The sequence below is a fragment of the Choloepus didactylus genome, chromosome 12, assembly GCF_015220235.1.
Source record: "Choloepus didactylus isolate mChoDid1 chromosome 12, mChoDid1.pri, whole genome shotgun sequence".
Classification (NCBI taxonomy): Eukaryota; Metazoa; Chordata; class Mammalia; order Pilosa; family Megalonychidae; genus Choloepus; species Choloepus didactylus.
This window is the reverse complement of record NC_051318.1, coordinates 91,996,037-92,068,125: the sequence shown is the minus strand read 5'-3', so window position 1 is coordinate 92,068,125 and position 72,089 is coordinate 91,996,037. Positions and strand designations below refer to the sequence as shown.

General features: G+C 39.1%; 2 protein-coding genes and 1 pseudogene across 2 annotated transcripts; 2 read left to right on the top strand and 1 right to left on the bottom strand.

Moving 5' to 3' along the window:
* Positions 1-42,894: 42,894 nt before the first annotated feature.
* LOC119507176 (myosin regulatory light chain 12B-like) lies at positions 42,895-43,532 on the bottom strand. Its single transcript, XM_037800286.1, has one exon. The coding sequence runs from the start codon at positions 43,418-43,420 to the stop codon at positions 42,989-42,991; it is 432 nt and encodes a 143-aa protein (XP_037656214.1). The 5' UTR covers positions 43,421-43,532; the 3' UTR covers positions 42,895-42,988.
* LOC119506908 lies at positions 43,419-47,366 on the top strand (annotated as a pseudogene).
* Positions 47,367-51,330: 3,964 nt separating this feature from the next.
* Positions 51,331-52,716, top strand: LOC119507167 (translocating chain-associated membrane protein 1-like). The gene has a single exon (XM_037800277.1). It carries the CDS (start codon positions 51,331-51,333, stop codon positions 52,453-52,455), a length of 1,125 nt encoding a protein of 374 aa, XP_037656205.1. The 3' UTR covers positions 52,456-52,716.
* Positions 52,717-72,089: the final 19,373 nt, after the last annotated feature.

Sequence of the window (72,089 nt, the reverse complement as noted above, 5' to 3'; positions counted from 1 at the left end):
TGCAGGATCTATATTTTCTAAACAGTATTACTCTACAGTTGGTTTGTTCAAACACCACAATGACATGGAACTTTGAATAGGAAGTGAGATACGGTAGGTTAGTAGAGGTTAGAGTGAAATAGTGACACATCCCAAAGTAATTTGGGCACAGAATAAAAAATATATTTACAGTCCCTCCACCCCCCACCCCGAGGAGCTGGGGGAAGGTGTAGAAGTGTTGGATTTCCTCACCTGGACTGGTGTTGATGTTGGCACAAACACTGGGACTGGAGGTTTCATGTGCCGAGCCCTCTATCATGGGACTTGCCCTTAGGAAGCTTGTTACTGCAAAGGAGAGGCTAAATGTGCATATAATTGTGCCTAAGGGTCACCCCCTGAGTACCTCTTTTTTGCTCAGATGTGGCTCTCTCTCCCTCTCTCTCTGAGCCAGTTCAGCAGGTGAACTCACTGCCCTCCCCCCTATGTGGGACCCAACTCCCAGGGGTGTAAATCTCACTAGCAATGCAGGATATGACTCCCGGGGATGAATCTGGACCTGGCATTGTGGGATTGAGAACATCTTGACCAAAAGGGGAAGTGAAATGAAATGAAATAGTTTCAGTGGCTGAGAGATTTCATATGGAGTCGAGAAGTCACTCTGGTGGACATTCTTTTGCACTATATAGAGAACATCTCTTAGGTTTTAATGTATTGGAATAGCTGGAAGTAAATATCTGAAACTATCAAACTCCAACCCAGCAGTCTGGACTCCTGAAGATGACTGTATAAGAATGCAGATGACAAGGGGTGACAGTGTGATTGTGAAAACCTTCTAGATCACAATCCCTTTATGTAGTGTATGGGTGGAGGAGCAGAAAAATGGGGAGAAAAACTAAATGAAAAATAGGGTGGGACAGGGGGATGGTTTGGGTGTTCTTTTTTATTTTTATTTTTTACTCTTATTCTGATTCTTTCTGATGTAAGGAAAATGTTCACGAATAGATTGTGGTGATGAATGCATAACTATATGATCGTACTGTGAACAGTTGATTGTATACCATGGATGATTGTATGGTATGTGAGTATATTTCAATAAAACTAAATTCAATTAAAATAAATAAATACATAAATAAATACATAAAAAGGGGGGAAAAAGATAACCCACCCCATCCTAAAAAAAAAGATTTCTTTCCTGAATGTATATATTTTTAAAGAATTAAACAACATTAACAGTCTAAGGCAAGCACTCTCAGTGGGGTAATAGTACCCCGAAGGAGGCAAAAATTGGTTCTTGGGGTGAAAAAAGGCCTTAAATGGTTAGTGGCCCTTTCAGAGGGACACAATATAGTACGTATATATCTGTGGTATTAAATTTTCATGGAAATAGGGGGTAATTAGGAAAATTGAAATGCAGACAAGATAGCTTATATTACTGGCAACAATGAATTTTATATATACATATAAAGGCACTCCTCCCTAATACGTGGGCAAAAGTGTGCACTGCATAGCAGACATATCCACTTGATTCTACCAACAACCTGAGAGAAAGGGTTGTTTTGAAAATGTAAAAGACACTTTTAAGGAACCCTCACAACTGATGGGAGAATTACTCCCATCTTACATGCCGAACATTTGGGTATAGAGCAGGGTTTGACTGGTGTTTAAAAACATGATTCTCCAACCCAGTAGCTACACAGACTTTTCCAGAATTGAATGAGGGACAACACCCTACTTACCCTATTCGCATTCCATTCAAAGAGATCAAACGGGACATACAACATTCTGAAAATAAAAACATATTGCATCTATTTGTAGTTTGGCCAGAAAGGAAAAAAGAAAGAAAGAAGGAAAATCTTCAGTGATTTAAAACCCAGAACAGATGCAAAAAGACTGTATCTTACATGATTTTTCAGATCTCTCAAAATTAGTCAACGTGTACTGAGAAGGAGGGCCCAGGCATCACGTTTTATCTAGAAAGATAAGGTCACCACAAAATATTAATAACATGTTACTGAATGCTGCCCAGATTTTCTTTCTCATGAACTACACAACACTGTTAATCATAAGAATGAATATGATTAACTTTATTCCAAATTAAAGAGAAGCAAATCACAATGTAAAGAGAAGCAATGCTACACACTTCATAAATGTAAGCTACCCCAACTTGACAGGATGAGGAAAAGCCTGGAAACAACCTAGACGTCCACTAACCGAGGAGTGGTTAGAGAAAGTATACCTCCATACCACGAAATCCATGCAGAGGGGAAAAAGAATTACGAGGTAGAGGTGGATGGACTATCTTAGAACTCCAAGACAATTCTGGGAAAAAAGTAATTTGCATATAATGTGATGGTATAATATACATGCATACATGTATACATATTTATATATATCCCCCTAAACTACATGAGTGATGTTATATATATGCATCCATACAGAACTAATAGAAAAAAGATGTAAAAGGAACACACAGTGATTTGTTAAAATGACAGGAAGGAAAGCAAAGGGAGCAAAGGGCCCTTTTTTTATTCTGTACACTTCAGTATTGACTGAAGTTTTTTACTATGTGGTTGGATTCATGTGTAACACCTGTATAATTTTTTTAAATAATTTTTTAAATAATAGGAAAACCAAGAAATAGTTACAAATATGTGCAAGAATAATTCTGCATGGAGAGTCAATATATGGCACTGGAACGACTGGGTTGCCAGGTAGGAAAAAGGTTGGATTTATACCTAACTCGTTGATCCAAAATTAATTCTAGATGGATTTAATATTTAATTTCAGAGTTGGTATAAGGTGAGGGAAAAAAAATGTGCACTTAAAATCAATGGAATACAGTATATACTCCTGATCAGATTAAGTGAAAAAAGCAATGTTTTGAACAGCATGCACTGTATGTTACAAATGTGTATTCTAAAAAGGAAAAGACAATGTATTTCACGCAAGTGCCTACTGCATACATACGCACAGCTCTCTACAATGATACACTAAAGGGAACTGGGTGACTAGGACACAAGGGTAGGAGGAAACTTTTCATTTTATATTCTTTGGGGTCATTTGAATTTTCTATCAGAGGACTGCTTCACCTACTCAATATATAAACTTACAAATGTTTTTTAAAGCTGTAGTACCATCACAAAACATGCCAGCTAGGTCTTTAGGGCCAAACTTTTAATCCTTCCTATTTGTTATTATGCAGGAGAAATTATATAAATAAGCAAATTTTAGAGTTGGAACCCAAGAGATTAAGAAGTCAAACCCCTACATTCTGTTAAAAGCAAGAAATATAGTGAAAGCTTCTCTTAACTCTAATTACTAGAAAGTGGAATTTAATATAAGGCAGGACTTGCTTGTATTCTTTCCAGGAGTATTCAGTTATTTCAAAAGATACAAGGCTGGTCCCATTTGTAAGGCTGTCTCACAGCAAACTCTAACTAATAACAGAATCATTTTGAGTTTAAAGTAATCTGTTTTAAAATATTTCTTAAAGTAAATAACCAATTTAAGCATTACATACATCAGTAAAAGTAATAATAAATTTAATTATGCATACAGCTGATACAACATATTACAAGATACGACACCACAGAAAAAAGTAGGTTTCAAAAAGTACATATACAGAGGACTGTAGGAAGATGGCAGAGTAGGAGCTTCAGGAATCAGTCCGGCTACTGAAACAACTACTGAAGTGGCAGGAACTGTCTGACCAACCACCTTGAAACTCCGGGGTCTAGTGGAACACTGTGCAGCCTCCGAGGAGGAGCAGGACAAAGAGGCTGGTAAATTGTGAGAAATAGTGGTGAGTTCCACCCTGTGTGCAACAGCTACACTCCCCTTCCCCAGCCTCATCCCAGCAGCAGTGGGGACTGGAGCTCCTGCTCCTGACTCGGCTTACTGGTGCCAAGGTGGGACATAAAGGGCTAGTCCTCCAAACTCCAGGGATGTGTATCTGATCCCAGGTCTCTACCTTTGATCAGCTATTTCAGATTCCTGACGGCCAGCTCTGAGGCACCCATTGTTCAAAGCCCCTGGGGAAAGGCAGCAGAGGAATCTAAAAGACAGTAACCTTCCGCAAAACTACAGAAAACAGTAAAAGAGCTGCATTCGCTGGGTGAGTGCTGAAGTGAGAAAACACAGCTTCAAAAGCCATAGATCTCGGTTCCCTTGCTGAGCCCCACCCCCTCCACAACACACAGTGGAATCACCTTGTGCTCCCATTGTGGTCACTGGCCCTGTTCCTGAGGGAGCAGAGGGGCCCGTGTGCATCCTGGGGTGCACGTCTGTCAGTGCCAGTCTATCAGGTGGAAGTCTGAGAGACTCAGCCAGGGAAAAAGTCTTGGGCTGGCCCTCCCAGAGTTCGCCTATAGAGCAGGAATGCCCCTTGCAGACAGCTGGGACAGGGTGAGAACCAATTAAGTTGCAATGACTTAGGGCAAAGGCCGACCTGTATTAGAAACCCAGGTGGGCGAGGAGGTCTACTCCAAAAGTTCCCTTAAATTCCTGTGCACTGTAAGGGGTAATACCCGGCCCGCAGTGAGCACAGGCCCAGAAAGCTCCATGCAGGCTCAAATAAGGCACTTCCCATTTGCCTCACGCTGATATGCTTGATAGGAGGGCTAAGTTCTGAAGGAGACAACCAGACAAAGCAGAGCCAGTTTTGAAAGAGAGTTAAAGGTGATTTTTGCCTTGGTTTGTCTGATCTGACCGGTACCTGGCATGCAAGAAAATATCTGTCAAATCACTAGCTGGATACAAAGTTAAGGGACAGTCCAGGGAATAAATCTGACAGTTAACACTTTAAAATATTAAAAGGTACAGTGTGCAACAAAAGATTACAAGGCAAACAAAGAAACAGGAAATCATGGCCCATCCCACAAGATGAAAATCCAGAAACCATCAATGAAGAGGATCAGACTTTGGACTTACTTGACACAGACTTCAATTCAAAGTAATGATCCTCAATGTGGTCAAGGAGATAAAGGAAAACATGGAGAAAGAACTGAAGGCTATGAGGAAAATAAGGAATGAAGAATATGGGAGTCTCTCCAAAGAAATAATGAAATTGAAGAACACAATAAGTGAAATGAAAAATTCCCTAGATGCACAGCTTCAACAGCTGATTGGAATTAGTAGAGAAAAGAATCAGTGAACTCAAAGACAAGACAACTGAAATGATTCAGGCTGAGGAGCAGAAACATGAAAGAATAAACAAGAGTGAACAGAGCCCAAGAGACCGGAGGCACACCACCAAACATACCATTATGGGAGTCCCAGAAGAGAAACAGAGAGAAAGGGGCAGAAGGAATAGTCAAAGAAATAATGGCAAGGGTGGGTTTAAAAGAGGCAGAGAGACAAAAGAAGAAGTCAAGTGAAGGAGATGATTCCCGAAAGGGCTTATCCTTCCTCGGGAATGAGGAGGAGGCAGGGCCCAGCTTTAGTGACTGCTCTCCTTCAGAGAATTCAGACCCAAGGGACTGGGGCAATAAACATAAACAGCTTAAGCTTGGCTTCTGACTCATCCTTGTTCCATGGCAGGAACTGTGTCTGCTGAGAATTAAAGGATAGGCACATCTTTATGACAGTGTGGAGCTGCAGGCTGACAAGCAAAACATACCGGGCAGGATAGGAAAAGCACAGAGTCTACAGGCCTCACTCGAAAGCCCGACAATCTGTTGGGTTTCATCCCCAGGGATACATGATACAAATTACACCCTCCTTCTAAGACCTGGGACCATCTAGTCTGGGAAATTCTGATTTCGGATAATCAAGGAAATCTGATGCCTCGACAACAAAAATTATGACTCACATAGGAAAAACAAAGATATGGCACAGTCAAAGGAATAAACTCACACTTCAAATGAGAAACAGGAGTTGAAACAACTAATTAAAGATGCTCAAACAAATATGGTAAATCAACTCAACAACCAAATCAAAAAACTGAGGTAAGATATGGCAAAAGAAATGAAGGATTCAAAGAAGATATTGGGCAAACGTAAGGAAGAACCTGAAAGTCTGAAAAAACAATTGGCAGAACTCATGGGAATGAAAGGCACAACGGAAGAAGAAAAACACAACGGAGACATACACAAGCAGATTTGAACAGGCAGAAGAAAGGATTCATGAGCTAGAAGACAGAACATCTGAAATCCTACACACAAAGAACAAATAGGGAAAAGAATGGAAACAAATGAGCACCATCTCAGGGAACTGAATAACAACATGAAGCACATGAGTATATGTGTCATGGGTTTCCCAGAAGGGGAAGAGAAGGGGAAAAGGGCAGAAACAACAATAGAGGAAATAATCACTGAAAATTTCCCATCTCTTACGAGAGACATAAAATTGCAGGTGCGAGTAGTACAGCCTACCTCAAATAGAATGCATCCCAACAAACATGGTCCAAGATGCTTACTGATCATGTTGTCCAATGTCAAAGACAAAGAGACAATTCTGAAAGCAGCAAAAGTGATTCATGACATATAAGGGAAGCTTGATAAGTCTCTGTACAGATGTCTCTGCAGAAACCATGGAGGCAAGAAGGCAGTGGTATGATATACTTAAGACACTTAAGGAGAAAAACTGCCAACCAATCATTCTGTATCTGGCAAAGCCATCCTTCAAAAATGATGGAGAAAAAACATGGGGCAAATGTCAGCCTAGTGAGCTGTGGAATCCAGTTACTCCTCTAGGCCAGCCGGTAAATATCCTGGAACTGTATGGAACAGCCACTACAGGGACTTCAGTGACAGGTCACGCATTATACAACAATGTGGAATGGGCGGAATGGCTGAGATTGCAGCAAAAACTGTTAAGTTTCACTGGCCATGGCGCTGGCTCTCCCCACCCCCAATATGGCAAACTGTCATGGAGCCGGTTCCCTGAGGGGAAAAAGAAATTTGTGCTGGGAAAAAGGAGGAGGGCTCAACCCAGCCCCAGCTGCAGAATAAACAAATCCAGATGGCTGAATAAAAGCTCCAAGCACAGATAAAACAGGAGTGGGCATCAACGGAGCCAGGAGGAATCTGTCTGCCACCGAGGAGGTGGGGCGGACACCACCACCACCACCACCACCACCAGAGACTTCTGGAGTCAGAGGTGTTCAGAATACCAGAAAAGGGCTGGGCTCCAAGAAAAGGCAGAACATAGACATGGTTAGCAAATCGGGCTCTGGCTTCCAAACCTGGGGAGCTAGGGTCTGGCCATGAAAAGGATTTTTTATGCTTTTTTGCTCCTCTTCAGCACTGCCCTGAGCAAGGGAAGAATTAAGAATTAAAGTTTCTCCTGGTGTCTGAAGTGAATTTCTTGTAGACTTAATAAGTGGGTCTTGTTTTTTAATCCATTCTGCCAGTATATGTCTTTTTATTGAGAAGCTTAATCCATTAACATTTAGTATTATTACTGTAAGGGCAGTACTTTCTTATTTTATTTTCTTGATTAGTTTATTCTGGAGTTTGTTTTCCCTCTTTCACCCATGGTTTTCTTGTTCATTGGTTTTGTTCTCTATCTGTTCTTTGGTGTGCAGCTCAACTTATTCTAGACCTCTGAACTAGCTTCTGTATAGTTGATCAGAATTTTCACCTCTGTGTGGTAATTGCCCTGCCTCTTTGTAAATGTTTTTTGAGAAGACCACCCCAGGTATGATTGGCCCCAATCAGAGTTTCCCCGTCCAGAGGCACCCAGGTCTCAGAAATAGGTATGAAGTTTCCCTGAGAAAGATGTGCCTCAGATTGTGAGACCCTCCTCTGAATCCTCTACACTCTGGGCCTTTCCTATCCTGTGCAGCAGGTAATGCTTGTCAGCCTGCAGCAACTCACCAGTGTAAAGAGTTGCCACAGGGGCCTTTAATCCTCCTCAGACCCTGTTCCTGCAGGGGCATGGCTGACCCAAGCTGCTTTCTCTTTTCCAGCCCCTAGTTTCTGAGTTCCCTGTGGAATGGCCATCACTTGAGCTGGGCCCTGACCCCTGGTCTTGAGGAGGAAGTTATGCCTTTAGGGAATTGTCTCCCCCACTAGACTCATTGCTTTGTCTCTCAGACCTATCAAAGCTCTGCCCTTGCCTGGATCCAGGGGCCAACTGCAAATAATCTGAGCCTTTCTGTAATGAGCCACTTAGTATAGTAATTTTCAAAAAAATGTATACATAAATAAACAACATTAAAGAAAAAAAAAAAAAACTTTTCGAGATCTGTCCCCAGCCCCCAAATTTTCTCAGTCCTGCTATGGGCTATTTCAAAATAAGCCCTTTAGGCTCTTATCTCCTTCACCTGATATATAAAAACCAAAAGACAGAATGGTAGAAGAAAGTACTGCCATTACAGTAATAACACTAAATGATAACGGATTAAACTTCTCAATAAAAAGACACAGGCAGAATGGATTAAAAAAGACGATCCATTTATTAAGTCTACAAGAAACTCACTTTAGACACCACAACAAAAATAGGCTGAAGTGAAAGTTTGGAAAAAGATATTTCATGCAAACCACCACCAGAATAAAGTGGGAGGAGCTATATGAGCATCAGACAAATTAGATTTCAAATGCAAAACAATTAGCAGAGACAAAGAACAAAACTATATAGTAATAAAAGAGACAACTCACCAAGAACGCATAACAATCACAAATATTTATGTACCAAGCCAGAGTGCCCCAAAATACAACACTCACAACACTGAAGGGAGAAGTAGATGACAATAATAAACAGAACGGTGCACTGCGGTGTAGACATACGATTGAATACTAAGTGGCAGCAAGAAGGAACAAAGTTGTGAGGTGTGGATCTAGGTAAATGGAACTTGAGGACAGTATGTTGAATGAAATAAGCCAGAATCAAAAAGAAAAATACAATGCCTCACTAATATGGACTAACTATATTGTGCAAACTCTGAGAATTTATTCTGAGAGCACAGGATATCAGGGGAAGTCTTATGGTAAAAGTTCCTAGATTGTAAACTCTTACAACAGTACATGTGTTCATGAGTTGTAACAGTAACAGTTATTTCTAACTCCTGAGAAGCTGAGCTGTTTGTGTATAAGACTGGCTGGTCCCTAGAACTTTGGATAATTCTTTGGCACCTGAGAATCAGAACCAGAGATGGTAGCTATGAATGTCAGCATTAACCCATAAAGCAACTGTTAAACAAGCTGACAAAGGGATCAGAATTCCATTAGAGATATGAACAAAATGGATTTGGTTAAGACAAAGGACAATCAGCCTAAAGGGTAAAGGATGATGTTGAGTGTTTTAAAATTTCTATTCTGAGTTAAAAAAAATTCTATTTACAATAGCAACCAAAAGATTCAAGTATTTAGGAATAAACTCAACCAAGGCCACAAAAGACCTACACAGACAAATCTACAAGAAACCGCTGAAACAAATCAAACAAGACCTTAAAAAATAGAAGAAAATAGTGTGTTCATGCATTGGAAGACTAAATGTAGTTAAGATGTCAATTCTACCAAAACTGATTTATAGATTCAGTGTAATACAAATTAAAATCCCAACAGCTTACTATGTCCTGCAACCCCACTACTGTGTACATACTTGGAAAAACTGAGAGCAGGGACATGACTGGACATTGCACCCTGCTGTTTCTACGTGAGACCAACTTCTATGTGAGACCAAAGGAAAAAATGTTCATTCGGTGCAAAATCTACATTTTCTGTAGCACACTATCTAATTTAACCTGTATGGTCAGTTTATGCAAGCACCATAATTACACAGAACCTTGAATAGGTCTTGATATCTGGTTGAATTTAAAGGTTTAGCATGAAGGCCCAATACATCCCATAGTCATGTGGGCAGAGAATAAAAATGTATTTGCAAAGCCCCCTTGATGGAGTGGGGAAAATATGGAAATATTAAACCTCCACACCAGGGGTGTTCCTGATATTCTTTCAAGCACTGGTGACTACAGTTTAGTAGGCTGAGCCCTTGACCTTGGGACTTCCCCTGTGAAGCTTGTTACTACAAAGGAGAGGATGAGATACCTATACTTGTGCCTAAGGGTCACCCCCAGAGAACCTCTTCTGTTGATGTGGCTTCTCTCTCTGAGACAACTCCGCAGGTGAACTCACTGCCCTCCTCACTACATGGGACATGACTCCCAGGGGTATAACTTTCCCTGACAAGAAGGGATATAACTCCCAGGGATGAGCCTGGACCGGTCATCACAGGACTGAGGAAGCCTTCTTGACCAAAAGGGGGAAGAGGCACGAAACAAAGTAAAGTTTCAGTGGCTGAGAGATTTCAAATGAAGTCAAGAAGTCATTCTGGAGATTATTCTTACACATTATACAGATATCCCTTTTTAGTTTTTAGTGTATTGGAGCAGCTAGAAGGATATACCTGAAACTGTTGAACTGCAACCCAGTAACCTTGATTCTTGAAGATGATCATACAACTATATAGCTTATATGGTGTGACTAAGTGATCACGAAAACCCTGTGGCTCACAATCCCTTTATGCAGTGTATGCACAGGTGAGCAGAAAAAAAGGGGGACACAAAGTAGATGAATAATAGGGGAAGGAGGAGTATGAGGTGTTTTGGGTGTTCTTTTTACCTTTTCTCTTTTTCTTTTTTGCAGTATTGAAAATGTTCAAAAATGATGATGAATGCACAACTATGCGATGATACTGTGAACACATAATTTTAAACTTCAGATGATTCTATGGCATGTAATATATCAAAAAAATTGCATTAAACCTTTCCTACAGACTACTCTGTAGGAATCGACAAGTTAAATATCACTTTTGTTTCAAAGGGCAAGCATCCTTGAATAGGGAAAAGTATCTTCAGAAAGCAAAATGAAGTGGGAGGACTCACACTTCCAGACTTTAAAGCATATGACAAAACTACAGCGGTCAAAGCAGCATGATGCTGGCATAAAGACAGATACACTGACCAATGGAATATAACTGAAAGTTCAAAAATATACCCGCTCATCTAAAGACAACTGATTTTTCATAAAGTGGCTAACTACATTTAGCCAGGACAGAACAGTCTCTTCAAAAAGTGGTGCTTGAGAGCTGGAATCCATACCCAAAACGATAGAGGACCCCTGTCTCACACCATATGCAACAAATTAACTCAAAAAGGATCAAAGACCTGAACATTAGAGCTAAGACCATAAGACTTTTAGAAGAAAATGTAGGGAAATATCTTAAAGATATTTAAGGGTGTGGTTTCCTAGACTGCACAACCAAAGAGAGAGCAAGGAAATAGGTAAATGGGATCTCCTCAATACTGAATACTTTTGTATATCAAAGGACTTTGTCAGGAAAGTAAAATGGCAGCCTACTCAATGGGAGACAATATTTGGAAACCTCATATTGGATAGGGCATTAATATCCAGAATATATAGAGAGATCTTAAACTCAATAACAAAAGACAACAAACCAATTTTTTTGGCAAAAGTAATGGACAGACACTTTCCAACGTGCAAAAAACTAAGCAGCTAAAGCCCCTTTCCTGGATGAAATCTGCAATGAGGAGAGACTGCTGCAAGGAGAAGATAAATGGATCAAGATATGGACAACAGGGGAAAGGAAAGAGAAGGTCCAGATAAATTTGGTGGAAGGGAACAGAGCCAGGAGATCACAGAAATTATGAAGCTGTTCTTTTCAGCAGAAGAGAACATGCTGAGATCATGAAGCTAGAAAAGCTATCCTGAGCCACCCTTCCTTGGTAAAAATTCAAAAAAGGCAATTTCATGAAAAATGAGCAAAATTAAAGGATTGCAGTTTTATTCCAAGCACATCTATTACAATAACAAAAAGAATGAGTAGCAGAATAATGTCTTTACAGACAATGAAGGCATGCCAAAAAGACATCCCTAAAAAAATGGGACAGCTACAACCTAATATTTCAAAATATGCTTGAAGAAATAAGAAAATTATGGATGATATGAAGGAACAACAGAAATCAGAATTAGTAAATCTCAGAAATAAGGTGACAGGACTCAAAAATGATCAGGAAAAAATTTCACTAATGCTGACTAAAGTGGAAGTAATAAAAGGGGGAATAAATTCAAAGAAAATGCATAAAATCAATATAGGTTGAAAAAAGAGGAAAATCTTAAAATTCAAAAGAGAAATGAAGGGAGAATAAAAAGGGCATAAATAAAGTTTGCAACTATTCATTGAAATAGCAAAGAAAATCCAACAAATATACAATAGGAGACCCTGAGGAAGAAAAACAAAGAAAATAAATACAAAAATATTTTTAATGGTAAATAGGTGCAGAAAGCTGAAATTCAAGAAAAATTTCCTGAACTGAAAAGTTTAAAACTACACATTGAAGGACTGCATACCAGGGAAAATCAACATAGAATGAATAATAACAATATATAATTTAGTAAAATTAGTGAAGCTTAGGTGGAAAAAAGAACAAAATATGCTTTCAGCAACTGGGTAAAAAGGCCAAGACTTTGGGGAAGAAAATGAAGTTGTCATCATTCTATTCAAATAATGATTTCTTAAAAAGACAGTTGAATTCATATTTAAGGTACCTGAGGGGAGACACAGTGAGCCAAGTATTTTATATCCAGACACCAGAGTTAAATTATAAAGGCCACAGACAAACTGTTAACCTGCAAGAATTTAGGGAATATTTTCCTTGAGTAAACGAATGGACAGGCATCAGCATAAGGTAAACATGGAACACATATGTTTATTATAGGACTGACACTGAATGATGGTTATGAGGAAGAGAATTTACAATTTCTTTAGAACATTTTCTGTAACAGGAAGGACAGAGATGGAGGAGACAGTGATAGTAGGTAGACATATTTTAATATAACCCATTATTTAATGTGAATTAGGAGCAATATAAATATTTTATATACTCTAAAACAAAAGCAGATTTTATAAGTCTCTGAAAATAAGAGGTAAAATGAAACACCAGATCCTAGATGTCTATCTTGTAAGCCATCCTACCCAATTTTGAGGTTCTCTTTATGTGGGGGACAACTATGGCACCACGACTGCATTAGTCAGGGTCCTAGAAGAACCAGAGGCACACTCAACTTGAGGAGCATGTAATGAAGGGGCTGTGTGCACAGGTGTTGCCAGGGTAACTTAATAAAAACCACGACATTGTAAGCACTATGGACGTAGTAACAGTGGGAGACTTTCCCATCCCTGGGCCTGAGGGGGCAGGGGAGAAAGCAGATGCCAGAACAGCCAAGACAGTCCTGGTGAGTGGGCTGCCTGATCAGACCAGGATCCTTGTGAAATGTCAACCCACAGCTGGCAAAGGGAGCCAGGATCCCAAGCTCCTGCTGGGGTTTCCCACTGGCCAAATTCAACCAGAAGACATGAGACAAGGAGATACTGGCACAGTTTTCAAAGGCCAGTCTTCTGGCATTCAGAAAAAGGGAATGGTTGAAGAGGACTTTAAAGGATCAAGGGAAAAATTCCAGCATTACATGACAAAAAGTTCAAATTTTCAATAATATACAGCAATTTTATACATGTATGGATAAAATAAAATTGTTTCATACTATATGAAGCTAAAAAGTGAGAGAGTAGCAGGGAAAACTAGGTAGGTCTAGTTTTTAAAAAAATTTCCAATAACGGCTAGATCAAGCAGACAAAAATAAGTGTGTATATATATATATATATATATATATATATATATATATATACACACAAAACATTGAAACAAATTGAAAATCTTTTCCTTTGGCAAATAGAATTTGGTGTCCTGTAAGAAAAGATCAGAAATTTTTCTTGAATCTTCATGGAATATGTACAAAACAAACAAAAAAACCCTCATGTACTGGCCCATGAAGACATCCTCAACAAATTTCTAAGAATAGGTATTATGCAGGTCATGTTCTCCAACCCAAACACAGTTAATTGAGAAGTCAACAGCAAAATGATAAGGTAAAAATCTCTGCATATTTTAGAATCAAAAGAATACCCCACTAAATAACTCATTGGTTAAAAATGAAATGATATAGACTTAGAACTGAATGATAACAAATATAATACAGAATAATACCTGTGGGATGCAGGAAAAGTGCTTTGCAATTGGAAATCTATACCGTTAAATAAATTAGGAGAGAAGAAATCATCAAAATTGAAGAACTAATGGTCCATTTTAAGAAACTAGGAAAGGAACTGCAGAACAAAAGCAAGGGCAGCACAAAAATAATATAACTAAGAACAAAAATTAGTTACATAGAAAGATATTAAGACTGGGTTGTTTGGGGTAGCTCTGGGCTGTGGTGCTGGTGCCAGGCAGCAGCACTCCCAGCCCACCGGGAAGATGGCTGGAAGTGGACGCCCCTCTTTTCTTGGGAAGTTGTGGTGTTGAGCAAATCCTCTCAGCCACCAGACCTATTGCCTTGTGTCTCAGAGCTCTCTTAGCTCTGCCCTTGTCTGGGCCAAAACTGCAAGTCTTCCAGGCCCTCTGCAATGGGCTTCCTAGGGCAATTGTTTCAGAAAAAGTTAAAAAAAAAAAAGAAAGAAAAAAGGGCTCTCCTTGCAGATCTAATGGGCTATTGAAATGATAAGAAACAAGGAGATGAGGGCCATTAAGGAACAATCGAGAAAGCAGAGAAAATGGCTCTTCAGACAAGGAAACTCACTTTCTGGATTTGCATATGAGCCTGATTCTGAGCCATGCTGTTCTCCGTTCTGTGTTCACCAGAACTCCAAAATGTCTGTTTTTATTTTGGGCATTCGTGGTATTTCTGCTAGCCCTATCTCCTCTCCGCTGGGCTGACTGTTCCCAGATTCTCTGGTGTCTGGTCTCAGTCTATGTTTGGCGTTTGGATCAGCAGCCTGAGGTTTCAATAAGAGCTGCAACTGCAGTTCTCCGTCCTCCTTCCCAGCACCAACAGCCCCTCCTCCCACGGGACTGAGCCTGGAAGGGAGGGGCATGGGTCCCGTGGCCATGAGAACTTACAGATTTTGCAGATCTCAGCTCTTCCCTGTGTTTGTGAGTGTTGCATGAAGTATGCCCAAAGTCAAATTGCTCTCCTGAGTCTGGTCCACACAGTTCCTGGATTTCTACTTACTGCCCTGGAGGAGTAACTAAAACCTACACCTCACCACTCCACCATCTTGCCCCACCTCCTCTGAATGGCCTTTTAAAGGAACACTTAAAGCATGACAGAAACTCCTTACAACAATGGACTTGATGACTGTACCAGCATTAACTCCAGACCCCAGCAGCAGCTCTCATGCCTGTGGCCTGTGGAAATGGTAACCTGGAGCCACGCAGGCCTTAGGAATTCAAATAACGGGGGCCAGCTACCTTCAAGCTTCAGAGAGGCAGCAATAATAATCTGCTCTTTCCTGTGCCACAAACACTAGAAATTGGGGAAAATAACATCAGGTAGCTCTGGTGCTAGCCCATGTGGCCAAGGTGGTTGAGAATCCTAAGCCCATGGAGTATTTACTGTGCCAAATATTATTTGTATTCACCATCTGGGGACCCCACCCCCCAGGGAACTGTATGCATAATTTTGCAACCCCATACCAACTGTAGATCTGACCCCGAGGGGCTCCCCAAAGGGGAAGAAAATATGCCATTTAAAAACCCTCACCTGGGACTCTTCTATGCACTAATAAAAACTCAGCTTATATATTGTTCCTACATGTGCTATTAATTGTTAAATAACTGTGTATTACTGTTTCAATAATGCATTAACTAAAGTGTTGTATACAGCATTATTCTAACAAGTTTTATTTTTAGTACTAATTTTTGCTGTAGAATGCTTGAAAATGGTTTTCAAAATTATTCTGGGAACTTAAGCATAAGAGATATAAAGAATGTTGTGTTAAAAAAGGATGAGGAAAGTAGTTTTTTTTTTCCTAAATGACTGTCTCAGAATGGAAAAGAGAAAATGCAGGACAAAAACCAGGATGGTTATACAAAGTTGCAGAAAGTTTGTGGAAAGGGAAATTTATTTCCGCAACAAAGTTAGGAAATGGTAAAAAACAAACAAACAAAAAACCTAGATATAGACTAAAACAGACAGCCTGGTAATTTTATCCTTTAGCTATTTTAGCCCCAGGTGTATATGTACCCGACAACTTACAAAATGTAACACAAGCTCTTGATCGCATGGCAGATCATACTGAACATTTATCTGATAATCCTCTGTCCAAATGGTTTAATTCTTTAACTTGGCCATGGTGCCACAGGGATTACTGTCCATATGTACTTGTTTACTTGTACTCTGCTATTCATTGTACTGCTTTTGTAAATTATGCATGCAACCTCTGTCCTATGGCCAATGCAAATCGCTGCGTGGGGATAGAATGTGGGAGCCCCTGGCCCCCGAGTGCCTTGAGAACTGCACACAGCATTTTGCATGACCTAAGAGAGCTGAGGTTTGACCTATTCTCCTCGAAATAGCAGATGGTAACTGTAATGGATACCAAAACTACCTCCTCTCTGAGACTCCCTGAGATACTGTTATCTGTATAATCATCCCCTCCCTGTTGATTACAGTCAACCCCTCACTATGTTGTAGGACCCTGATGCCTGCTTTATGCTCTCACACCCACTGGAATTTCCAGCCCTTATAACCAGCTTATGCAGGCCACCAAAATGCAAACTATTTCCACATTGTGCTCTGTACTGGCCGCAATTCAGAGCAGTTCCTGAATCCATTCAGAGAAGCTCCTGATTTCAGGGCAATGTGGCTCAACTTCCCCACCCTGTAGATAAGCCCTATAATAAAAGATCATGTCTCAGGGAAAAAAAAAGATATTAAAAATATCAAATTTGATGATTTGAATAAAAACTCCCAAGAATTTAGACAAAATTCTCATTACACTGTTTAAGAGTTGAAGACAGAAGGCAAAAATTTTTGAGTTTGGTGCAAAACTAAAAAAATTAGTTCAAATAGATAAGAAAATGCTACCAACAGTAAGATGGCAAAATTTTAAAAAACCTAGACATAATGCCTGAGTCTTAGAAAAACTTAATGTACTAGAAATGGCTCCTATGAGAGAACGAGGTTGAAAATGAAGGAGTAGTAATACTTTTTCCTACAGTGTCTGGCAAATTTTACCAACATTTCAAGAAAAATTTATACAAATGCTTCCAAATTAAATAAAGAATGGGAATAGGTCCAATACTTTCTATGATGTCACCAGAAAAAGCCATGTTGTAAAAGGAAAGTTAGACCCATTTCACTTGGAAATAGAGAAACAAAAATACTTCAAATGACAAAAACTCAAAAACATAACAAAATCTAACACATCTAAAACAAACTTCCAAAAGTGAAGAAATTTTAGAAAATGAATTTTTCAGTGTATAAAAGGTAGAATACTTCTGAATCAATTTTATTTACCACAACTCTGCAAGGATAATCTGATAGTAGAAAATCCATGCATGTCATCATTATTATTAAAAGATTAAAGAAGGAAATACTCATATACTTAATAATAGATTCAAGAAATCATTTTGATAAAATTTATCATCTATTTATGTTTAGAAGAACACCTCTTATAAAATTAGAAACCAAAGATTACTACCTTAATCTAATAAAGAGTATTTTATTTAAAAAGTAGCTATGTAAGGAAAACATCATCCTAGAACATTGGCTATTGTGCTGGTTGGAAACTCTTATGCACCCCAGGAAAGGCCATGTTCTTTTAATCCAGTCTTCTGCCTGTGGGCTTACTGTGGGTGGGACCCTTCACAGGAAGATGTGAACCCTGCCCATTCAGGGTGTGTCTTCATTAGATCACTGGAATCCTTAAGAGAGCTGAGAGCCCGCACAAACCCAGATGCTTGGAGACCCTTGGAGATGCAGACAGGAAGACATTTGTAGATGCTAAGCTAAAAGATGAAGCCCAGAGTTTGCCCTGTAGAAGCTAAGAAAGGACTCCCAGATCCTTAGAAATACCCTGGAAGAACAAGCAAGAATGCACAAGAGCTGAGACAGAGAAGCTAAGAGAGATAGCAGCACAGAGACATTTTGTAGAAAGTCAAATGAAACCAGGACCTGGGAGAAAAGGACCAGCAGACACCAGACATGTGGCTCTGCAGCTAGTAGTGGTGTTCCAGATGCCATCTGCCCTTCCTAAGTGAAGGTGTCTTCTTCTTGATGCCTTAGTTTGGACACTTTATGGCCTTAGAACTGTAAATTTGTAATATAATAGATCCCTTTAGCAAGAATAAGAAGAGGATGTTCACTAGCACTTCTAGTGAACATTATATTACCAGTCCTTAGGTAGATCAAAAAAGATGAGGAAAATAAAATTAAAAGCAAAAGATTTGGGAAGGAAGAAATAAGATTGCTGTGTGTACTGTATGATAATTTACAGAGAAAACACAAATAATCTACAGGAAAAGTATTAGCATACAAGGTAGGTAAATATAAAATATTAAAAATTATGTGTATTTCTGTCTTCTAGTGACAAAAACCAGAAAAACTAAACACCATCAGAATATACCAAATATCTATAGATCGATGTAACAAAAGGCACGCAAGACCTTTAACGAAAAAATTACACAACTTTATTAAGAGGTATTAAAGGGGACTACAATAAATAGATACACAGTTTCATGATTAAGAATAATTAATATCTTTGGCCAAGAAGCAACATCCTGGCCTCAGTGCCTGAGGAGAATGGCTGGTGGAGACACGCAGCGTCACCCTGGCTGCAGAGGCCTCTCCAGATGGGAGCACCTAGGAGACCTGGGGCACCTGTGGTCCCTTCAGGTCTGAGGTAGCTGCATCTGCTCTTCTCTCCCCAAGGTCTCTACTCTCACCTGCTGCTCTGCCTTAGGTGAACCATCACCCAGGCTGGGGTCCCACCCATGCTAACTCTCTTCTGTCCCCTCTGTGGGGGCCATGCATCACACCACATGACTCATCTTTACACCAGCAGCTACACACACACACACACAGACAACATCTTTAATCCCCATCTGTTTTCTACTTGCAGTTATTCCCCCGAAATTTGATTGTGAAAAATTACACAGAAAAGTTGAAAAGATCATACAGAAAATAGCCACAGATCCACCAGCACTACTCTGTAATGGCTGCTGTTTTTGACCTGTGTTCTTACCATGTATCTCTCCATCTGCCGTATGTGCATGCCAAAGCCAGGGCAGAAGTCAGCAAACTGCCCTTCATAACCCACGTCTCTGCCTCGTCTTTCTCTCTAACGCACACATGCTAAAGTGACAAAGTGCCTCTGAGTTTAGTTTTCCTTTCTTCCCTATGAAACATTGTTTTCTTGTTGCATTTGAGCACCATCTTAGGTCCCCTATAAATGTTTAACAACAGTGAGACAACCAGTTCAGAACACTGCTCTCAGCCTGCACTTGGAGAATCATTAGGTCTGCATCTCCCCACCCAACCCTTGGAGATGTTTGGAGACGCCAGCCCAGAGTTTGCTCTGGAGAAACTGAGATGACCCTGAGATGCTTAGATGTACAGGAACAGAAGAATCTAAGAGAGACAAGCCCAGAGACATTCTGGAGAAAGCCTTTTTTAAATCAGAACCCAGGGGCAAAGTATCAGTAGAGGCCAGCCATGTGCCTTCTCAGCTGACAGAGTTATTCCAGACACCACTGGCCTTTCTCCAGTGAAGGCATGTTCTTGTTGATACCTTAATTTGGACATTTTTATGGCCTTAGAACTGTAAATTTGTGACCTAAAAAACACCCTTTGTAAAAGCCAATCCAATATTGGTATTTTGCATAGCAGCAGCATTAGCAAACTGAAACATGTCTCCTTTCCCATTTCTGGTATTATTTATTTGCACCCCCCCCCCCATTAGCATAGCTACGGGTCCATCAATTTTATTGATTTTCTCAAATAATCAACTTTGGGTTTGGTTGATTCTCTCAATTTTTTTCATGTTCTCAATTTTATTTATTTATGTTCTAATCTGTGTTATTTCTTTCCTTCTGTTTGCTTTGGGGTTAGTTTCCAATTCTTTCTCTAGTTGCTACAGGTAAACAGTTAATTTCTCAATTTCTGCTCATTCTTCTCTTTCAATATAGGCATTTATGGCAATAAATTTCCCTCTCAGACCACCTTTGCTACATCCCATATGTTTTGATTTGTTGGGCTTTCATTGTCATTTGCCTGAGATATTTACTAATTTCTCCTATAATTTCTTACTTAACCTCACTGGTTGTTTAAAATTTGTATGGTTCAGCCTCCATATATTAATGACTTTACCAGCCTTCTGCCTGTTACTGATTACCAGCTCCATTCAATTACGTTCTGTGAGATGGTTTCGTACAATATCAATATTTTTGTAATTTATTGAGACTTCCCTTGTTGCCCAAGAGGTGATCTATCCTGAAGAAGGTTCCATATGCATTTGAGAAAAACGTGAGCCCTGCTGTTGTGGAGTGTAGGATTCCATAAATGTCTGTTAACTCAATTTTATTCATCATACTATTCAACACCTCTGTTTCTTTACTGATCCTTTGTCTAGATGGTCTATACATTGATGAGAACGGTGTATTGAAGTCTCCCACTAGTACTGTAGAGATGTCTGCTTCTCAGTTCAGTATGGTCAGTGTGTGTCTCAGGTATTTTGAGGCACTCTCACTTGCTGCGTATTTATAACTGTCATGTCTTTGGGATGAATTGTTCCTTTTATTAAAACATACTGTCCTTTTTTGTCTCTTTTAATTGTTTTACATTTGAAGTCTAATTTGCCTGATATAATTAGTATAGCTGCCCTGCTTTATTCTAGTTGTTGTTTGCATGAAATACTTTTTCCCAACCTCTCACTTTCAACCTATCTTGACCTTGTGTCTAAGGTGAGTTTCTGTAAGGCAGCATATACATGGCTCCTGTTTTTTTTTTAATCCCCTCTGCCAGTATGTGATTTTTTAATGGGGAGTTTAATCTATTAACATTTAATGTTGCTAATGTAAGGATAGTACTTTCTTCTACCATTTCTTCTTTTGGATTTTAGATGTCATATCCTATCTACCCTTTTTTCTTTTACTCTTCTTGATAGTCTTCATTTCTACACTCTTCTCCAAACCTCTCTCGGTCTTTTCCTATCAGCCTCTCTCCTTTAAGCATTTCTTGTAAAGCAGAATTCTTGTTAACAAAGCCTCTCACTGTCTGTCTGTATGAAAATGTTTTAAACTCTCCCTTATTACTGAAGGACATTTTCTCTGGATATAAAATTCTTGGTTGGTCGTTTTTCTCTTTCAGTATCTTAAATATATCACACCACTCCCTTCTTGCCTCCATGGTTTCTACTGAGAAATCCATACGTAGTCTTATCAAGCCTCCTTTGTATGTGATGGATTGCTTTTCTTTTGCTGCTTTCAGGATTATCTATCTTTGACATTTAACAGTCTGCTTAGTAAGTGTCTTGGAGTAGGTCTATTTGGGTCTATTCTGTTTGGGGTAGGCTGTGCCTCCTGGACTTGAAATTTTATGCCTTTCATAAGAGATTGGAAATTTTCTGTGATTATTTTCTCCATTATTTTTTCTGCCCCTTTTCCCTTCTCTTCTCCTTCTGGGATGCCCATTACATATATATTCATGTAGTTCATGTTGTCATTCAATTCCCTGAAAACATGCTCATATGTTTCCATTGTTTTCCATATCTCTTCCTTTGTGTGTAGCATTTCAGATGGTCTATCCTATAGTTCACTAACCTTTGCTTCTTCCTCCTCAAAGCTGGTGTTCTCAGTGTCCATTGTTTTTCATCTCTTCTATTGGGCCTTTCTGCCATTTGTTTTTCAAACTTTCAAGTTCATCCTTATGTTCACCCGATATCATCTTTACATCCTTCATCTCTTTTCCATATCTTCCCTCAACTGGTCAATTTGATTTCTGAATTAATTTAGCATGTTTGTTTTAATTTCTTGAATTAGTTGTTTCAATTCCTGTATCTTGTCTGAAGTGTTAATTTGTTCCTTTGACTGGGCCCTGTCTTTGTTTTTCCTAGTATGATCTGTAATTTTTGTTTGTTTCTAGGCATCTGGTTTCCTTGATTAGTTTATTCTAGAGGTTATTTTCACCCTTACTTTGGTTTTTCTCTTTGGTTTGCTTTGTTCTCTAACTATTCTCTACCTGCATTCCACTCAACATATTGTAGAAATCTAGCATAGCTTCTCTTTAACTGATCAGAAGTTTTCAGTTTGTTATTCTGGTTCTTGCCCTGCCAATATGTCTCTCTCAGTGGCCAGTTGTTAGATTAGCTCTGCCTCCCAGTCTCCCCCCTTAAACAGGGCACACACAGCAGCATGCCTCTCAGGGGGTAGGTACTGGGGACCACAGCAAATTCTGCATGCATTGCCTGAAACCAAATACCTTAAGGAATGTTTAGCAATGAACACCTTGGAGGGTTCCTTATGTAGGAGACTAAAAGTCACATTTGGAGAAGAGTTTAATGTAAAGAGAAGTGCTTATGAAAATAAGCCTCTTCCAGATGGAAGAGGCATACACATAGTGTCCCACCACAGGGGATACATTACTAGGTTTATGTTCAGAGGAGCCAAAGACAGGGACTTGAAAGGGTATTTGCACACCAATGTTTATAGCACCATTATTCACAGGTTCCAAATGATGGAAACAGCCCAAATGTTCAGCAATGGACGAGTGAACAAACAAACTGTGGTATACACATATGATGGAGTATTAGGCAGCTGTAAGGCAGAATAAAGTCATGAAGCATGCAACTTGCATGAATCTTGATGACATTATGTTGAGCAAAATTAGCTAGAAATTAACTACTGTATGGCCACAGTAATACAAACTAATATTAATGAGCAAACTTTGAGAATTATAATTGAGAACAAAGATTTTCAGGAGATATGAAGAGGGTAGATACACATACTTTTCTAGTGCTCACGGAACTTTCTCCAGAATAGATCATATGCTGGGACATAAAACAAGCCTCAATAAATTTAAAAAGATTGAAATTATTCAAAGCACATTCTCTGACCACAATGGAATACAATTAGAAGTCAATAACCATCAGAGACTTAGAAAATTCACATATGCCTGGAGGTTAAACAACACACTCCGAAACAATCAGTGGCTTAAAGAAGAAATAGCAAGAGAAATTGCTAAATATACAGAGACGAATGAAAATGAGAACACAACATACCAAAACCTATGGGATGCAGCAAAAGCAGTGCTAAGGGGGAAATTTATAGCGCTAAACGCATATATTAAAAAGGAAGAAAGAGCCAAAATCAAAGAACTAATGGATCAACTGAAGAAGCTAGAAAATGAACAGCAAACCAATCCTAATCCAAGTACAAGAAAAGAAATAACAAGGATTAAAGCAGAAATAAATGACATAGAGAACAAAAAAACAATAGAGAGGATCAATATCACCAAAAGTTGGTTCTTTGAGAAGATCAACAAGATTGACAAGCCCCTAGCTAGACTGACAAAATCAAAAAGAGAGAAGACCCATATAAACAAAATAATGAATGAAAAAGGTGACATAACTGCAGATCCTGAAGAAATTAAAAAAATTATAAGAGGATATTATGAACAACTGTATGGCAACAAACTGGATAATGTAGAAGAAATGGACAATTTCCTGGAAACATATGAACAACCTAGACTGACCAGAGAAGAAATAGAAGACCTCAACCAACCCATCACAAGCAAAGAGATCCAATCAGTCATCAAAAATCTTCCCACAAATAAATGCCCAGGGCCAGATGGCTTCACAGGGGAATTCTACCAAACTTTCCAGAAAGAACTGACACCAATCTTACTCAAACTCTTTCAAAACATTGAAGAAAATGGAACACTACCTAACTCATTTTATGAAGCTAACATTAATCTAATACCAAAACCAGGCAAAGATACTACAAAAAAGGAAAACTACCGGCCAATCTCCCTAATGAATACAGATGCAAAAATCCTCAACAAAATACTTGCAAATCGAATCCAAAGACACATTAAAAAAATCATACACCATGACCAAGTGGGGTTCATTCCAGGCATGCAAGGATGGTTCAACATAAGAAAAACAGTCAATGTATTACAACACATTAAAAACTCGAAAGGGAAAAATCAATTGATCATCTCAATAGATGCTGAAAAAGCATCCGACAAAATCCAACATCCCTTTTTGATAAAAACACTTCAAAAGGTGGGAATTGAAGGAAACTTCCTCAACATGATAAAGAGCATATATGAAAAACCCACAGCCACCATAGTACTCAATGGTGAGAGACTGAAAGCCTTCCCTCTAAGATCAGGAACAAGACAAGGATGCCCGCTGTCACCACTGTTATTCAACATTGTGCTGGAAGTGCTAGCCAGGGCAATCCGGCAAGACAAAGAAATAAAAGGCATCCAAATTGGAAAAGAAGAAGTAAAACTGTCATTGTTTGCAGATGATATAATCTTATATCTAGAAAACCCTGAGAAATCGACGATACAGCTACTAGAGCTAATAAACAAATTTAGCAAAGTAGCGGGATACAAGATTAATGCACATAAGTCAGTAATGTTTCTATATGCTAGAAATGAACAAACTGAGGAGACACTCAAGAAAAAGATACCATTTTCAATAGCAACTAAAAAAATCAAGTACCTAGGAATAAATTTAACCAAAGATGTAAAACACCTATACAAAGAAAACTACATAACTCTACTAAAAGAAATAGAAGGGGACCTTAAAAGATGGAAAAATATTCCATGTTCATGGATAGGAAGGCTAAATGTCATTAAGATGTCAATTCTACCCAAACTCATCTACAGATTCAATGCAATCCCAATCAAAATTCCAACAACCTACTTTGCAGACTTGGAAAAGCTAGTTATCAAATTTATTTGGAAAGGGAAGATGCCTCGAATTGCTAAAGACACTCTAAAAAAGAAAAACAAAGTGGGAGGACTTACACTCCCTGACTTTGAAGCTTATTATAAAGCCACAGTTGCCAAAACAGCATGGTACTGGCACAAAGATAGACATATAGATCAACGGAATCGAATTGAGAATTCAGAGATAGACCCTCAGATCTATGGCCGACTGATCTTTGATAAGGCCCCCAAAGTCACTGAACTGAGCCATAATGGTCTTTTCAACAAATGGGGCTGGGAGAGTTGGATATCCATATCGAAAAGAATGAAGGAGGACCCCTACCTCACCCCCTACACAAAAATTAACTCAAAATGGACCAAAGATCTCAATATAAAAGAAAGTACCATAAAACTCCTAGAAGATAATGTAGGAAAACATCTTCAAGACCTTGTATTAGGCGGCCACTTCCTAGACTTTACACCCAAAGCACAAGCAACAAAAGAGAAAATAGATACATGGGAACTCCTCAAGCTTAGAAGTTTCTGCACCTCAAAGGAATTTCTCAAAAAGGTAAAGAGGCAGCCAACTCAATGGGAAAAAATTTTTGGAAACCATGTATCTGACAAAAGACTGATATCTTGCATATACAAAGAAATCCTACAACTCAATGACAATAGTACAGACAGCCCAATTATAAAATGGGCAAAAGATATGAAAAGACAGTTCTCTGAAGAGGAAATACAAATGGCCAAGAAACACATGAAAAAATGTTCAGCTTCACTAGCTATTAGAGAGATGCAAATTAAGACCACAATGAGATACCATCTAACACCGGTTAGAATGGCTGCCATTAAACAAACAGGAAACTACAAATGCTGGAGGGGATGTGGAGAAATTGGAACTCTTATTCATTGTTGGTGGGACTGTATAATGGTTCAGCCACTCTGGAAGTCAGTCTGGCAGTTCCTTAGAAAACTAGATATAGAGCTACCATTCGATCCAGCGATTGCACTTCTCGGTATATACCCGGAAGATCGGAAAGCAGTGACACGAACAGATATCTGCATGCCAATGTTCATAGCAGCATTATTCACAATTGCCAAGACATGGAAACAACCCAAATGTCCTTCAACAGATGAGTGGATAAATAAAATGTGGTATATACACACGATGGAATACTATGCGGCAGTAAGAAGGAACGATCTCGTGAAACATATGACAACGTGGATGAACCCTGAAGACATAACGCTGAGCGAAATAAGCCAGGCACAAAAAGAGAAATATTATATGCTACCACTAATGTGAACTTTGAAAAATGTAAAACAAATGGTTTATAATGTAGAATGTAGGGGAACTAGCAATAGAGAGCAATTAAGGAAGGGGGAACAATAATCCAATCAGAACAGATAAGCTATTTAACGTTCTGGGGATGCCCAGGAATGACTATGGTCTGTTAATTTCTGATGGATATAGTAGGAACAAGTTCACAGGAATGTTGCTATATTAGGTAACTTTCTTGGGGTAAAGTAGGAACATGTTGGAAGTAAAGCAGTTATCTTAGGTTAGTTGTCTTTTTCTTACTCTCTTGTTACGGTCTCTCTGAAATGTTCTTTAATTCTATGGTTTTTTTTTTAATTAAAAAAATTGTTTTTTATTTTTCATACAGTTGATTTAAAAAAAAAAAGTTAAAAAAAAAAAAACAAGGAAAAAAATAATGTATAGCCCCCTTGTGGAGCCTGTGGAGAATGCAGGGGTATTGGCCTACCCCACCTCGATGGTTGCTAACATGACCACAGACATAGGGGACTGGTGGTTTGATGGGTTGAGCCCTCTACCATGGGATTTACCCTTGGGAAGACGGTTGCTGCAAAGGAGAGGCTAGGCCTCCCTATAATTATGCTTAAGAGCCTCCTCCCGAATGCCTCTTTGTTGCTCAGATGTGGCCCTCTCTCTCTAGCTAAGCCAACTTGAAAGGTGAAATCACTGCCCTCCCCCCTACATGGGATCGGACACCCAGGGGAGTGAATCTCCCTGGGAACATGGAATATTACTCCCGGGGAGGAATGTAGACCTGGCATTGTGGGACGGAGAACATCTTCTTGACCAAAAGGGGGATGTGAAAGGAAATGAAATAAGCTTCAGTGGCAGAGAGATTCCAAAAGGAGCTGAGAGGTCACTCTGGTGGGGACTCTCACGCACAATTTAGACAACCCTTTTTAGGTTCTAAAGAATTGGGGTACCTGGTGGTGGATACCTGAAAGTATCAAACTACAACCCAGAACCCATGAATCTCGAAGACAATTGTATAAAAATGTAGCTTATGAGGGGTGACAATGGGATTGGGAAAGCCATAAAGACCACACTCCACTTTGTCTAGTGTATGGATGGATGAGTAGAAAAATAGGGGAAGGAAACAAACAAACAAACAGAAAAAGGTACCCAGTGTTCTTTTTTACTTCAATTGCTCTTTTTCACTTTTATTATTATTCTTGTTATTTTTGTGTGTGCGCTAATGAAGGTGTCAGGGATTGATTTAGGTGATGAATGTACAACTAGGTAATGGTACTGTGAACAATCGAATGTATGATTTGTGTTGTATGACTGCGTGGTATGTGAATATATCTCAATAAAATGAAGATTTAAAAAAAAAAGCCAATGGAATCATTTAAAAAAAAAAAAAAAAGAGGGTGGGAGAACTTGATATACAGAGCCAAAAAAATGAAAGAGGACTCCTACTTCACACCCTATACAAAAGTTAACTGAAAGTTGATCAAAGACTTGATCAAGGACTGTACAATAAAACTCCTTCAAGACCTAGTAAGAGGAGGTAGCTTAGATCTTACACCCAAAGCACAAGGAATGAAAGAAAAAACAGAGAATTGAAATAGATAAATGAAAGAAAGAATAGATAAACAGCAACTCCTCAAAATCAAATGATTCTGTGCCTCAAAGGAATTAGTCAAAAAGGTGAAGAGGCAGCCAGCACAATGGGAGACAATATTTGGCAAACCATATATATGATAAGTCTTTGATATCCAGTATATATAAGCAATCCTTCAACTCAACAACAAAAGAACAACCAACCCAATTATAAAATGGACAAAAGATATGGATAGACAGTTTTCCAAAGATGAAATACCAATAGCTAAAATGCACAAGAAAAGATGATCCTCTTCATTAATTTTTAGGGAAAGGTAAATGAAAACCACAATAAGATAAATCACACCCGTAAGAATGGCTGCCACTAAGCAGGAAACTACGAATGTTGAAGAGGATGTGGAGAAATTGGAGCAGTTACTACCTGCTGGTGGGAATGTGCAATGCTAGAGCCACTGTGGATGACCTTTTGGTGATTCCTTGGAAAATTAAATATCAAGTTGCCCTGCAAGCTGATAATTCCACTTAATTGCCCTCCCTGTGACCTGGCAATTAAGTTCTTCTGGGGATTTGTACTCAGCATATCTCCAGAACTTAAAACAGTGACACAAACAGACCTTTGCACACCACTGTTCATTGTGGCATTCTTCACAACTGCCAAAGATGGAAACAATCTAAGTGTCCATCAACAGACGAGTGACTAAACAAAATGTGGTATATACATGCAATGGAATATTACGCAGCAGTAATAAGGAATGAGGTCCTGAAGCATGTGAGAATGTAGACAAAATTTGAGGACATAATGTTGAGGGAAATAAGCCAGACTGAAAAGTAATATGAACCCCCTTAAAATGTAGTTTTCAAGTGTTATTCCCAAATTCTAAAATATGAGTGGTACTATTACTTACACAAAAGTCATATGAAACCACTAAAAAATGTAAACATAGTGTTTAAATGTAGAATAGAGAGGACTCAGAGATACAATCTAGAGACGGGGTGCAGTTACACAGAAGGCACAGAGTTGTTATGAGGTTGAACGCAAGTGTAAGGGAATGGATAGATGTGATGGTACTTCTTTAGTAGGATTATAGGTAATAGTGCCATATTGAAGGTGAGTATTTTGAAAAGCGTTGTTTAAAGTCATATTTATCATTGTAATATTAGCACTACAAATATAAGGAAGTCCTTACATGAATTATTTCAAAGGTATGACACTTGGTATATAGAGTTAATAATAGAGTGGTATATAGGATAAACTACCTACTGCATGTTATGGACTGTATTTAACAAGGAATAGCTCAGTAGTACCACACTAATACTAGGGATAAAGTGGGTTTTCTCTTTGCTACGGGTGTGTCTGTTAGTTCTCTTCAGAACAATGGAAGTTGTCTAAAATTGAGAGCGATGATGGTACAGCTAAATGAGGATAATCTGAGCCATTGTTTTGGATAGAATGCATGCTATGTGAATATATCTAAAAAAAATCTGCAGTCATAAATAACTAAATGAATAAATATAAAAATTCAAGTTCTAGAGGAAAGATGGAGAGAGGTAAACCTATTCAGTGTTGGTAGGGGAGTAGAATGCTGCAGCTCCTCCAGAGGGTAATGTAGCGGATCCACAGGAGTCTAAATATAGGGTTGCCTTACGATTAGGGAATCCTATTACCAGAAATCTATGAGAAAGAACTGAAAGCAGGGACTGAAATAGACATTTGCACCCTGATGGTGAAGGTGACATTATTCATGATACCACAGGATGGAGGTGGCTAATGGGTCCATTGACTGAGGAGTGGAAGTGTGAGCTCTGATGTATGCAGACAATGGAGTATTGTGCAGCTACAGAAAGGCAGGGAGTTGTGTGGCATGCAAAGAGGTCAATGAACCTTGAAGACATTATAGTGAGCAACAAAAGCCAGAAACGGAGAAATACTACATGGTCTCATCTAGAAAATACGTATAAGAAAATTGGAGCCTAGAAGGTAAGCTCTTACAGCAATCCCATTTATTCCTGAGTTTTTAAGTGTTATTTCTAAATTCTAAGATGCTGTGCTTTATGTGAATAACGTGGTATTTCTTTGGAACTTTGGGTATCTGTGTGACACCTAAGATTCAGAGTTAAACTTCTGCAGCTCTGAGAGACAATATTCCATTCAGCAACTGTTAAAGACACCAAAAAAGAAATCAGACTTCCATTAGATATATGAACAAAGCTGATCTGGTTGGGACTTAGGAAATCAGACTATAGGATAAAGGATGACAGTGTCTGTATTTTAAAACCTCACCTTCTCTGTGAGACCAAAGGAATAGATGTTTATTTTGTACAAGATGTAAACAGCCTGTAGCTAACAATCTAAAATAACCTGTCTGGACAATTCATTTAAACAACCAAAACACATGGGGCCTAGAATACAGAATGAGATAGTGGAATTTTGTGTAGATTAATGTAATACCCTGATACAGTTCACAGTATGTTAGGCAGATAATAAAATAGTATTGGCAGTGTCCCTTGAGGGACTGTAGAAAAAAACAGGGAACTATTCAAGTTCCCCACCTAGAAAATTCCACATGCTTTCTCAAGCACTAGTGATTCCCAATTTAAAAAACCAAGCCCTTGATCTTGAGGCTTGCTCTTATGAAACTTATTACTGTAATGGGGAAGCTAAGCCTACCTATAATTTTGCCTAAGAATTACTGCAGAGAATCTCTCTTGTTGCTCAGATGTGGCCTTTCTCTCTAAACAAAACTTTGCAAGTAATCTCAACACCCTTGCCAGGGATGAGCATGGCAACGACATCACATCATTGACAATGCCCTCTTGAGCAAAAGGAGGAAAAGAAATGTAACAAAATAAGGTTTCAGTGGCTAAGAGATTTAAAAGGGTTGAGAGGCCATCCTGGAGGTTACTCTTATGCAAACTGCACCTAGATACTCCAAATGGCTACAGTAAGCCAAGACCTAATCAACAGTAGTCACGAAAATACTAAAGAATACTCAGGTCCCTAGGAGAGACTCTATAAATAAAGTTTTGCTCACTAAGTTTAATTTTCAGAAACTTCAATCCTTCAGAGTGTAACTATACCAGATAAGTCCACAAACCCAGAGGCAATAGCCTCTTCAAGAACATCAACTAGATGCATCCCCCTTCCCCATAATGCTGACACCTGTTTTCTTTTTTTTTTATCTTCATTTTATTGAGATATATTCACATACCATGCAGTCATACAAAACAAATCGTACTTTCGATTGTTTACAGTACCATTACATAGTTGTACATTTATCACCTAAATCAATCCCTGACACCTTCATTAGCACACACACAAAAATAACAAGAATAATAATTAGAGTGAAAAAGAGCAATTGAAGTAAAAAAGAACACTGGGTACCTTTGTCTGTTTGTTTCCTTCCCCTATTTTTCTGCTCATCCATCCATAAACTAGACAAAGTGGACTGTGGTCCTTATGGCTTTCCCAATCACATTGTCACCCCTCATAAGCTACATTTTTATACAACTGTCTTCGAGATTCATGGGTTCTGGGTTGTAGTTTGATAGTTTCAGGTATCCACCACCAGCTACCCCAATTCTTTAGAACCTAAAAAGGGTTGTCTAAAGTGTGCGTAAGAGTGCCCACCAGAGTGACCTCTCGGCTCCTTTTGGAATCTCTCTGCCACTGAAGCTTATTTTATTTCCTTTCACATCCCCCTTTTGGTCAAGAAGATGTTCTCCGTCCCATGATGCCGGGTCTACATTCCTCCCCGGGAGTCATATTCCACGTTGCCAGGGAGATTCACTCCCCTGGGTGTCTGATCCCACGTAGGAGGGAGGGCAGTGATTTCACCTTTCAAGTTGGCTTAGCCAGAGAGAGAGGGCCACATCTGAGCAACAAAGAGGCATTCGGGAGGAGGCTCTTAGGCACAACCATAGGGAGGCCTAGCCTCTCCTTTGCAGCAACCGTCTTCCCAAGGGTAAAACTTATGGTAGAGGGCTCAACCCATCCAACCACCAGTCCCCTATGTCTGTGGTCATGTTAGCAACCATCGAGGTGGGGTAGGCGAATACCCCTGCATTCTCCACAGGCTTCTCAAGGGGGCACTACATCTTTTTTTTCCTTGTTTTCCTTTTTTTTTTTTTTAACTTTCCCTTCTTTTTTAAGTCAACTGTATGAAAAAAAAGTGAAAAAGAAAACAAACATACAATAAAAGAACATTTCAAAGAGACCATAACAAGGGAGTAAGAAAAAGACAACTAACCTAAGATAACTGCTTAACTTCCAACATGTTCCTACTTTACCCCAAGAAAGTTACCTAATATAGCAACATTTCTGTGAACTTGTTCCTACTATATCCATCAGAAATTAACAGACCATAGTCATTCCTGGGCATCCCCAGAACGTTAAATAGCTTATCTGTTCTTCTTGGATTATTGTTCCCCCTTCCTTAATTGCTCTCTACTGCTAGTTCCCCTACATTCTACATTATAAACCATTTGTTTTACATTTTTCAAAGTTCACATTAGTGGTAGCATATAATATTTCTCTTTTTGTGACACCTGTTTTCAATATGAACAAGTTAGGATGGTCACTGAAAAGATATCCGTGAGGACTGAGAAAGTGATCAAATAAGAGGGAGAATAGCAACAGACAAGATAGGATTTAAGAAAAGATTATGAACACAGAATCTTTATATAAATATTGTATTTTAGTTTCTAGGGTATTAGAATATAAAAGGGAATAAATGACATGGTGGAATTGTAACCCCAAATATTATATTCTGATATTATTATATAATCAAACCTTAATCTTATTCTTATTAATGTCCCAGCTTGGACAATAACTATTCTGCTATCTACTTAACACTGATACCTGAAAAAGTCAAAGTTGAGTAATAAACTGAATGAACAATTAGAAACTGGACAAAAGTCAGTCCTTCTTCTCAGATGGGTCATTTCTGATTTTATATACTGAAAAAGTACACAGATATGAAAGAAAATGTCTGTGGAAATATACACAGTGATAGCTAGCCCATATTTAAAATGACTTAAGGATAACTTGCAGCAAACCTTAGTACTTTATTCATTCTTTAAGAATTACTTCACACACCAATAAATGAAAATGTATGGAAAAACCTTCCTAAGGTATTTTCTTTCTGATCAGTGACTGTTAGTTATAAACCCCAAAACAATATTGGATTCATTCCACATATGCAGCCATTGTATAGCAATAAATCAGTTAAGCTTGATTTGTGTAAATATTTTTTTGAGTGTGATAAAGACTGTAATATATAGACCTCACCTTTTACCAATGCCAGCTGTCTGTTCAAGGAACACAATTTTGGATAAATGAATGGCCATGCAGCATTCCTAGGATGAAATCAATATTAAAAATGACTTATGAGACTTGTTAGAAATCCCTGTTTCATCCCACTAACTACGGTATTTTATACCTATAAATGTTTAATCCTGAAACAATAAAAAATGTTATTATTTTCTTCCTTAAAAAACATGAGGAAAAATTAAATAAAACAATACTGTGATGGCATATTGCCATGTGGAAGATCATCAAAAGTTTAAAAACTATAATTATCTTTGTTTTCATACTGGGTGTATTTTACAAAATATATGAAAACTTCTGCATGCAATATTAACTTTATGGAAAACAAAAAGTCCAGATAAATCAGAACAATGTTAAGGAGTATGATACTGGTAATTTTTCTTCATCTTTATAATTGTACTTTACCCATGCATATATACACAACTAAGTTTTAAAACAAAATATCGAGATGTCTTCCCTTTATTAGGAAACCTAATTAAAAAAAATTTTTTTTGAAAAAGAATACTAAAAAGAGAAAAGAAAAAATAAAACCACAACACAGTGCAATACAATATTAAGATTAGACAACAATACCAACACCAAGAATCCCATACCCCTCCCTTATATCCCCCTCTCCTAGACATTTTAGCTTTGGTGTATTGCCTTTGTGACATTTAATGGAAGAAAATCAGACCAAAGGGTAAAGGATGATATTGACTGTGTTATAAATCTTCAACTTCTGTGTAAGGCCAAGGGAAGAGATATTTATTTGGTGCAGGATCTATATTTTCTGTAGCACACTAAATAACTTAACTAGTATGCTCAGTTTATTCAAACACCATATCAGGGAACTTTGAATAGGAAGTGAGATCTGGTAGGTTTGCACAGGTTAGTGTGATATTCTTATATATCCCAAAGTAATTTGGCAGAATAAAAATGTATTTGCAGGGCCCTCCTGAGGAACTGGGGGAAAATGTGGAAATATTGATCTTCCCCACCTGAGGACTACCAATTTCGTAGGCAAGCACTCGATCTTGGGGAATTGCCCTTATGAAGCTTATTACCGCAAAGAACAGGCTAAGCTTACTAATAATTGTGCCTAAGAGTCTCCCCCAGAGATCCTCTTGTGTTGCTCAGATGTGATCTCTCTCTCTAAGCCCACTCAGCAGGTAAACCCACTGCCTTCCCCCTTACATGGGAATCTCCCTGGCAACATGGGACATGACTTCCAGGGATGAGCCTAGACCTGGCATCACGGGATTGAGAAAATCTTCTCAACCAAAAGGGGGATGCAAAATGAAACAAAATAAAGATTCAGTGAATGAGAGACTTCAAATGGAGTTGAGAGATCACCTGGAGGGTATTCTTAATATGCTATATAGATATCCCTTTTTAGTTTTTAGTGTACTGGAATAGCTAGAAGGAAATACCTGAAACTGTCGAAATGCAACCCCCAAACCCTGATACCTGAAAGTGATTATATAATTACATAGCTTACATGGTGTGACTTTTTGTGATTGCAAAAACCTAGTGGCTCACATTTCCTTTATCCAATGTAAGGAGAGATGGATGAGCAGAAAAATGGGGACAAAATTTAAATGAAAAATAGGGTGGGATGAAGGATGGAATCTTTTGAATGTTCTTTTATACTATCATTTTTATCTTCTTTTGGGGGCAATAAAAATTAAGAAATTATGGTGATGAATGCACAACTATAGGATGGTATTGTGAACAACTGTCTGTACACTGTGGATGATTCTATGGTGTTCTGATTTGCTAATGCTGCCATCCTGCAAAACACCCGAAATGGATGGGCTTTTATAAAGGTGGTTTATTTGGTTACAAAGTTACAGTCATAAGGTCTTAAAGTGTCCAACATAAGGCATCAACAATAGGGTACCTTCACTGGAGAAAGGCCATTGGCATCTCAAAAACCTCTGTTAGCCGGGAAGGCACATGGCTGGTGTCCGCTGATCCCGGGTTGTGTTCCAGCTCTTCTCTCAGCTCCTGTGCATTCTTCAGTATGTTGCTTTTAGGATGCTTGTCCTCTCTTAGCTTCTCCAGAGCAAAAGTCTGCTTTCAAAGGCCATCTCCAAAATGTCTATGTAAGCTGCAGCGGCAAGCTCCTTCTGTCTGAGCCCATATGTAGGGCTCTAGTAAACTAATCAAGGCCCATGTTGAATGGGCAGGGCCAAACCTCCAGGGAAATTATCTAATCAGCTATCACCTACAGTTGGGAGGGCCACATCTCCATGGAACCAACCTAATTCAAAGGTTCCAATCTAATTAACATGAATATGACTGGCCCCACAAGATTGCATCAAAGAACATGGTGTTTGAGGGACATAACACATCCAAACTGGCACATATAGTATGTGAATGTATCTCAATAAACCTGATTTTTTTTTAAAAAAATTATTATACATGACTGGTATGCAATGGGCCTACGGATTGGTCCATATCTGCCTCTTTATATGGTAATCAAAGAATTACACTATGATTAATTAATGCATAAACAACTGGCAACCATTTGCTTTACATTTTTCAAAGTTCACATTAGTGGTAGCATATAATATTTCTCTTTTTGTGCCTGGCTTATTTCGCTCAGCATTATGTCTTCAAGGTTCATCCATGTTGTCATATGTTTCACCAGATCTTTCCTTCTTACTACCGCGTAGTATTCCATCGTGTGTATATACCACATTTTATTTATCCACTCATCTGTTGAAGGACATTTGGGTTGTTTCCATCTCTTGGCAATTGTGAATAATGCTGCTATGAACATTGGCGTGCAGATATCTGTTCGTGTTACTGCTTTCCGATCTTCTGGGTATATACCGAGAAGTGCAATCGCTGGATCGAATGGTAGCTCTATATCTAGTTTTCTAAGGAACTGCCAGACTGACTTCCAGAGTGGCTGAACCATTATACAGTCCCACCAACAATGAATAAGAGTTCCAATTTCTCCACATCCCCTCCAGCATTTGTAGTTTCCTGTTTGTTTAATGGCAGCCACTCTAACCGGTGTTAGATGCTATCTCATTGTGGTCTTAATTTGCATCTCTCTAATAGCTAGTGTAGCTGAACATTTTTTCATGTGTTTCTTGGCCATTTGTATTTCCTCTTCAGAGAACTGTCTTTTCATATCTTTTGCCCATTTTATAATTGGGCTGTCTGTACTATTGTCATTGAGTTGTAGGATTTCTTTGTATATGCAAGATATCAGTCTTTTGTCAGATACATGGTTTCCAAAAATTTTTTCCCATTGAATTGGCTGCCTCTTTACCTTTTTGAGAAATTCCTTTGAGGTGCAGAAACTTCTAAGCTTGAGGAGTTCCCATGTATCTATTTTCTCTTTTGTTGCTTGTGCTTTGGGTGTAAAGTCTAGGAAGTGGCCGCCTAATACAAGGTCTTGAAGATGTTTTCCTACATTATCTTCTAGGAGTTTTATGGTACTTTCTTTTATATTGAGATCTTTGGTCCATTTTGAGTTAATTTTTGTGTAGGGGGTGAGGTAGGGGTCCTCTTTCATTCTTTTGGATATGGATATCCAACTCTCCCAGCCCCATTTGTTGAAAAGACCATTATGGCTCAGTTCAGTGACTTTGGGGGCCTTATCAAAGATCAGTCGGCCATAGATCTGAGGGTCTATCTCTGAATTCTCAATTCGATTCCACTGATGTATATGTCTATCTTTGTGCCAGTACCATGCTGTTTTGGCAACTGTGGCTTTATAATAAGCTTCAAAGTCAGGGAGTGTAAGTCCTCCCACTTTGTTTTTCTTTTTTAGAGTGTCTTTAGCAATTCGAGGCATCTTCCCTTTCCAAATAAATTTGATAACTAGCTTTTCCAAGTCTGCAAAGTAGGTTGTTGGAATTTTGATTGGGATTGCATTGAATCTGTAGATGAGTTTGGGTAGAATTCACATCTTAATGACATTTAGCCTTCCTCTCCATGAACATGGAATATTTTTCCATCTTTTAAGGTCCCCTTCTATTTCTTTTAGTAGAGTTATGTAGTTTTCTTTGTATAGGTCTTTTACATCTTTGCTTAACTTTATTCCTAGGTACTTGATTTTTTTAGTTGCTATTGAAAATGGTATCTTTTTCTTGAGTGTCTCTTCAGTTTGTTCATTTCTAGCATATAGAAACATTACTGACTTATGTGCATTAATCTTGTATCCCGCTACTTTGCTAAATTTGTTTATTAGCTCTAGTAGGTGTATCGTTGATTTCTCAGGGTTTTCTAGATATAAGATCATATCATCTGCAAACAATGACAGTTTTACTTCTTCTTTTCCAATTTGGATGCCTTTTATTTCTTTGTCTTGCCGGATTGCCCTGGCTAGCACTTCCAGCACAATGTTGAATAACAGTGGTGACAGCGGGCATCCTTGTCTTGTTCCTGATCTTAGAGGGAAGGCTTTCAGTCTCTCACCATTGAGTACTATGCTGGCTGTGGGTTTTTCATATATGCTCTTTATCATGTTGAGGAAGTTTCCTTCAATTCCTACCTTTTGAAGTGTTTTTAACAAAAAGGGATGTTGGATTTTGTCAAATGCTTTTTCAGCATCTATTGAGATGATCAATTGATTTTTCCCTTTTGACTTGTTAATGTGTTGTAATACATTGATTGTTTTTCTTATGTTGAACCATCCTTGCATGCCTGGAATGAACCCCACTTGGTCATGGTGTATGATTTTTTTAATGTGTCTTTGGATTCGATTTGCAAGTATTTTGTTGAGGATTTTTGCATCTATATTCATTAGGGAGATTGGCCGGTAGTTTTCCTTTTTTGTAGCATCTTTGCCTGGTTTTGGTATTAGATTGATGTTAGCTTCATAAAATGAGTTAGGTAGTGTTCCCTTTTCTTCAATGTTTTGAAAGAGTTTGAGTAAGATTGGTGTCAGTTCTTTCTGGAAAGTTTGGTAGAATTCCCCTGTGAAGCCATCTGGCCCTGGGCATTTATTTGTGGGAAGATTTTTGATGACTGATTGGATCTCTTTGCTTGTGATGGGTTGGTTGAGGTCTTCTATTTCTTCTCTGGTCAGTCTAGGTTGTTCATATGTTTCCAGGAAATTGTCCATTTCTTCTACATTATCCAGTTTGTTGCCATACAGTTGTTCATAATATCCTCTTATAATTTTTTTAATTTCTTCAGGATCTGCAGTTATGTCACCTTTTTCATTCATTATTTTGTTTATATGGGTCTTCTCTCTTTTTGATTTTGTCAGTCTAGCTAGGGGCTTGTCAATCTTGTTGATCTTCTCAAAGAACCAACTTTTGGTGATATTGATCCTCTCTATTGTTTTTTTGTTCTCTATGTCATTTATTTCTGCTTTAATCCTTGTTATTTCTTTTCTTGTACTTGGTTTAGGATTGGTTTGCTGTTCATTTTCTAGCTTCTTCAGTTGATCCATTAGTTGTTTGATTTTGGCTCTTTCTTCCTTTTTAATATATGCATTTAGCGCTATAAATTTCCCTCTTAGCACTGCTTTTGCTGCATCCCATAGGTTTTGGTATGTTGTGTTCTCATTTTCATTCGTCTCTATATATTTAGCAATTTCTCTTGCTATTTCTTCTTTAACCCACTGATTGTTTAGGAGTGTGTTGTTTAACCTCCAGGTATTTGTGAATTTTCTAAGTCTCTGATGGTTATTGACTTCTAATTGTATTCCATTGTGGTCAGAGAATGTGCTTTGAATAATTTCAATCTTTTTAAATTTATTGAGGCTTGTTTTATGTCCCAGCATATGATCTATTCTGGAGAAAGTTCCGTGAGCACTAGAAAAGTATGTGTATCCTGGTGATTTGGGATGTAATGTCCTGTATATGTCTGTTAAATCTATTTCATTTATCAGATTGTTTAGGTTTTCAATTTCCTTATTGGTCTTCTGTCTGGTTGATCTATCTATAGGAGAGAGTGATGTGTTGAAGTCTCCCACAATTATTGTGGAAACATCAATTGCTTCCTTTAGTTTTGCCAGTGTTTCTCTCATGTATTTTGTGGCACCTTGATTGGTTGCATAGACATTTACGATTGTTATTTCTTCTTGCTGAATTGCCCCTTTTATTAGTATGTAGTGGCCTTCTTTGTCTCTCAAAACATCCCTGCATTTGAAGTCTATTTTATCTGAGATTAATATTGCTACACCTGCTTTCTTTTGGCTGTAGCTTGCATGAAATATGTTTTTCCATCCTTTCACTTTCAGTTTCTTTGTGTCCCCGTGTCTAAGATGAGTCTCTTGTATGCAACATATTGATGGTTCATTTTTTTTGATCCATTCTGCAAATCTATATCTTTTAATTGGGGAGTTTAATCCATTTACATTCAACGTTAAAACCGTGAAGGCATTTCTTGAATTGGCCATCTTATCCTTTGGTTTATGTTTGCCATATTTTTCCCTCTCTCTATTAATATCCTTTATTGTACCCATACCGAATCTCTTTAGTACTGAACCTTTCTCCAAGTCTCTCTGTCCTTTCTTTGTTTGTCTGTACGGCTCCCTTTAGTGTCTCCAGTAGGGCAGGTCTCTTGTTAGCAAATTCTCTCAGCATTTGTTTGTCTGTGAAAAATTTAAGCTCTCCCTCAAATTTGAAGGAGAGCTTTGCTGGATAAAGTATTCTTGGCTGGAAATTTTTTCTCACTCAGAATTTTAAATATATCGTGCCACTGCCTTCTCGCCTCCATGGTGGCTGCTGAGTAGTCACTACTTAGTCTTATGCTGTTTCCTTTGTATGTGGTGAATTGCTTTTCTCTTGCTGCTTTCAGAACTTGCTCCTTCTCTTCTGTGTTTGACAGTGTGATCAGTATATGTCTCAGAGTGGGTTTATTTGGATTTATTCTATTTGGAGTTCGCTGAGCATTTATGATTTGTGTATTTATGTTGTTTAGAAGATTTGGGAAGTTTTCCCCAACAATTTCTTTGAATACTCTTCCTAGACCTTTACCCTTTTCTTCCCCTTCTGGGACACCAATGAGTCTTATATTTGGACGTTTCATATTATCTATCCTATCCCTGAGGTCCATTTCGATTTTTTCAATTTTTTTCCCCATTCTTTCTTTTATGCTTTAATTTTCCATTCTGTCATCTTCCAGGTCACTGATTCGTTGTTCAACTTCCTCTAGTCTTGTACTATGAGTGTCCAGAATCTTTTTAATTTGGTCAACAGTTTCTTTAATTTCCATACGATCATCCATTTTTTTATTTAGTCTTGCAATGTCTTCTTTATGCTCTTCTAGACTCTTCTTGATTTCCTTCATATCCCGTACTATGGTCTCATTGTTCATCTTTAGTTCTTTGAGTAGCTGCTCTAGGTGCTGTGTCTCTTCTGGTCTTTTGATTTGGGTGCTTGGGCTTGGGTTATCCATATCGTCTGTTTTTTTCATATGCTTCATAATTTTCTGTTGTTTTTGGCCTCGTGGCATTTGCTGAACTTGATAGGGTTCTTTTAGGGTTTGTAGACCTATTGAAGTCCTTATCTCTAATTTATCAGATCTATAGCTTCGTGGAGTACACTTTCTCTAACTAACCAGCAGGTGGCGTCCACAAGCCACCTGTTCTCCACAAGCCAGTTCTCCCCTGCTTAGCCTTTTTGGTGAGTGGGGGAGTGAGTCTTGTGGGGCCCAATTGGTGTACCAACCTTGCGTGTGTAGTTGGTATTGCCTGCCCTGTATGTGGGGCGTGTTTCTGGGCAGTCGGGGAGAGGGGGTGGCCCTAACAATCAAATCTCCCTGATGATCCTAGAGTTTTAAAGCTGCTGCAATAGTCTAATCCTTCAGTTCAGTCCTGCCACAGTTTGTCTCTGCCACTGACCCACAAGTCTTTGGTATTGGCGTATGGCTCCTGAGACTTGCAAGTGGGCCCCTCTTCCAGGCTGTGCACTCCGGGTCCTCTGTTGAGGGATGACTGTGCTATGTCACAGGTGAGTGCCATCCCCCCAGGGCAGTTCTGGGCTGCTGGGCTGTGTAGGGAGGCTCCTAGTCTGCTGAAATGATGGCTGAATGGGGCTTTGTTAATTCACACTGCTCCACCTTCCCAGCTCTGGGACAATCAGCTGAGGTTGCAGGGAAGGCTAATGTCCACGCCCAGTTTTGTGGTGTGTGCCTGTTATTTGAAGCACTTCCGTCACACTGGGTTGTCTGGGGCAGCTCTGGGCTATGGGGCTGGCGATGGGCAGGAGTGTTTCTTGTCCACCAGGATGGTGGCTGTGAGCGGACACCCCCCTTTTCTTGGGAAGTTGTGGTGTTTAGTGAATTTTCTCAGCCACTGGATTATTGCCTTTTGTCTCAGAGCTCTCTTAGTTCTGCTCTTGACTTGACCTGCGCAAATTGCAATTCTTTGAAGCTTTCTGTATTGGGCTTCTTAGAGTAATTGTTTTAGAAAAGGAATAAAGGATTAAAAAAAAAAAAAAAGGGCCCTCCTCAGAGATCTAATGGGTTATTGAAATGCTAATAGACAAAGCAACCAGGGCCATTAAGGAAAGGTCCACAGGGCAGAGAGATCAGCTTTTCTTCGGGATTTGCATATGCGCCTCAAGGCCTGAGCTCCGCCCTTCCCCTTTCTGTGTTCACCAGAACTCCAAAAATCCTCTGCTTTTATTTTGGAGTTTTTCGTGTTATTTTTTTCTTTTTTCTATGCCTGTCTCCTCTCTGCTGGGCTGGCAGCTCTCAGATTCTCTGGTGTCTGGTCTCAGTCTATCTATGGTTGGAGTCTGGATCAGTAGAATGAGTTTCCGAGAAGGGCTACCACTGCAGTTCTCCCTTCTCCTTCCCGGAGCTGGCAGCCCCTCCTCCCACGGGATTGAGCCTGACAGGGAGGGGCGCGGGTCCCCTGGCCGCAAAAACTTACAGATTTCGCTGATCTCAGCAGTTCCACGTTTTCATGAGTGTTGTATGAAGTATGCCCAAAGACAGATTGCTCTGTGGTGTCCAGTCCACGCAGTTCCTGGCTTTTTACCTACTTTCCTGGAGGAGTAACTAAAACTTACAGCTCACCAGTCTGCCATCTTGCCTGCATTGCATTTAAAGTCTGTTTTATCTGCTAGTATAGATACTCTTTTTTTTTTTTTTTTTTTTTTTTTTTTGGTTATGCTTGCATGGAATATCTTTTTCCTTCCATTCACTTTCAACGTATTTGTATCTTTGGGTCTAAAGTGAGTCTCTTGTATGTAGCATACAGATGGATTGTATTTTTTTGTCCATTCTGCAAATCTATGTCTTTTTATTGGGGAGTTTAATCCATTAACATCCAATGTTATTACTCTAAAAGCTGTCCTTGCTTCATCCTTTTTATCCCTTGGCTTTTATTTGTCAGATCTATTATTTTCCTCTCTTTTCATCCTTTGGTTATCATTACTGGTAATCATCTATTTTCTCTGCCAAGTCTCTCTTTTGTCTTTCATTTTTCAGCCAACACAATTTCCTTTAGCATTTCTTGCAAGGAGGCCTCTTCTTAAATTCTATTAGATTTGTTTATCTGTGAAGATTTTAAATTCACCATCACTTCTAAAGGACAGCTTTGCTGGACAATAATTCCTGGCTGGCAATTTTCCTTCTTGAAAATATTAAGTATATATCATACCACTACCTTCTTGCCTCCATGGTGCCCTACGAGTTGTCTGTGTTTAGTCTTATGTGACTTCCCTTTAAGTTGTGAATCAGTTTTCTCTTTTTAATTTCAAAACAGCATTTTTATTATACAAAAATGTAAAAATCCAGCAAAACCAGAAATATGGATATATTTTTCAGGGCTTTCACATTTGTTGCTTTTTATTTGCAATCTCTTTTTCAACACAACTTACAACCTCATCCTCATTTCCAGTCTGATTATACAAGTGCCAAGTGGCAGAAAGGTCTGGAATAAATACCTCTAAAGAGAGAAAAAAAAGACAAAGCTGTGAAGCTAAATGCATGCAAAAGTTTCTTTGGAGGTGGGGGAAAGTGTCTTAGAAATAAAATAGAGTAAGACAAAGTAACTGTAAGGTGGTAGCTGAAGTTCTTTCAGTCATCCTTGTCCTCTGCTCCATGTTTAAGGATGCATGTGAACTCAATGTAGTTAAAAGTCCCCATTTTGTTGATCAGCACTTCTCAGTACAGCTCATCTACTTCCTCATCTGTAAACCAATCCCCGATGGCTGTCAGCAGCTCTCTCAGGTAATCCTTCTGGGTGGTGCCTGTTGCTTCTTCATCAAAGCACGCAAAAGCATTTTGGATGACATCCTCTGGGTCTGTGCCATTTAACTTCTCACCAAACACAGTGAGGAACATGGTAAAATGTATGGACCCTGGAACCTCATTCATCATAGCCTCAAGGTATGCACCCGCTGGATTCTTTCCCAGAGAAGCAAGCATGTCATGCAAATCTTCCTTGCTGATGAAACCATTTTGGTTCTGACCAATCATGTTGAAGGCCTCTCTGAACTCCTGAATCTGTGACTGGTCAAACATGGGAAACACACTGGATACTGCACTCTGAGGGTGGTTCTTGGTGGTCTTGAGTTTTGCCTTTCTGCTTGACATGGTGGCTGCTTATTTCCATTTCAGAGTCTGGAACCAGGATGCCCTGCATGAGTCCACTGTCGGTGGTGACCAAGGTGGGGGGAGCTCCCAGGACTCTGGTCCCGGGGGCAGGCCGAAAGTCATGGTGGATCCAACTCAGTGCAAGAGGAATGCTGCTAGTTTTCTCACTCAAGACTGAATGATACCGGGTATGCCCACTGAGGAACCGGGCTGCATGGACCGAGTGAACGAAGCATGGGTTTTAGTTTCTATAGTTTTACTTTATTTGATGATTGGCACCCTGTTTCCCCCTACCCCCAGGATTGTCCTGGTGGCGGATATTGCAGCCCTTCCATGAATCACTTTTCTCTTAGTGCTCTCAAGAATCTCTTCAGCATTAGACAGTCTAATTACTAAGTGTATGGAGTGCATTTATTTGGATTTATTTGATTCTATTTGGAGTTCAATGAGAATCTTTGATTTTCATATTTAAGTCTTTTATAAGAGTAGGGAAGTTTTCCCCAATTATCATTGACCTGAAATAATCACCCTAGACCTTTACTCTTCACTTCTTCTGGGACACCAATGATTCTTGTATTTGTGTGCTTTGTGTTGGCCATCATTTCCTGAGATCCAATTCAATTTTTCCCATCTTTTTCATCATTTGTTCTTTTGCTCATTCAAATTCAGGTGCTCTGTTTTCCCATTTGCTGATTCTTTCTTTTGCCTGCTCAAATGCTGTTGTGTGTCTCTAGCACATTTTTAAGTCGATCTACAGTATCTTTCAATTTTTAAGATTTGCTGTGTTTCTATTTATTCTTTCTAATTCTTGTTTATACTCATCTAGCATTTTCCTAACAGACTTTTTCTCTTTAGCCAGCTCATTGAAATTCTTTCAAAGATTTGTTTGAACGTCTTTGATTAGTTGTTCCAAATTCTACCTTATCTGGTTTTTTATTTTGATCATTTGGCTTGGCCATATCTTCTTTCTTCACATGGTGTGTGATTTTGATGTTGGTTTCTTGGTATTTGATTTTCTTGATAAAGTTATTTTGTAAGTTGGTGGAAACACATTAATGTCAGGTTAGGTGTGAGGCAAGGAACAACTCTCTGGCAAGGATTCAGGATCAGCCTTGATCATGAACATGTACCTTTCTCTCTCAGTCTCCTTCTTCCATGGACAAGGCCAAGAATCCCAGAAGTGATTTCTCAGTACAAAGGGGCCAGTTCTGCTATTACCCTGAGAAATGCAGTTTCTGCATGTGGTGGCATCTTCTGGTATCAGAAGATCAAAATCCCAGTGGAGGAAGCTAATTTTATTTGTCCTATAATCCATGTTTCTTTACCATTCTCCATACTGGTGGGAAAAGATTTTGCATTCTTCATCCACAGAAACTGGAAATTCTTCCTTTAGAGTCAGGCTGGGTATTTTTAAAGGAAAGCTGTCCCACAGATGAGATTCAAATTGTTTCTGAGAGTCTCCAAGATGGAGGAAGGATATGACTTCCAGTTGCTGAGAAAGACACAAGGAAACATGGTAGCGTGATGATAATTAAAAAAATGGAAAAGTCACCTCACCCAGTCTTGAGGAAGAAGAGTCTGCAAAAAATATATCAGTAATGAAGTTTTATATACAAAATGAAATGCACGAATTGTGGAAGAAAAAAAGTTGCGTTCCATTAAATAATTTCAAAAAACCCTCTCTTCTTCAAAAGACAGTGTAAAAAAATGATAAGATAACTCACAGACTGGGAGGAAATATATTAAAAACACTTATGTGATAAAGAATTTGTATCCTAAATATCCAAGGAAACTTAAAACTCAACAATAAGGAACAAACAACACAATTAAAAAATCAGTGAAAGGTCTGAACAGACACTTCCCCCAAGATCATATCCATGTGGAAAATAAGTGTATGAAAAAATTCTCATCATGTCATTGGTGAAATGCAAATTTTTAAAAATGAGATACCAGTATACTCCTAATTGAATGGAAATCCCCAAAACTGTCAAATCCAAATGCTGGCAAGGATGTGGAGACCAGGAACTCTCATTCCCTGCTGGTGGGAATGCAAAATAGTAAGCCACTTTGAAAGACTGTCTTGCTAAACATAGGCCAACCACACTACCCAACATGTGTGCTCCTCACTTTTTACCCAAAATGAGTGGAAATCTTATGTCCATATGAAAATCTGCACAAAAAAGTTTGTAAAAGCATATTGATAATTGCCCAAAATGGGAAGTAATGGATATGCCCCTCAACGCATGCATGGATAATCAATCTATGGTACGTCCTTAAAATAGAGCATTAAACAGTGATAAAGGAACAGAAAAAACAGCCCTTCAGTTCCTCTTTAGTTCCTCCTCTTCCTTTCTCAGACAGCCATAGCCATGCCCAGGAAGTAGGTGGCAGCAGCAGCCACGGAGGAGCTGAGATAAGGCAAAGGAATGGCCTGGAGTAGGTCCTAGAAGCATGAGCAGTCCACATGCTGCAGAAACAGGAGTAGAGGTGACAGCCAAGTTGACTGGGCTGGTCAGGGACTCGAGGCCACAGCAGAGAAAAGGTGGGTGGCTTGGCTCTGCTCATCACTGAGCCTGAGCACACCAAGGTGTGCATCACATTGAAGGGTCTAAGTGTCAGGGGCAGCTTTTGATATTTGGGACAACCAACCGGGACTTGACTGGTTGAAAAGTGGTGCCACATAAACAAGCTGCTCACTGCAATCTTGGTCAGAATTTTTGGGGACCCCACAGATATGGGTTACTTGTGGGGATCCAGGTGCACACAGTGCTTTTGGATTTGTTTGCTGCCCAGTCTCCTCATCAGCACACAGGGGAAATTGTTGAACTGGGTTTGAAATGAGAAGGGCCACCTGGATCATGCTGATACCGAGAGATGAAGCCCCCACAAATCCTCCAGAATCTCAGATACAAGGTGTTTCCAGGAAAAGACCCTGACTTTGACAGAAAGGGCTTCAAATTTTCAATTGGAGAGAAAAAGTTGGGGCATCTGGGCCTCAGAAATCAAACAGATGCCAACCTAGACCTGCACAGATAATGTACAGGGGCCGGCCAATTACAAAAACGGCTTCTGGGTCTGAAGTCAGAATGACAGTGGACTGCAAACGAAACCTCTATTTCCTTTGGAGGCCTGAATATGGGACACAAATCTCATAGGAAGTTCATCATGCAGGTGCAGGAAATAGAATAGGATTGCAATGGTTCCCACTGAGTAGCCATCTTCAACCAGGAGACAAAAGATGATCAAATTTTTCCAGTCCCAATTGGAGTGCAGAATGTGGCCACTGGTCCCAATCACACACAAGTGCTTTACCCCAGACATTATGTCTTATCCTGGGTGTTTGGTAACTATGGATGGCTGGGCCACACAGAGGAGAAGGCAGAGATGGACCCAGATCTGGTGAATTTGACTTTGCTGGTCCTGGGGAAGCCCAAGTCTATGCGGGCTACACCTACCACAGGCAGTCAGTGAAGTGGTGTGTGGGAGGGGTCCATTTCCATGGGGAGCCATGAACATCTCTCACGAGTCCACCATGTTCCTAAAAGTAAGGCAGCTCATTTGTGCTGGAAAATTCAACAGCTTGCTGTGGGAAGAGCAGAATTCAGGCTGTGAATGAGGGCACAATCAGCTGGGCCCTCTCCAACATTTGGGGAGCCGGGCTAGAGATCACAACCCCAACTTGGCCATCACAGCCCAAGGGGGGATGACACCCAACAGCATTTTCACAGAGCAGGCTGCCATGGGCTACTCACACTCCTTGGTGACAGCGAGAGATGAAAATGAAACTGAGAAGGAGAACATCAAAAAATGCCAGAGTAGAACCCTCAAATCCTCTGATTCTCCCTCCCAGAGTCTTCCTCTAACCCCACACCTCAGCATTTGTCATGTCCATGTGTATGGTGTGGGAAGTGAGACAAGGAGCTTTAAAAAAGCAAATGTCCACTGAGCATCCATGTTTGTTAAGACTCCCCTAGGTTCCATTATATAAATGGCACAACCTTCACTACCTTTTAAAGAGTCTTTTATAGACAACTAACGTTAGAGAGCCAGAGAACACCTATGCCCAGGGAAAGGGAGCCCCAAAGACCGGGTGCTATCTCTGACTGACAAACGAAACTGGGAGGCTGTGGACTTTCTCAGAAACGGGGCTTTTTTTCCCTTTTTCTCTCTCTAAACCTGAGTAGTTCAGTGGAGAAAGCCTTAGCCATTTTCAGTTTGCAGCTCTGTGATCCAGAAAAGGGTGGATTTAACAAAGTCACAGAGTCAGAGAGACAAAGGGGTAATTCAAATGCAGAAGATAGTCCCTACGAGCTGTATCTTCCTTAAGAGGAAGGAGGTGGGGCCCAACTCAGATCCCAGGGCCTGGAGGAAACAATCAAAACAACCTAAGCAGAGAATTATAGGGGCCACACTTCCTTATACCAGTTGGGAGCAACAGGCTGACAGGCACCACTGATGGGCAGGTTAGGAAAAGAACAGTGGCTGGAGACTTCACAGAGAAGTCTGTCAATCTTCTAAGACATACCTCATGGAAACTAGACACTGAATCTAGCTCCATTTTGAGACATGATCCAGTTCTGGTTTGGGAAAATAGGATTGGGGTAACCAGGGAAACCAGATGCCTAGACAATAGAAAACTACACACTATCCTAAGAAAATTGAAGACATGGCCCAGGCAAAGGAAGAAACTTACACCTCAATTAAGATGCAGTTGAGAATACTTTTCTCTTTAATGAAACAATCAAAGATTTTCAAAGAACTATGCTAAATCAATTCAAAAACCAAGTCAATGAGTTCAGAGAAGATATGGCAAAACAGATGAAGAATATAAAAAGAAACTGGCTGAACTCATCAGGCAGAAATCAAAAGTTTGAAAAAACAACTGGCAGAATCTGTGGAAATGAAAGGCACAACACAAGAGATGAAAGGCACAATGAAACATACAACAGCAGATTTCAACAGGCAGAAGAAAACACTCAGGAACTGGAGAAGAAAATACGTGAAATCCCAGCCACTAAAGAACAGATAGGGAAAAGAATGGAAAAATGAGAGCAACGTCTCAGGGAACTGAAGGACAATATGAAGCACATGAATGTATGTACCATGGGTGTCCCAGAAGGAGAAGAGAAGGGAAAAGTGGGAGAAGCAATAATAAAGGAAACAATCAATGAAACTTTCCCATCTCTTATGAAAGATACAAAATTACAGATCCATGAAGCACAGCATACCCCAAACCAAATAAATCTGAATACACCAACATCAAGACACTCAATAATCAGATTAGCAAACGTAAAAGACAAAGAAAGAATCCTGAAAACAGCAAGAGAAAAGTGATTCATCACATACAAAGGAAACTTGGTAAGACTTTGCGGACTTCTCAGTAGAAACCATGGAGGCAAGAAGGAAGTGGTGTGTTATAGTTAAGATACTGAAAAAGAAAAGCCACCAATCAAGAATCTTATATCCAGGAAAACTGTTTTTCAAATATGAGGGAGAGTTTAAAATACTCTCTAAGAAACAGGCAATGAGAGAGTTTGTGAGCAAGATATCTGCTCTACAGGAAATACTAAAGGGAGCACTACAGATTAATAGGAAAAGACAGGAGTGACAGGTTTGGAACACAATTTTGGGTGATGGTAGCACAACAATGTAAGTACAATGAGCAAAGATGACTGTGAGTATGGTTGAAAATGGAAGGTTAGGAGCATCTCGGACACCAGGAGGAAAGAGGAAGGATAAAGACTGGGATTGTGTAGCCCAGTGAGACCTAGAATTATCAACAATTGTGCTAAAATGTACAAATATGTTTTTACATAAAGGAGAACAAATGAATGTCAACCTTGCAAGGTGTTAAACATGGGGTGGTAATGGGGAAAAAATACAGTCAATGCCAACTGGAGACTACAGTTATAGAAACATTGTAATATGCTTCCTTTAATGTAACAACGACACCATGCCAAAGCCTAATGCCTGTAAGAGTGGGATATAAGGTAGGGATATGGGACTCTTGGCACTGGTGATGTCTGACTCTATTTTTGTACTTCAGTCTTACTCTATCTTTCCTTTTCTTGCTTTTTCGCTGTCATTTTTTTTCTTTCTTTCTCTTTTGTCTCTTTACCTTCCTTGACTCTTCCTCCTTCTTTGTGGAGGAAATGGAGATGTCCTTATATAGATATTGGTGATGGCTGTGAATGCGCACATACGTGATTTTACAGGAAAGCATTGAGTGTTCACTTAGGATGGAATGTATGGTGGGGAAACAAAACCATCTTTAAAAACACAGGTTGATGAAGAAAACTTGAGGGCACTATATTGAGTGAAATGTCAGACACAGGAGGACAAATATTGCATAGTCTCACTGACATGAACTAATTATTACATGTAAACTCAAAGACATGTAATACAAGTTACGAGGACATAGATCAAGGCTAAAAATGGGGAGCAGTTGCTTATTATGAGCAGAATGTTTAACTAAGTTGAACTTAAGTGTTTGGAAATGGACACAGGTGACAGTAGCATATTATTGTGAGAATAACTAACAGTGCTATGTGGTGAGTGAATGTGGTGGAAAGGGGAAGCCTGGAGTCACATATGTCACCAGAAGGAAAGTTGGAGGGTAAAATATGGGAATGTATAAAACAGTGAATCCTGTGGTGGACAATGTCCACGAATAACTGTACAAATGTCAGAAATCTCTTTCATGAACTAGAACAAATATATGACACTGTAAGTAGAAGTTAATAATAGAGGGGTATATAGGGAAAAATACACATATTGCCAACTATGCAGTACAGTTAGTAGTATTTTAACATTCTTTCATCAACAGTAGCATACTATACCAATACTACGAGTCAGTAATGGAGGGGGGATGGTTAGGGGTATGGGAGGATTTGAGCTTTCTTTTTTGTTTCTATTTATTTTCTGGAGTAATGAAAATGTTCTAAAAATTGAAAAAAAAATTAACTTTGGTGATGGATGCACAGCTGCATGATGGTTTTGTAGGCAACTCTGCACACTTTGGATGATTGTATGGTATGTGAACAATCTCAATAAAATTGAGAAAAAAAAAAACTAATGTTCACCAAAGGTGAATTTTTGTTAGACTCCCTGAGGTTCCATATTATAAACAGCACAACCTTCACTACCTTTTCCTGTATGCTTTTCAAAGTGTTTTTTTTTTTCTTAATAGTTATCTAAAATACTTAGTTGTGAAAAAAAAAGTGATCAAAACATATGAGCTATTGAGACATGAAAAAGCATGGAGAATCATTAAATGCATATTACTCATTGAAGGAAGTCAGTCTACAAAAGCCTACATTCTCTCTAATTCCTACTACATGACATTCTGGAAGGGGCAATACTACGGTAACAGGTAAAACTTCAGTGGTTGCCAAGGTTTAAAGGGGAGTGAGGGAACGGTGAACTGGTGAAACACTTGGCATTTTTAGGTGATTGAAACTATTCTGTAAGATACTATAATGGATACATGAACTTAGGGATTTGTCAAAACTCATAGAACTACACAACAGAAAGAGAAACCCTAGTAAAAACTGTGCATTTTGATTGATAAAAATGCATCAATATTGATTCATCAACTGTAAAAAGTGTACCACACTAATGCAAAGCATTAATAAAAAGAGAACCTTGTGAAGAGGCTGTAGAAAAGAATATGAGAACTGTATTTTCTGAATAGTTTCTCCATAAACCTAGGAGGGATTTAAAAAAATAGTGTCGGGGCGGCCCCGGCGGCTGCGTACTGGCTGTGGGATTGTGAGTGGAACCCCAGCGAGCGGCTGCGGCGGGGCTGTGAGCAGCAGCCAGGGGGAGGCGGGGGCGGCGGCTAGTCTGTGAGGAGCTGGGACGAGCTGAGCCGAGGAGGAGCACCTGCGGGCACGGGTGGCAACCCCACCATGGTGATTCGCAAGAAGAGCACCAAGAATCCCCCAGTGCTGAGCCATGAATTCATCCCGCAGAATCACGCAGACATTGTCTCCTATGTGGCGATGGTCTTCTTGCTGGGACTCATGTTCAAGATAGCAGCAAAAGCATGTATCATTTTTGTTACTCTTCAGTACAATGTTATCCTCCCAGCAACAAAAGAACAAGCTACTGAAGCAGCATCCCTTTATTACTATGGTATCAAAGATTTTGCTACAGTTTTCTTCTATATGCTAATGGCAATAATTATTCATGCCATAATTCAAGAGTATGTGTTGGATAAAATTAACCGGCGAATGCACTTCTCCAAAACAAAACACAGCAAGTTTAATGAATCTGGTCAGCTTAGTGCATTCTACCTTTTTTCTTGTATTTGGGGCACATTCATTCCATTCTCTGAAAACTACATTTCAGACCCAACTATCTTGTGGCGGGCCTATCCCCATACCCTGATGACATTTCAAATGAAGTTTTTCTTCATATCACAGTTGGCTTACTGGTTTCATGCTTTTCCAGAACTCTACTTCCAGAAAACCAAAAAAGAAGATATTCCACATCAGCTTGTCTATATTGGTCTTTACCTCTTTCACATTGCTGGAGCTTATCTTTTGAATTTGAATCATCTTGGACTCGTTCTTTTGGTGCTGCATTATTTTGTTGAATTTCTTTTCCACATTTCCCACCTGTTTTATTTTAGTGATGAAAAGTATCAGAAAGGGTTTTCTCTGTGGTCAGTTCTGTTTGTTTTGGGACGACTTCTGACTTTAATTCTTTCGGTACTCACTGTTGGCTTTGGCCTTGCAAGAGCAGAGAATCAGAAGCTGGATTTCAGTACTGGAAACTTCAGTGTGTTGGCTGATAGAATTGCTATTCTGTCATCCATTTGCACTACTCAAGCATTCATGATGTGGAAATTCATTAATTTCCAGCTTCGGAGGTGGAAGGAACATTCTAGTTTTCAGGCACCAACTGTGAAGAAGAAACCAACGGTGACTAAAGGCAGGTCTTCTAGAAAAGGAACAGAAAATGGTGTGAATGGAACAGTAACTTCAAATAGAGCAGACTCTCCCCATAATAAAAAAGAGAAATCTTCATAATGAGTTACAAGTTTATTGATTGATGTCCCCAAAGAAATCTGCTTTTTACTATGATATCTTTAAACACTAGAGATTGTTCTGTTCTTGAAAATACAGTTTGTGCTCTTTGATCCTTGCTATTGTACTGTTTCATGCATTTTTTTAAAGGGCATTTGAGGGGAGAATGATTATTATGAATGAAAAAAATATTTTAGCTTAGACTAAGCTACCTGCCTTCAAAATAGTTTAGGGACCACCACCATATTTTGTTTTGTTTTGTTTTGTTTTTATCTTTGATCATTTTTCTAATGATTTGGAGAGATAACTATTTACAAAAATTCTACGTATCAGTGCTACACTTCCTTGCTCTTACCAATTTTTTATATTAGCAAGGTGGCCTGTTTCAACAGGGTCATATTTTTTAAGTTCTCTTTCAGGGCAAAATTGATGTACTACGAACTTCAAAGTCCGACTTTATGTTTTCAGTGTTCTCTAATTTTTAGGAGTTTTTGTAGCATTTACACCTGGAAACAAGATTTGTAAAATCACCAAAATAATTGTGTGCTTTATTTTATAGGTAGTGGTTGTTAGTGTAACATCCCAGATTAAAAAAAAAAAAAAAAGTACTAATGGTTACAACATGGAGATTTATTACCATATATATTATAAATCAAAATATATTAACATAAAAGTACTTAAGTAAAATCTTCCTTGTGCATTTTAAACACTTGTAAACTGGAAATCAGAAAATTAAATATTTACTATAAAGAGGAAAATCTGACATTTAGCCCTTTTTGATATGTTTATTATATTGATTCTTAATGGGGCTGGTCATAAGTTTGATGTGCACAGCATCTTAGAAAAGTGTTGTTTAACCTGCAAACCCTTTTGACAAATAATGCCTATTTGATTTATATCTATAAAAAGATTGTCAGGTAAATTATACATGGAAAACATTTAATGCACTAATCTTACATTGAAAATTCAGGTGGACAAATAGTCTTTATAAAAGACAGTGCTTTGTGTTAAAACTATAGCTTTGGTCCCATCTTTAATTGAGAAACATTTACCTGTATAAAAACATATTTTTGGATAAATATATATATATATATATTTGTATCTCTACAGAAAGGCTCTAAAAAGCATTTAAGTAAAATATTTGGTTCCCTTTTCTATAATTATCCTTTAAAATCCTCATAGCTATACTTGATTTTTCTTCGTCTTTACAGTACATATATTGCTCCTTTTGGTGTTTACATATTGTTTCCCATTTCTGACTTCTGTAACCAGCTGAAGTTTGTGCCATTTTTAGTGTAAAAGTTGCAGATCTGTTAAGTCTGCTGTTTAAGTTGCCATGGTGCTAGAAAGTTTTGCTTTCTGTTTCCAGCTGTTTACCTACAAGTGGTAGCTCTCTGTTGCATTATGCAGTTTCAGTGGAACCAAATTTTTGCCATTAAAAACTGGTATCACATTGAACTATACATTGAGAAATCAATCAAAATAAAAATTTTTACTTTCAAAAAAAATAGTGTCTATTTTCAGAAACAAGAATATCAGTTATAGTGAGCTGGGGTAGGTGTAGGGAGTGAGAAGTTAGTACATAACTGGTAGAGAGTATCCGTTTGGTGTGAGGAAAAAATCTGGGTATGAATGGCAGTGACAACGGTAGGAATGTAACTGACACCACTGAACTGTATATTTGAAAATGGTCTAAATGGAAAATTTTAGGTTGCATATATGTTACCAGAACAAAAAATTTTAAAAATCATAAAACTCTACAACACAAGCAGTGAATTCCAATGTACTATGTTCTACTGTTAACAGTATGATTATAAGAATACTCTAACAATTGCACTACACTAAACCAAACAGTTAATAATAGGGAAAATGAGTGTGTGGGACGGATATAAGGGAACTCTCCATTTTATGCGTGATTTTTCTGTAAACCCTCAACTTCTCTAATAAATTATTACAGAAGAAGGTAGTCTATTAAGAAAGCAAAGTAACATGCAACCTTAATTCGACAAAGGAAGAAAAAATAAATAACCGTGTTGTAATACTTACGGTTCTTTAGGGAAACAGAACCAACAGGAGATATCCGTAAATAAAAGATTTTATAAAAGTGTCTCACACAACTGTGGGGATGCACAAGGCCAGATTCTGTAGGGCAGGCAGTGAAGTGTCAACTCTGATGAAGGTGTTTGATGAACTCCCCAAGAGACCCTGGCTAGGAGTGAAGGTTCTCTCTCTTCTTCCTCAAAAGTCTTCAACTGACCAGATTAAGTCCAGCTGATTAAATTCTCTCATTGTGGAAGACAAGCCCTCCAGTGACGTAACCAGTCACAGAAGCAGTCAACTGACTGATGATTTAATAAACCAGTTTTCTGGTTTATTAACCAGCCACAAAAGTCCTTGCAGAAATGCTTACACCAGTGTTGTTTGCCTTTTTTGACGAGACACCTGGGCACTATCACCTGACAAATTTAACACATTAACCTAACCATCACACATGTCATTGCCACAGAAAAACTACTTGACAAAAAACAATACCTTTTCATGACTGAAAATCAAAAAGACGAGCCAACAAAACTAGGACACATAGCTAACATCATACTCAAGGATGAAAGACAAACTTTTCTCAACAGGCTGAGGAATAAATCAGAGAAGGCTGCCTTTGTGATTGATATTCACCATTGTCATGGATATCCAAGACAGGACAATGACTCAAGAAGAGGAAAGAAAAGGCATCCAAATTGGAAAGGAAGAAGTAAATCACTATTACAAAATGGCATGATTTATCTATGAAAATTCTCGAAAATTCACAAATACACTGTTAAAGCTAATAAAGGATGTTAACAGAATTACACAAAATTGATTGTATTTCTATACTCTTACAACCCATATTTGAAAAAAGAAAGTGATAAAATAATTTCTTTTACAAACCACAAAAAGGAAGAAAATACTTAGGAAGAAATATTACCAAGGAGGTACAACATTTGTAACTTGAAATCTACTGAACACTGCTGAAACACATTAAAGGAGGGGGGGGCTGATAAGACATTTTGGGAATCTAACATTAATGAAAACTTATTTAAACCCATTTCTGGTTAACGAGAATAAACATTGCAAGCATGCCAATTGAGAAGAACAAAATTGTAAAATTAAATTTTTTGATAAGTTCATTTTCATCAAACTCAAAAGAAAAATTAAAATAAATTTTTTATATATTTCAATTAAAGTTTTAAAATTAAAATGTTTTATTTTAAATTACACATAGATCTCAATTTTCCAATAATTCCAAGTATTTTAGTGTTGCAGGAAAAATTGCCCATTAAAAACTAATAAAAGCATGTAAACAGGGGCACACATTTTCCCTTTCTCCTTGGCTTCATTGTGGGTCAACTTACCCAATTGGATGCTCCCATCATTTTGCACATTTGCAATAGGATTGTATGTATTTTCCCACTCTCTGAATCATTCAGAATTTTTCACCAGATCAATCCTGAATCAGTAAAACATGTTGCAGCATGTCAAAATTTCCAGCCATGAAAGCCCTCAATGAATGACAATTTGCCTGAGTCTTGCTAAATTATTCCATGAGAAACTCAAAAAGAAAGTAAATGGGTCAAGGGGTGAAAATGAAATGTTCTGTGCTACCTGTTTAAGAAAAATCACTTCATTTCAAATTTGGGTACGGCAAATCCCCAGCTCAACATCAGGGATCAGTACGAGTATGCTTACTCACTGTGCCCACTGCCCAAATTCTCCCAGAGCCATGGGCCTCTCCATGTCACTCCCGGGGGAAGAATATCTTGTCTTCAATGTGGACACAGCATTACAGCCCACAGGGCCCAACACGGGGGCCTCTGCAACATAGAGAGTCATTCTGTCAAGAAAAAAAACAAAGGAAATAAAGAAACAGGTCAGTCACCCTCTCCTGACCCAGTGGTGCAGCACAGGAAGCTTGGTGCCGAAGGTTTAGCTGTGGAAATCCAACCGCCTACATGGCCCTCCCTGAATCATTGAAATTACACTTTTATATTAAGTGCCACAAATTTGGAAGTTTGAGAAAAAGGTACTTTCAAGAGCCTTGATAAGAATGCCATGGAGATAGATGCAAAGCGCTAAATCAACATAGAAAAGCCAATTGATTTCCCCTTCCCAGAAATGAAAAATTAAGTAAAAAACAAACAAACAAATGCATTTAGGAGAGCAAACACATGCAGTGAGTTCTACTGGATCTCCAGGTCACCAGTCCTATGGGGCATCTCCACGTCACTCCCAGGGGAGGAATATCGTCTTCAATGTGGACACAGCATCACAGTCCACAGGGGCCGACAAACTAATATGTAAATATCTTAATCTTGTAAACTACAAAAAACTTAAGAGAAACCAAACAAAATGAAAATAAATTGAGCAATATTCCTTTTCCATGGTGGACTGACACCATATTTTTAAGATATCAATTCTTTCTAACTCGATCTCTACACTCAATGCAATCTCAATAAAAATCCCAGTAAGATATTTGGTAGATGCTGACAAACTGCCTTTACTCCTAGATACATGCACAAATTGCTTAAGAACAATGTTAAAGAACTCACATCTCCTGATTCCAATATCTTATGAAATATTATATAATTAAACCTGCATAAATAGAGTATGACCTTGGGGAAGCGGGGCAAGATGGCAGTATAGTTCGGTGTGGGACTTAGTCCACTACAGCAACTAGTAAATAGCCAGGAACAACTAGAAAAGTCTGGAACAAGTGATGGGGGACATCTGTGACTGGACAACATAGTATACGAGTCAAGAATGGGTTGAACGGCTGAGATTGCAGCATAGAACTGTAAGCAAAGGTCCCTAAACTGCAGAGCTTGTGCCTCTCCCCATGGGCATGGCAAGCTGAGTTGCAAAACTTCACTGTGGGAAAAAGAAGCAGTCCCTGCCAGGAGAAAGAGAATGTAGCTCAACCAAGTTCCAATCATGGTTTTAATTAGAAATCTGGACTATTGAATACATGCTATGAGCACAGACAAACCTGGAGCAAGCAGGAAAGGAACCCAGAGATTAATCATGGCAGAGAAAAGGCAAGGCTGATGGAAAAATTAAATAAAAACAGAGGCTTTTGGAGTCTGCTGAGCTCAGAATATTGGAAAAGGGTTGTGTCCCAAGAAAAGGGGCACACAGAAATGGGTATCAACTCTGATCTTCACATGGTGAACTGGAAGGCTGGGGACTGGCTCTGAAAAAGGGACTTCTTGCTTTGCTCTTTCTTATTCTGTCATTCTAAGTGGCTCATTAGACAAAGCCTCAGGCATTTTCAATTGTCATCACTGATGGAGGCAGGGATGTAGTCAAGATGGTCAGTGAGTCAAAAGAAAATCTCAAGTGTAGGAGAAAATTCCCTAAATGGCTTATCTTCTCTAAGGAAAGGTGGGAGGATTCAGAACCCAGGGCCTTGAGGGGAAAAAAAACAGAAACAGCTTAAGCTTGGCTTCTGAAACCCTCAGTCCCTGGATGGAGCAGGGGCCACTGAGAATTAAATACACCACACATCTTTAGGCCTCTGGGGAGCTGTGGAAAAACAAGCACAACCTGTTGGGCAGGAAAGGAAATGCAGTGTCTAGAGGCCTCACAGGAAAGTCTGACAATCTTCTGGGTCTCACACTCAGGAAAACCTTATAATTAAAACATCCTCCTTCTTATAATGGTGCCTAAGAGTCTCCTCCTGAGTGCCTCTTTGTTGCTCAGGTGTGGCCCTCTCTCTCTAGCTGGGCCAACTTGGCAGGTGAAATCACTGCCTTCCCTGCTATGTATGATCTGCCACCCAGGGGAGTGAATCTCCCAGGCAACATGGAATATGACTCCTGGGGAGGAATTTGGACCCTGCATCATGGGATGGAGAACATCTTGACCAAAAGGGGGATGTGAAAGGAAATGAAATAAGCTTCAGTGGCAGAGAGATTCCAAAAGGAGCCGAGAGGTCACCCTGGTGGGCACTCTTATGCACAATTTAGACAACCCTTTTTATGTTCTAATGAATTGGAATAGCTAGCAGTAAATACCTGAAACTATCAAACTACAACCAAGAACCCAGGAATCTTGAAGATGACTGTATAAAAATGTAGCTTATGAGGATTAACAATGTGATTAGGAAAACTATATGGACCACACTCCCCTTTGTCTAGTTTATGGATGGATGAGTAGAAAAATGGGGGAATAAAAAAAAAAGGCACCCAGTTTTCTTTTTTACTTTGTTTGTTTTCACTTTAATTTTTATTATTATTCTTGTGTGTGGTAAAGAAAATGTGAAAAATTAAATTTGGTGATGAATGCACAACTATATAATGGTATTGTAAACAACTGAATGCATGGTTTGTTTTGTATGACTGCATGGTATGTGAACATAGCTCAATGAAGTGAAAAAAAAAACAAAAAAAAAACTAATTGTCTTCCTTGAAGCCCAAGAGTGTGCTACTAGTCAAGAAACATGAAGAATCTTACTGGTCAGAAATGGAAGAGAAACTTTGTGAAGTTTATAGAAACATGAATCTCTCATATCAGCAGCACACCTTCTATGCGAAGATGGCTCAAGAAGTGAACAAAGAATTGGAAAGAACCACCTCCTCCTATTACAACCAAAATAAACACCATGAAAAGAAAGGTCAAGAAAGGTAGCTTGAAACAGTGGGCACTGAGAGAAAGTTCAGCAAACTAAGAAAGGAAAATGATTACAACAGGATCATACTGGCAAAGGTAGAGTTGCAGCTCCGTTAATTCTGTGGTGGCCCTTTTGCCACCTGGGCCAGTCTCCCCTGGTTGCCATCAACCATTTCCCTTTTCCTTAATGCACAGTAAAATTAAGTCCACTTTTTAATTGTACAGTGTGAGGAACAATGCTAGAGAATCCTGTTTAATAGAAACTTGCTGTACTGCTCTTGCCCCTGCCCAATAACAGTGTTTCCTGGTTGCCAGGCACTTGTTTGCATTGGGTATGGCACCCACCACACCTGATATGTAATACTATGGTTGTTCCTATTGTGTATTGTCAATATACTATCAGGAGGCAAAAACAGCAAAAATTTGTTCTGCCCATGTTGAAGAACATCAAAAAGACTGTGAGAAGACATACCTGATGACATCAGCCTACAAAGCCCTTGAGTACTCCATGGTAGAAGCCTATCCTCTGACACTGCAGACTCCATGTATGGCACTGCTCAATACAAATCTGAACCCAAGAAGAAATAGAAGACCTCAACCAACCAATCACAAGCAAAGAGATTCAATCACTCATCAAAAAGATTCTCACAAATAAATGCCCAGGGCCAGACGAGCACACAGGGGAATTCTACCAAACTTTCCGAAAAGAACTGACACCAATCTTAAACTCTTCCAAAACACTGAGGAAAATGGAACACTACCTAATGCATTTTATGAACTAACATCACTCTAATACCAAAACAGGTAAAGATGCTACAAGAAAGGAAAAATCCAAGCCAATGTCCCTAATGAATATAGATGCAAAAACTCTTAACAAAATACTTGCAACTCAAATCCAAACACAATTCAAACAATCATACACCACGATGAGGTGGGTTTCATTCCTGGCATGCAAGGATGTTTCAGCAGAAGAAAATCAATGTATTACAACACATTAACAAATCAAAAGGGGAAAATCAAATGATCATCTCAAGAGATGCTGAAAAAAACAGTGGACAAAATCCAACATCCCTTCTTGATAAAAGTACTTCAAACAATTGTAGGAAATTTCCTCAATATGATAAGAACATATATGTAAAGCCTACAGCCAGCATAGTACTCAATGGCGAGAGACTGAAAGCTCTGGAATCAGACAAGGATACCCACTGTCACCACTTGTCTTAGTTTGCTAATGCTGGAGAATGCAAAACACCAGAGATGGATAGGCTTTATAAAATGGGGGTTTATTTGGCTATACAGTTACAGTCTTAAGGCCATAAAGTGTCCAAGGATAACACATCAGTAATCGGGTTACCTTCACTGGAGGATGGGCAAATAGCGTCCGGAAAACCTCTGTTAGCTGGGAAGGCACATGGCTGGCGTCTGCTCCAAAGTTCTGGTTTCAAAATGGCTTCTCCCAGGACATTCCCTCTCTAGCAAGCTGCTCCTCTTCAAAACAACATCACTCACAGCTGCACTGCGTCCCCTCTCCTTGAGCCCAGCTCATTCATATGGCTCCACTGATCAAAGCCACCCCGAAGGGGTGGGGCCACACCTCCATGGGGAGTATCCCACCAGAGTCACCTCCCACAGCTGGGTGGGGCACTATCTCCATGCAAACAACCTAATCCAAACATTCCAACTTAATCCCCACTATTCTGTCTTGCCCCACAAGATCACAAAGATAATGGCATTTGGGGGACACAATACATTCAAACTGGCACATTCCACCCCCTGGACCCCAAAATGGACATTATCTTTCCAAATACAAAATACATTCATTTCATCACAATATCACAAAACTTAAACCATTTCAGTAACAAAAGTTAAGTACAAAATCCCATCAAAATCAAAATATAGGCATGGTCAGTCCTAAGGCATACTTTTCCTTAGCTTGGATCTGCGGACTTAGAACAAGTTATATGCTTCCAATATACAAAGGAGGGACATTCATAGGATAAACATTTCCATTGCCATAAGGAGAAACAGTAAGGAAAACAGGGTTAACAGGACCAAAACAGTTCTTAAAACCTGCAGGACAAACTCCATTAGATTTCAAGGTCTGAGAGTCATTAACAGAACAACGTTGCATCCTTGGGGCTTGAGAGAGCGGGAGTCTAACCCTTTCTAAGGGCCTTTGTGGCAGCCCTTTCCTCTCCAAACACTTAGGTGAGTGCTCCAACATACCCACACATTGGGGAGACCACCTTCTCGGCCCCACCCTCCTCAAACATCGGGGCAGCTCCCGGATTCCCTTCCATCTCCGGGGCACACGCTCAACCCCTTCAGAACAGTGTGGTGGCAGCCAGGCTCTCCCCAATTCCCTGGGAATGTGCTCCAACCTCTTTGGGACCTGAGGTGGCAAAACACTTCCAGAGCATCGAGGTGGAATGCCCGCCCTCGACCTCCGGGGCAAACTCTCCCTTTCCATGCGTGTGGGCTGCTCCGCTCTCCCAGCCCAAGGCCTCTTGACTCCAGACCTCAACCTCCATGGCTCTGTCTTTGAAGAAATTTTTCCTGCAATTTGTTCCTTGTCTGTCTCCTCCAGTCCAGACTGGCAGCAGCTCTGTCTATAAAGTGCTCGCAAAAATTCTGTTGGCTTTGCATGAAGCACACAGGGGTCAAAGCCATCAGACAACAGGAGTTTCCACAAATCCTTTCTGGATAATTCCATCTCCATTCTTGGCTTGTACTGAAATGGCGGCTGGGTTCCATGTTTGGTTACATCCTCACATTGGGCTGTAGCTTCTGGGATTCTACCCCCTGGAAGCTCATAATTTTCCAAGCCATCAGCTTCTGGTTTCTTTGAACCCAAGAGTTCAGTTCTAAGTTTATCTCTCTCTGCTTGCATTTTACGATAAGCTGCAAGGAGAAGCCAGGATACATCCTCCACATTAGTCTGGAGATCTCCTCAGCTAACTATTCCAGGTTGTTGCTTCCAGATTCTTCCTTCCATCTGACACCAGGACTCAATTTTGCCAAATTCTCTGCCACTTTAAAACAACGTTCGCCTTTCTTCCAGTTTGCAACAACACATTCATCATTTCTGTTCAAGGCCTCATCAGATTCCTCCTTGAATCTTGTGATCTTGTGGGGCAGACAGAATAGTGGGGATTAAGTTGGAATGTTTGGATTAGGTTGTTTGCATGGAGATGTGCCCCACCCAGCTGTGGGAGGTGACTCTGGTGGGATACTCCCATGGAGGTGTGGCCCCACCCCTTCGGGGTGGGCTTTGATCAGTGGAGCCATATGAATGAGCTGGCTCAAGGAGAGGGGACGCAGTGCAGCTGTGAGTGATGTTGTTTTGAAGAGGAGCAAGCTTGCTAGAGAGAAATGTCCTGGGAGAAGCCATTTTGAAACCAGAACTTTGGAGCAGACGCCAGCCATGTGCCTTCCCAGCTAACAGAGGTTTTCCGGACGCTATTTGCCATCCTCCAGTGAAGGTACCCGATTACTGATGTGTTACCTTGGACACTTTATGGCCTTAAGACTGTAACTGTATAGACAAATAAACCCCCTTTTTATAAAAGCCAGTCCATCTCTGGTGTTTTGCATTCCGCAGCATTAGCAAACTAGAACACCACTGTTATCCAACATTGTGCTAGAAGTGCTAGCCAGGGCAATCCACCAAGACAAAGAAATAAAAGGCATCCAAATTGGAAAGGAAGAAGTAAAAACTGTCATTATTTGCAGATAATATGATCTTATATCTGGACAACCCTGAGAAATTGATGACACAGCTACTACAGCTAATAAACAAATTTAGCAAAGTATCAGGATACAAGATTAATGCACATAAGTCACTAATGTTCCTATACACTAGAAATGACTGAACTGAAGAGACACTCAAGAAAAAGATACCATTTTCAATAGCTACTAAAAAAATCAAGTACCTGGGAATAAACTGAACCAAAGATGTAAAAGACCTATGCAATGAAAAATACATAACTCTACTAAAAGAAATAGAAGGGGACCTAAAAAGATGGAAAAATATTCCATGTTCATGGATAGGAAAGCTAAATGTCATTCAGATGTCAATTCTACCCAAACTTGTCTACAGATTCAATGCAATCCCTACCAAAATTCCAACAACCTACTTTTCAGACTTGGAAAAGCTAGTTATCAAATTTATCAGAAGGGGGAAAATGCCTTGAATTACCAAAACATTTTGAAAAAGAAAAAAAAAAAGCAGTAGCACTTACACACCCTGACTTTGAAGATTATAAAGCCACAGTAGTCAAAACAGCATGGTACTGTTACAAAGATAGACGTATTAATCAATGGAATCACACTGAGAATTCAGAGTTAAATCCCCAGATCTACAGCCAACTGATCTTTGATGAGGCCCCCAAAACCAGTGAACTGGGACCTAACAGTCTTTTCAACAAGTGGGGCTGGGAAAGCTGGATAACCATATCCAAAACAATGAAAGAGGACCCCTATTTCACACCCTACACAAACATTAACCCAAAATGGATTAAAGATCTCAAACTAAGAGACAGTACCATAAGACTCCTAGAAAATAATGTAGGGAAACATCTTCAGGGCCACTTCTTAGGAGGTCACTTCCTATATCTTACACCCAAAGCACTAGGAACAAAGGAAAAAAAAGATAAATGGGATCTCCCCAAACTTAAAAGCTTCTGTACCTCAAAGGAATCTGTCAAAAAGGAGAAGAGGCAGCCAACTCAAAGGGAAAAAATATTTGGAAACCAGTTTCTCACAAAAGACTGATATCTTGCATATACAAAGAAATCCTGCAACTCAATGACAATAGTACAGACTAGAGACAGCCCAATTATAAAATGGGCAAAAGACATGAAAGACCGTTCTCTGAAGAGGAAATACAAATGGCTAAAAATACATGAAAAAATATTCAGCTTCACTAGCTATTAGGGAGCTGCAAATTAAGACCACAATGAGATACCATTTCACACCAATTAGAATGGCCTCCATTAAACAAACAGGTAACTACAAATGCTGGAGAGGATGTGGAGAAACTGGAACTCTTATTCATTGTTGGTGGGGCTCTATAATTGTACAGCTACTCTGGAAGACAGTCTGGGGTTTCCTTAGAAAACTAGATAAAGAGTTACCCTTCGATCCAACAATCGCACTTTTTGATATATACCCGGAAGATCTGAAAGCAGTGACATGAACAGGTATCTGCACGCCAATGTTCATAGCAGCATTATTCACAATTGCCAAGAGATGGAAACAACCCAAATATCCTTCAACAGATGAGTGGATAAATAAAATGTGGTATATTCACACAATGGAATAGTATGCGGCAGTAAGAAGGAACAATGCCATGAAACATGACAACGTGGATGAACCCTGAAGACATAATGCTGAGTGAAATAACCCAGGCACAAAAAGAGAAATACTATAGGTTACCACTAACGTGAACACTGAAAAATGTAAAATAAATAGTTTACAATGTATAATGTAGGAGACCTAGTAATAGATAGCAATTAGTGAAGGGGGAATGATTAATAAGAACAGATAAGGTATTGAATGAAAATTTAATGTTCTGGGAATGCTCAGGAATGACCATGGTTTGTTAATTTCTGGTGGTATGGTAGGAACAAGTTCACAGAAATGTACTTATCTTAGGCTATCTGTTTTTCTTATTCCTTTCCTGGGTTACAGCCTGTATATTTTCTTGGCGTAGAATAGGAACATGTTGGAAGTAATGTAGTTTTTCTAGAATATTTGTTTTTTCTTATTCTTTTGTTTCGGTTTTGTTTGAAATGATTTTTTATTGTCTTTTTTTAATTTTTTTGACAAAGTTAAGTTTTAAAAAAAAACAATGAAAAAAATATGCAGAGGCCCCTTGAGAAACTGGGGGAAAATGCAGAGGTTTTGGGCTTCCTAACCTGGATGGTTGCTGATACTCTCATAAACATTGAGGAGTGGGGGTTTGATGTGCCGAACCCTCTATCATGGGACATGTCTTTAAGAAGCTGTTACTGCAAAGGAGAAGCTAGGCCTGCTTATACTTGTGCCTGAGAGCCTCTCCCTGAATCCCTCGTTGGTGCTCAGATGTGGCTCTCTCTCTCTAACTAAGCCACCTCAGAAGGTGATCTCACTGCCCTCCCACCTACATGGGACCTAGCTCCCAGAAGTATAAATCTCCCTGGCAATGCAGTATATCACTCCTGGGGATGCATCTGGACCCGGCATCATGTGACTGGGAACATCTTGACCAAAAGGGGGATGTGAAACAAAAAGAGATAAGGCTTCAGTGGCTGAGAGATTTCAAATGCAGTCAAGAGGTCCCTCTGGTGGACTTTTCTATGCACTATATAGATAACACTTTGTACCTTTTAATGTATTGTAATAGCTAGAAGTAAATACCTGAAACTATGAAACTCCATTCCAGTGGCCTACATTCTTGAAGATGACTGTGTGACAATGTAGCTTACAAAGGGTGACAGCGTGGTTATGAAAACCTTGCGGATTGCACTCCCTTTGTCCACTGTATGGATGGATGGGCAGAAAAATGGGGGCCAAATATCTAAATGAAAAATAGGGTGGGAGGGTGGACTACTTGGGTGTTCTCCTTTCACTGTCTTTTTTTTTTTTTCATCTTATCACTTTTTCTGGTACAAGGAAAATGTTAAAAAAATATATCAGGGTGACAAATGAACAACTATATGATGGTAATGTGATCAGTTGATTGTATATTTTGGATGATTGGTGTGTGAATAAATCTTAATAAATAAAAAAGGAAAGAATTAGGACCAATCTTCCTAAAACTCTGGATAATTGGTGTGTCAATAAATCTTAATAAATAAAAAAGGAAAGAATTAGTACCAATCTTTCTAAAACTCTTCATAAAAATTGAAGAGGAGGGTAAGCTACCCAATTCATTCTCCGAGGCCAACATCACCATAATACCAAAGCCAGACAAAAATACTACAAGAAAAGCAAATTACAGACAAATCATTCTGATGAATATAGATGGAAAATTCCTCAGAAAATTCTTGCAAATTGAACCCAGCAGCAGATCAAAAGAATTAAACACCATGACCAAAGGGGTTTTATTGCAGGTATGAAAGGGTGGTTCAACACAAAAATTCAATTAATAGAATACACAACATCAATAAATCAAAGGGGAAAAGTCACATGATCTCAACTGAAGCAGAAAAGACACGACAAAATTCAGCACTGTTTGTTGATGAAAAAGAGTATATAAACAATGTGGTATACACGTAGGATAGAATATTACACAACTGGAAGAAAGAATAAGCCATGATGCAAGCAACAATGCGGATAAACACTGAGGACATTATGTTGAGCAAAATTATCCAGAAACAAAGGAACAAATATTGTATGGTCTCAATAATATGAACTAAGTATAATGAGCAAAGTCAGACACTTGAAGTTAATAACACATGTTGGGAAAGATGGCAGCATAGAGAGCTGTGGAATTTAGTTAGTACCCTGGAGAAACTGGTAAAAAACCAGGAACGACTACTAAATAATTGGGAACAACTGCTGGGGGACAGTTGTGACTACCCACACATCGTACACCAACCTGGAATGGGTGTAATGGCTGAGATTGCAGCAGAAAAGGTTTAAGTACAAACTGCCAAACTGTGCCAGGATCCCCTTCCCCTCATGGCAGGCTGAGCTGCAAGACCTGACTGTGGGAGAAAGCAGCAGGCCCAGAGCAAGGAAGTATAACTCAACTAATTCCAACTGGGGTTTTAATTGACAAATGTGGACTGCTGAATGCAAGCTACAAACAGAAAAATCCATAAGAAGCAGTGAAGTACTCTGAATTTCTCCCAGTGGAGAGAAGGTGGGCCTAACAGAAAAAAAAAAAAAAAAATACAGAGGCTTTCAGAGACAACTGACCTTAAGAGAATCAGGAAACGCCTGTGTGCCGGGAAGACTGGGTGCTTCCTCTGGCCAATGGGTAAAACTGGGGAGCTGTGGGCTGGCTCTGAAAAGGGGCTTTCTTTCCCTTTTTGTCTCTCTCAAGCTGAGTGGCTCAGTGGAAAAAGCCTCAGCCATTTTCAGTTCACAGAGCTCTGACCCAGATGGGTGGACTTCACAGAGTCAGAAAGACAAAGGAGTAGCTTACCTGCAGAAAGTAACTCCCTAGGGTGGTGTATCTTCACTAAGAGGAAGGAGGTGGGGCTCAGCTCTAATTCTTACCTGCCCTTCAGAACTCAGACCCCAGGGTCTGGGGGGAAAACAGTCAAAACTCAAACAACTTAAAGTGAGAATTAAAGGGACCACACCTCTTTACACCACTGGGGAGCTTGAGGCTGACAGGCACCACCTGGGCAAGTCAGGAAAAGCACAGTGGCTAGCGGCCACACAGGAAAGTTTGTCAATGTTTTAAGATACAGCTTCAGGGAAACCTGACACTGAATACAGTCCCATTGTGAGACCTGAACCCAGCTGGTCTAGAAAATTCTGATTGGGGTAACCAAGGAAACCAGACGCCTATGTAAAAGAAAACTGCAAATCACACTAGGAAAAGAAAGATATGACCCAGTCAAAAGAACAAACCTACACCTCAATTGAGATACAGATGAGATACTGTTTCACTTTAATGAAACAAAGATTTTCAAATAAACATGCTAAATCAATTCAAAGAGCATGTCAACCAGTTTAGGGAAGACATGGCAAAAGAGATGAAGGATATAAAGAAAACACTGGGCAAACATAAGTTAGAAATTGAACGTCTGAAAAAACAACAGGCAGACTCTGTGGAAATGAAACGCACAACATAAGAGATGAAAAACACAATGGAGACATACAACAGAAAATTTCAAGAGGCAGAAGAAAACATTCAGGAACTGCAGAGTAAGACACCTGAAATCCCCCACACAAAAGAACAGATATGGAAAAGAATGGAAAACTATGAGCCACATATCAGGTAACTGAATGACAACATGAAGCACATGAATGTACATGCCATGGGTGTCCCAGAAGGAGAAGAGAAAGAAAAAGAGGCAGAAGCAAAATAGTGGAACTAATTAATGAAAATTTCCCATTTCTTATGAAAGACATAAAATTACAGATCCAAAAAGCATAGCATATCCCAAAGAGAATAGATGTAAATAGACCAATGAGAAGACACTGAATATCAGATCACCAAATGTCAAAGACAGAGAATCCTGATAGCAGCAAGAGAAAAGCAATCCATTACATATAAGGGAAGCTTGATAACTATGTGTGGATTTCTCAGCAGAAACCATGGGTGCAAGAAGGAAGTAGTGTGATATGTTTAAGAATCTGAAAGAGAATAACTACCAACCAAGAATCCTATATCTGTCAAAACTGTCCTTCAAATATGAGAGAAAATTTAAGACATTCTCTGACAGACAATGAGAGACTGTGAACAAATGCCTGCTCTACAGGAAATAATAAAGAGGGCACTACAGACAGACAGGAAGACAGGAGTAAGAGGTTTGGAACACAATTTTGGGTGATGATAGCACAACAATGTAAGCACACTGAACAAAGATGACAGTGAGTATGGTTGAAAGAGAAAAAGTTGGGGGCATGTGGGACACTAGTAGAAATGAGGGAAAATAAAGACTGGGACTATTTAACTTAGTGAAACCCAGAGTGCTGAAAAATTGTGATAAAATGTACAAATATGTTTTTACATTAGTGAGAACAAATGAATGTCAAGCTTGTAAAGAGTTAAAAATAGGGTGGTATCAGGGAAACAATACAATCAATGCAAACTGGAAACTATAGTTAACAGTAACATTGTATTATGCTTCCTTTAATGTAACAAAGGTATCATATCGAAGCTAAATGCCTATAACAGGGGCATATAAGGGAAGGGTTTGGGACTCTTGGCATTGGTGCATCTTTTATTGCACTTAATTTAATTCTATCTTTCCTCTTGTTGCCTGTTAGCTGTTATTTTTTTTTTCTTTCTTCTTCTTTTTCTTTTGTCTCTCTACCTTCTTTGACTCTTCCTCCTTTGTGGAAGAAATGGAGATGTCCTTAGATAGTGGTGATGGTGTTTAATGCATAAATGCTTGATGACACAGGGAACCATCGATTGTTGACTTAGGACAGAATGTATGGTTGGTGAAAAAAACCACCTTATAAAAAACAGGTTGATGAAGAAAACCTGAGGGCACTATACTGAGTGAAATAAGTCAGACAGAAAAGGACAAATACTGAAAGGTCTCACTGACATGAACTGATTATAATACGTAAACTCATAGACATGAAATATAGGTTATCAAGATATAGAAAGGAGGCTAAATAACAGTGAGCAGCTGCTTATTATGAGCAGAATGTTATAACTAGGTTGAATTTAAGTGTTCGGAAATGGACAGAGGCGATGGTAGCACATTATTATGTGAATAACTAACATGCTGAATAGTGTGTGAATGTGGTGGAAAGGGGAAGCTTAGAGTCACATGTGTCACCAGAAGGAAAGTTGGAGGTTAAAACATGGGAATGTTTAAAACAGTGAATCTTGTGGTGGAATTAACTATACCAATATTAGAAATCTCTTTCATGAACTAGAAAAAATGTATGGCTCTGTAACTAGAAGTTAATAATAGAGGGGTATAAGGGGGGAAATATACATATTGCAAAGTATGTACTACAGTTAGTAGTATTTTAACATTCTTTCATCAACAGAAACAAAGGTACTATACCAATACCATGAGTCAATAACGCAGGGGAGCGGTTAGGAGTATGGGAGGATTTGAGTTTTCTTTATTTTTATTTTAATTTCTTTCCTGGATAAATGAAAATGATCTAAAAATTGAAAATAAAATTGATTATGGTGACGAATGCACTATATAAAGGTACCATGAACAACTGAATGCACACTTTGGAGGACTGTATGGTATGTCAACAATCTCAATAAAATTGAATTAATAAAAAGACTTCTTGTCTTTTAATGTTGCATTCTAAAAGCTTTATGAAAGATGTTAGATGATCTTTGTGACTTGTTTCAAAAGAATACGGGAGAGGAGGATTTCAGTCAGGGTACAGGTAAAAAAAATACTGGCTCAGGGTTGATAATTGTTGAAGCTTGCAGAATGGTACATAGAAATTCATGTTACTATTTTTCTACGTCTATATGTTTGATACTTTTCATAGTAGAAAGATACAAAATAAAATTTTAGATTGGACTAAATTTTTTTCTATTTATGACTGTCACATTTTCTTTGTATTTTCCTTTATGTATTTCAAGGCTATGTTATCTGGTATTTTGTATGATCATAAGTGTAGAATTAAATTGTGACTAACAAAAACAAAAAACATATGTTATCAGGAGATAGAAAGGGGCAGAGATTGGGAATTTGATCCTGAAGGAGGGCAGAATATTCAATAAGATTGATTGTAAAGATCCAGAAATGGATAGCACAATATTATCTGATGGTAGCACAATATTGTAAAGTATAATCAACAAAGTTGAGTGTGAATGTGGTTGAAAGAGGAAGGCCAGGGGCTTGTAGGACACCAGAAAGAAAGAGGATAAAAACTGAGATTATATAACTTAGCGAAACCTCGAGTGGACAGTGATGGTGATTAAATGAAGAAATATAAGAAAGTTATTAGGTGAGGGAGAACAAATGAATGTCAACATTACAAGGTGTTAAAAATAGTATGGTATTTGGAAAAATATAATTAACACAAATGATGGTATATAGTTAACAGTAACACTGTAATGTTCCTTCATTAATTGTAACAAAGACAATACACCAAAGTGAACTGTCAATAAGGGAGGGGTGTGGGATTCTTGTTCTTTCTCCATTTTTTTCCTTTCTTCCTCTTCTTTCTTTGTGGAAGAAATGGAAATGTTCTCATACAGACTGTGGTGGTGAACACATAAATATGTGATTGTACTGGCAGAGACTGATTTTTCACTTAGGATAGATTGTAGGTCTGTGACTAAAACTCTTTAAAAAGATAAACAAAAACACAAGTGTCACAGAAGATGTGAGGAGAGAGAGAGATACCTATTTGCTGGTGGTAGGGAACTAGCAGCCCCTCTATAGGGCCATGAAGTGGTTCCACAGAAGGCTAAATACATATTTGCCAGGTGATCCTGCAACCATTATTAGGTATACACTTGGAAGAACTCAAAGCAGGGACATGAATAGACATTTTCACACTGGTGTTTATGGCAGATTATTCACAGTTTGCAACAGGTGGAGGTGGGCTAAGGATACATCAACTGATGAACGGAAGGGTGAACTGGTGTGTGCACATATGATGGAATAGAGTGGCTGCAAGAAACAAGCCGTGAGGCATGCAACTATGTGAATGAACCCTGAGGGAATTATATTGAATGCAATAAGTCAGAAACCAAAGGACAAATATTGCGTGGTCTCACTAACATCAACTAATTGTAATGAGCAAACACAGAATTGGATCTGAGAGCATAGCTTTCCAGGGGATACAAAATGGGCAGAGATAGGGCAACTGATGGTTACGGAGTACAAAATGTCCAATAAGGCTCACTGTAAAGGTTCCCAGATTGTAAGCTCTTACAGCACTGACATCTATTCCTCACTTTTAGCTATTTCTATATTCTGAGATGCATTATATACTCATTTTTATTTTCTAATGTGTTAAAATAGTTAGAAGTAAATAACCTGCATCTGATGAGTAGTCATCCAGAAGACTTGATTCTAGATGGTAATTGGTAACTATATAGCGTATATCATGTGACCATGTGATAGTGAAAACCTGCTGACTGACACTCCCTCTAACCAGTGTATGGCTGATGAATAATAAAATAGTGATAAAAATGCATAAATAATAGGAGGGATGGGGGTATGTGGTGGTTTTAGTGATCTTAATTTCTTTTTCTTTTTTTTATATTTTTTCTTCATTTTGGAGTAATGAAAATATTTGGAAATTGACTGTGCTAATGAATGCACAACTATACCTTGAAACTATGTGCCTCTGATTGTATACTGCGGATGTATTATCTGGATAAAATT

Coding starts and splice junctions, on each gene's coding strand:
- LOC119507176 (XM_037800286.1), bottom strand. CDS start 43,420: ATGTCAAGCAGAAAGGCAAAACTCAAGACCACCAAGAACCACCCTCAG.
- LOC119507167 (XM_037800277.1), top strand. CDS start 51,331: ATGGTGATTCGCAAGAAGAGCACCAAGAATCCCCCAGTGCTGAGCCAT.